The 72,089-nt window shown below is 44.2% G+C and overlaps 1 protein-coding gene across 1 annotated transcript; it reads right to left on the bottom strand.

The window, feature by feature from the left end:
- Positions 1-36,184: 36,184 nt before the first annotated feature.
- SLC25A3 (solute carrier family 25 member 3) lies at positions 36,185-55,152 on the bottom strand. The gene is made up of 8 exons (XM_082255911.1): positions 55,006-55,152; positions 46,787-46,942; positions 44,767-44,891; positions 42,744-42,923; positions 38,360-38,541; positions 37,539-37,711; positions 36,651-36,761; positions 36,185-36,548 (listed from the first exon to the last, which is right to left on the bottom strand). Exons 2-8 carry the CDS (start codon positions 46,932-46,934, stop codon positions 36,388-36,390), a joined length of 1,080 nt encoding a protein of 359 aa, XP_082112037.1. The 5' UTR covers positions 46,935-46,942; positions 55,006-55,152; the 3' UTR covers positions 36,185-36,387.
- Between the last annotated feature and the right edge of the window lie 16,937 nt (positions 55,153-72,089).

Raw genomic sequence — 72,089 nt, forward strand, 5'->3', positions numbered from 1 at the left:
TGTAGACATCCTCACTGCTTCATGGATTGGTTTCAACATGCCCACTCCGGATAATAAATGCTAAATAAATTTCTTGAACCCAGATGGCTGAGAAGCCCATCAAGCGTTTCCCCACTCTAAAAGTGGGGGCGCCCCCTCATTGCAAAGAAGGCTTGTTCACAGACTTGGTGGACTTAGCTGTCCAGGTCATGCAGTTGCACTGTGTGTTGGGCTTGGGCCCAGACGCCCAAGAGAAACAAAAGAGCTCTTCTTTGATACAGGAGCTGAAGACATTCCCCTAGGTGAGAGCTTTTGCCTTGCCCTCCAACCTTCCCCAAAAGCATTTGAGAGGCACAAAGATTTTCTCTGGATAAGGCATTTTTAGATATCTAAGACTAATGGCCATTGGATGTATCAGCACAGGCTGCTCTAGGGCAAGGCTGGAGTGTACTGTGTCATTAGGACATAGATTGTATACTTTAGCTTTGGTGAGATAAAAAGAAAATGAGTTGTTTTCAGAGCGGAGAGGGAAGTTATCAATACACCCAAGGACTGAGGATTGCTGAGAGTAGTAGGGTTTTATTGGGGCTGTCCTTATAGATTTTTCTGCCAGGTTCTGCTAATCACCCAAAAGCAACATAAAACCCAATTGTTTAAGACAATTCTGTGTCCTGTAATGTACAATTAGGAAATAAAATGTTTGTTCTTGGGAGCAAATATACTTTATTGTCTTGTTCACACCAGCAGACAACCTGAATTCACTGGCACTTGGAGGAGCAGAGCTGTTATTCCTGGCACATCTCATGGTTTACTTATTTGTATGTTTTTTTTGAAAACCTTATTAAAAATTTCACAAAGTGACGTTCTATTGGGCATAGTGAAGTGCCATGCGGTTGATGTGCTACGCCACACTGAAAAAAAGTACTGCTTGCTATGAACTGGCATGATATGGAACAAAGATTTTTGCCTTGTCTTGCATTGGCAAGACTGCCCAGCACAGTTCCAACTTCCAATGCACATGGTGTGAACAGGCCCTTAGGATTAGACAGTGGAACAAGGTAAGGAAAACCATAATGGAAACAGAAATGCTGCTAAATTCTGTACTGCACAATATGTGAATCCACAACTTGTAAAAAAAGAGTGACAGATAGGTATAGACTGCATGACCTTACTTATACAGCTTTATGGGTTTAAGTATCTTTTACCCTAAAAAAAAAACCAAAAACTTTTACTATCTTGTTAATATAGTTATGTCGTGAAATCTCCTTTTTCTGCACTGCTGCAGAAAGGTGGCATAGTCTTTTGGTACACTTTTTAGACTATCCGAAAATAACTTCTTAGAATATATCAGTACTGTATTAGGCTGGGTTCACACCTAATTCGGATGTGGCTGACAGCAGGGGTCTGATACATCCCAGTTCTCTGTTTCAGGGATGAATCCGACTCAAATTTTTGCCTGAATTCGGACCTGAAACGGAGCCAAAGACGCACAGGGCCCCTGTGCAATCCGCTCTGCAGCAGCAGCCACTGAGATGTGTGAACCGGCTCCATTCATAGGGTTATAATTGGACTGCTTAGTCCAGCCATTTTTTCTATTAGCAAGAATCCCATGGAACCCTAGGATTCTCCAGTGGCTGCTTGGCAATGCCATAGTGCATTGTTTACTCATCTGACTGTCCCCATATTATTACTATAGTACCAGAGCTGGCATCACTCAGGGGAGCCAGTGGTGTTGAACCAATTGAGTTGCTTCTCTTGTTTGTAAGATAAGTAATCACGTCTCCACCGACCTCCAATGTAAGGAGGCACTTCTACACTGACCACCAATAAAGGAGTGCACTTTTCCACTGTCCAATTATAATGACCACAGATATAAGAGACAACTTTTCTATTAACCACAAATGTAACTGACCACAGATATAAGAGACCACTTTTCTATTAAAAACCAATGTAACAGGAAACGTTTCCAGTGACCTCCAATGTAAGGGGACTTTTTTTAGCCTGTAAATATAATCATGTTTTAGCAAGGGATTCCTGAGACTTAGAAAAGGGATTCCTGAGACCTAAACAGAGAGACCCCCTAAACAAGGGATTTCTCTGTGGTTGAGAAAAGCTCATCTACTCAGAACTTTTTTTAAATTTAAATCAAACAAATTTTTCTCTGAAGGAGTTCATTTGTGAATGTGCTAATCTTCTAAACCTGTATCTACACTTCCAATGTGTGAGTGAAATGTCAGGACTGTTGCTTCCATCTTGTGGCCATAATAAAAAGTGCATTTGATCCTGATTTTATTCTAGCATTTTTTCTTACAAATACTACATGCTATAATATACATTAGCATTGACTGTGAAAAATATTGACACAGACAGGAATTGAATATTATTGTTTACGTGTGGCATTTTTGTGTTGATTAACTCCTGCAACGTTTTTGTAGACACTCCTATCTACAAGCATCCACTCCATTGATGATTGCATGGTATTTTTCTGGGTGAGCTTCCTGATGGCGATAACAGTGGGGCATTCCTAATTAATGTACTACCCCAATTCTAAAAGAGTTGGGATGCTGTGTAAAATCTACATTAGAACATTAAAACAGAATGCAATGATTTGCAAATTTCATAAACCCATATATTTTTTTTCCCAAGCAGAATAAAAGGAATATTTCAAGTGTTCTCTGAAAACATATTATGTACAATATTATATGTACATAACAAGAAATAGCTTAAAAAAAAGTGTTTCTGAAGCTACCTTATCTTCCACAGTACACAGAAATTTAGGGAAGAGTAAAGCAACTCAACACGTATGAACGTTCCATGTTCATAAACCCCTATTTAATTCACAATAGAAAACATATTAGATGTTTAAACTGAGAAAATGTACCATTTTAAGAAAAAATAAGGTAACTGTGCATTTGATGGCAGCAACACGTCCCAAAAAAAGTTGGGACAGGGCAACAAAAAGCTGGCAAAGCAAGTGGTACTAATGAGGAAGAGCTGAAAGAACATTTAGCAACTAATTAGACTAATTGGCAATAGGTCAGTAACATGATTGTGTATAAAAAGAGTATCTTGTAGTGTCAGTGTCTCAGAAGATAGGCAGAAGTTCACCAATCTGTTAAAATCTGCATCTAAAAATTGTTGAGCAATTTCAGAATAATGTTCCTCAATGTAAAATTGCAAAGACGTTAAATATATCATCATTGTCATGCCATCCAAAAATGCAAGGTAAAGCTCTAACAAGCAAAGAAGAAGCTATATCTGAACATAATCCAAAAATGCTGTCTTCTTCTCTTGGTCAAAGCCCATTTAAAATGGTCTATTGCAAAGTGGAAAACAGTTCTGTGGTTAGAGGAATTGAAATGTGACATTCTTTTTGGCAACCATGGGCGCCGGGTCCTCCAAACTAAAGAGGAGAGAGAACTTCCAGGTGTGATCAGCGCTCAGTTTTCTGATAGTATGGGGTTGTATTAGTGTGTATGGAATGAGCAGATTGCACATCTGGACAGGCACCATCAATGTTGAAAGATATATCCAGGTTTTAGAGCAGCATATGCTCCTATCCAGGACAATGGTAAACCGCATACTGCATCTATGACAACAGCATGGCTTTGTAGTAGATGAATCCAGGTGCTTAAATAGCCTGCCTGCGGGCCAGGCCTTTTCACCAATTGAAAATATTTGGCACATTGTGAAACAAAAAATACGTCAAAGAATACCCTGGGCTGTTGCGCAGTTAGAATCCTATATCAGGCAAATATGGGACAACATTCCTCTCCCACAACTCCAGCAACTGGTCGCCTCAGTTCCCAGATGTTTTCGGAGTGTTGGCAAAAGAGGATGCTACATCGTGGTAAACATGGCCCTGTCCCAACTTTTGTGAAATGCGTTGCTGCCTTAATTTTAACCACTTCCATACCGGGCCATAATTTTTATGCTAGAAATTAACTCAGAACTCCCAAAAATTATATATGGTTTTTTTTTAGCAGAGACCCTAGGGAATTAAATGGCGGTCATTGCAACTTTTGATGTCACACAGTATTTGCGTAGCAATTTTTCAAACACGTTTTTTTGGGAAAAATAACGGTTTAATGAATACACACAAAGATGTGTCACAGCCTTTTTTGGGTTGGCGTGAAATTTATGACCTTTGGTATCCTCCAAAGTTTCACTACCAATGTACATGTTGATAGCATAAACTGTCTACGCTCTACGAGTCGACCATCTGATTTTTTCTTTGTAGCACTCTGTTCTTTCATGGTTCCGCTGAATTCCAGTGCTTGTACAACTATCATTACTTGTGTAACTGCAATGTTGTCTATGTGTTGCTTTGTTTCTATGTATGCCACCACATTGTCTGACTGCAATCTGACAGAAAGGCCACCAAAGGCACATCTGTGTAGGAAAGCCAGCTGAAAGACCCAACACTCTAGGGCAAGGGTCTTCAAATGATGGCCTTCCAGCTGTTCATGAACTACAATTCCCAGCATGCCTAGTCCTGTCTGTGAATGTCAGAGTTTTACAATGCCTCATGGGATGTGTAGTTCCCCAACAGCTGGAGGGCAGTAGTTTAAGGATCACTGCTCTAGGGTGTTTACTAACAACCTCCTCTCCTCTGATGACCATGTTCCCTGAGCCAAAAGGTTCTTCAGAACACTTCCCAGCTCAAGAAGCTGGCATATGTTGTCAACACCTTCCAATTCATTGTGAGACTTTCTGGTAGCCAACACCTGCATGCAAATCCACCATTCCAGAGCCAACTTGTATAAAAAAAAAAAGTCTTCTCTCTCTGTCATTTATTTTGATTTTATATCATTATTTTTTGAATATCTTTCTATCTCCTCCCTTTGTCTTAATTTGTTATATCTTAACAGAAAAAGGGAGAAATCTTTATGGGCCTGTCTAAATTAAATTAATAAATTCAGGTGTTTGTATTAACTCAGGTATTTTATTCTGTCTTATAAGCTTTTTTTTCGTTTGCTTACATACTCCTTTTGTTTTCTTTATGTGGAGCTATGCACCTTTACTATATCCTATATGTGGAGCTATGCCCCTTTACTATATCCTAGTCTATTGCTTTCTTCAGAATTGATTATTTACTGTTTGTTCCTTGTTTTTGGAAAATTCAATAAAACTCTTTGTAACCCAGAGCCAACTTGATTTTGGGAGTCAAATGCACTGGCAGAATCAAAGAACTACTGAAGTTTGTCCCATAATGAATAACATTGTAGTCAGCAACCTAACACTCTCCAGAACACCCACATGCAGGCCCAATTTGGGACCTCCTCAATGACTCAATCCTCAATTGATGGGACAGGAATTTCTCCTACGAAACACTTTGCCTGTGATTCAGCACCCATCTGAACCTTTTCAAGACCAGCACTGTCTAGTGGACACATCTGTTGGAAGCAGGTCATAGCCCTTAACAAACCCATAACCAGAGCCAACACATGCTAAAATACTCTGGAAACTGTGGCGGTCCTTTACTGCGAATCGCAGAAACTGTTGGTGAGGCTGAAAAATCGGAATGTGCAGGTAGGCATCCTTAATATCCACTGATGTCAGAAATGCTCCTGATAAAGTTAAGCAATCACCAAACAGGTAGACACCATTTTGAAATTCCAAACCCTTGGGAATTTGTTTAGACCCTTGAGGTCCAGATGTTTTAGTTTGGCTTGGGAACCATAAACAGGCTGTTATAGAAACCAAGAGACTTCTCTCCTTCTGGTTTGGACATGATGATCTCCTGAGAGAGAAGCCTTTCCAGTCACAAAGAAACCCACTCCTTTTTGTGACTCTGAAGAGATCTTTGAGTGCATGAAGCGTGGAGGGGGAAAGCTGCAAAACTCACCCTTGTCATTTCCGGCCCCCTCACTGTAGTAACAATCTTCTGCGACTTCCTGAGTTTTGATGACCACAAAGCAAAGGCTGATGGACACCCCCCCGCCTATGTGAGTGGGGACATCCCTTCATGGTGGAGACTTGCCTCCAGACCCGAAGGACTTGAGGGCCCATTTCTTTCAGAACTAGGATGTAGTTTTCTGCTTAGAGCCAAAGGCTTGCTGCTCACAATAGGAACTCTTCTAGGATACAGAGGGGGGGTACTGTTTTTTTGATCTGTCGACATTCCCTTCTTCTTTAGTGGAAAGAGTGTGCCTTTTACTCAAGGTCATCCTCTGGACAAAGAAATCCAAGGACGGTCCAAACAAATGCTCAAAGGGTACCCTTTCAAGTTGGGAAACTCAAGGTTCTAATGAAATCTTCCAGTAACTGTCAAGTGGCAGATTTTCCTTGGTCTGGTTCTTTGAAATGAAGCACAGACTTTGCCCAAACTTTGAGGCCCTGGCAAACTTCCACTGCAGCCATTGCTGACTGCAACCCCCTAGGCGTTCCAACCCAGTAAGGACCCCTGAGAGCTGGTCACGCAAACCAGAAACTATGACTGAAAATTCCTCCCTAGACACAAGGGAATCAGACAATTGTGGCCCATGAAGCAGTGAAAATTCTACCTACAGGCGGGGATTCAGAGCTAAGCTGAGCCTTTAGGGGAGCCATTACAGGGCAAACTAAGCAGGGCATCCTAGCTGATAGAGGTGGAACTCACCCTACTGTCCTTTCCCCCACATTCTCTGCCTACCTGAACAGGTCATGGCTTGCTAAGGGTCAAAATGCCTCTAACCCTAGTAATGAGAGCGGCCACCCAGCTGAAAGGAGTATTTTCCAAAGCCAGACACCTATGTGGCAAGTCAACTAGCAACAAGTGTCCTAAATACTTGCAGAAGCACTGGCGCTGTTGTGCACTACTGAGATGCTGATCAAACATATGTCCACTGCTCAGGGGGACCCAAATGGCAAACATGAATGCATGCTACAACCCATTCTGCCTCTTTTGAATAAAGACACAGCGGTGTATTGCTCCAGCCCTTGCAAACAAAAATAGCCATAACCCCAAGCACAAGGGAACACATCCTGCCTGGGATGCAACCTGGATACTACATACTCCAGGGATTGTTGCCTGCTGCCTCCAGTGGTGAACGACAACCCCTACTCTTGTATGTGGAGTCCAGGTACCATCCTCCTGTGCCTCAGGGCTGTAGACAACTGATCCTAGTTAAGCGTTTCCCTTGCCCAACTGGGATGTGCAAAGGCCATGAAACCAGAGAGCTAACACCCACTGGAAAGAATCTGCAGAGGCACGTTCATCATCTAAGGACACTAGGAAAAAAAAATTGGTTTAGCTGAGCTGGGAGGAGTTATGCCTGGGCAGGGAATCTTGCCTTTTTTTGGCTAGTGTCCATTCACCTGAAGGCGGAAGCATAACCCAAGTAGTCACGAATATGAAAGACCCTGTGTCCCTTTATGCAAATCTTTTCTGTTGGTGAGCTTAACATATTTATCAGAGCGGGTGTGTTTTACCTGAGAAGATACACAAGACGACTGCTTTGAAAGTATTGCAGATGATAGAAGTCAACATTTTTAACTTTTTTTTTACCCTCATTTACATGCATGTATAGTATAGGACTTTCAGTAGGCTTTTGCTGTTTTAAACTTCTTTAAACACGCATATGTACAAGGAGGTAAACTTTGTTTTACAGTCAAATTCTTACCTTAATAAACTGGCTTCACAGCACAGATTGAAAAAATTCATGAAGGATAGTAAGAAGGAAACAAACATGAATTTGTACCCACGTGTCTTGGAAGAGTGGTTTAGCAGTTTCAAAGACTGGGTGGCCTGACTGGGAAGATTGTGACCTTAGGAGCGAATCATTCTTAGAGTCTCCCCCCTTGGAACATTCAGAAAGGGGCAAAACCAGATGTAACCTACAGTTTTTCAAATTATTGCACATAAGATCACTGGGTTTTGGGACTCCTAAAACAACAAAATATTTGCCAGCATACATGCAGGCACTTCTAGGTACCGGCTACCACTGGTTTACTTAAGTGTCACATCAAACATTTCCATGAAGGAGAAATTATGCAGCACAGAGATCGTGTTCTTTGTCAGAACGAAAAAGAAAGAACAAAAAAAAAAAACAGGCATACACAGACACAGGTATTTACTAAAACTGGTGCACTCAAAACCCGGTGCAGCTGTGCATGGTAGCCAATCAGCTTCTAACTTCAGCTTGTTGAATTAAGCTTTGGCAATAAAACCTAGAAGCTGATTGGTTTTAGTAAATAACCCCGGGGGTCTGTGCAAACGCACTGTTTAAAAAGTACACTTAACAGTATTTAACCCTCTTGTATTGAATAGTATTGTTGCTTTATTGTCTCCTGTTATATTGTAAAGTGCTGCGCAAACTGTTGGCGCTATATAAATCCTGTATAATAATAATATTTTATATTTTCAAATGCATAGTTGCATTCATTGGCTTTCTTTTTTTTTCTTTTTTTTTTTTGCTACAGCAAAGCTGCATAGGTACAAAATTACTACCATGTGTTTTGGCACTTGGCAATACCATTTCACTGTAAGGAGGGCGAATGTAATTTCCATAAATGTTCATTTAGGGCTCAGTCTCAAGTAGATATTTCCAGCACAGCCCCCAACACAACGACAAGGCAAAATGCTGTTTCTAATGCTGTCAGTTCACACCACAGCATTGCTATTAGGGCTGCGCATCTTCACTTACCTCACGATTCGATGCGATTCAGATTATTAGGGTCGCGATTCGATTCCACGATGCATCACGATTACTATGGGGACCCTTTTCTAAAGGGGGATCTATGGTGACCCTGCTCTAAAGGCGGATCTATGGGGACCCTTCTCTAAAGGGGGATCTATGGGGACCCTGCTCTAAAGGAGATCTATGGGGAGCCTGGGCCTGTCCTAAAGGGGATCCAGGGGAACTGAGCTCTAAAGGGGGATCTATGGGGACCCTGCTCTAAAGGGGGATCTATGGAATAGATCCCCTTTAGTGCAGGGTCGCCATAGATCCCCCTTTAGAGCAGGCCAGCATCCCCAGAGATCCCCCTTTAGTAGAGCAGGTCCCCCCATAGATCCCCCTTTAGTAGAGCAGGTCCCCTCATAGATCCCCCTTTAGAGCAGGCCACATCAGGTTAGAAGAGTTACCTGATGCTAGTTGTAGTACCGTAGGCCCTGGTAAGGAGGAATGCTGGGCTCTGTAGTCCCCCTAGTTGTAGTATAGCAGGCTCTGGTAAGGAGGAATGCTGGGCTCTGTAGTCCCCCTAGTTGTAGTATAGCAGGCTCTGGTAAGGAGGAATGCTGGGCTCTGTAGTCCCCCTAGTTGTAGTATAACAGGCTCTGGTAAGGAGGAATGCTGGGCTCTGTACAGAGCTACAGAGCCCAGCATTCCTCCTTACCAGGGCCTACTGTACTACAACTAGGGGGACTACAGAGCCCAGCATTCCTCCTTACCAGGGCCTACTGTACTACAACTAGGGGCACTACAGAGCCCAGCATTCCTCCTTACCAGGGCCTGTTATACAACAACTAGGGGGACTACAGAGTCTGTAGTAGTCCCCCTAGTTGTAGTATAACAGGCCCTGGTAAGGAGGAATGCTGGACTCTGTAGTGCCCCTAGTTGTATTATAGCAGGGCATGGTAAGGAGGAATGCTGGTCCCTGTAGTGCCCCGACTTACCAGGAAGCAGAGCTGCAGCCAGTTGTGGGTGAAGTAGCGGTAGGTGTATGGAGTAGGGCTCGGACAGGTCCTGGGTGATGAGCCTCATGTCAGGAATTTGGAGCTCGGACTAGTGCAGTGCACGGTACAGGCGGAAAGCAGGGCCTCCTCGCTCCCCTGCGGTCAACTCAGGCTGTCTGCCGAGAACTGCACCGCTACCAGAAGTGTACCGAGCTGGAAAGGCCGCGACTTCGGGCGGCCGGGCAGCAGCGTGCTATGTGGGCGTGCCGTGTGTATCCCGGGGCCAGAGAGAGCACTGATAGCTCCGCTCTCCTCCTCTCCTCTCCCGCACCGCGAGGAGGAGCTCCGTATCCCACTACCCCGGCCAGCGCCGCCATGTCACTTCTGTCCCCGCCCCCGGAAGTGACGTCATTAGGTAATCGATTATTCAACCACCCCGAATCGATGCAGAATTGTGAAGGGTCGCATCGCGATGCATCGATTCGGCGATTATATTCAGCAGCCCTAATTGCTATGGTATGTGCTGGGGAAAAGAAATTCTAAAAGCAGTGTGCTTTTTTAGCTCAGCATGTTGCATAATAAACCAACCTCATCACAGCACTGCTGAGGGGAATTGTATTGAAAACTTGTGACAAAAAAAAACAAAAGGTTCTGTGGGGGGGGGGGGGGGGCATAAAGCTGAAGTTTCAAACTATTTGGGGGCATACAGCATCTAATTATACATATCACATGTTATGCTGGCTTCTAGCTACTGTAATAATCCACATCTCTATGATGCCATAGTCTAACCTACAGTACAGCAGTGAATGCAAATGAATTGCGTCCACCCCTCCACTTCTGTGAATGGGCATGGGAGAGCTCGTCAGTCATCTGTACTTCCCCCGATCACAGAACATGTTATATTTTGGGAAGAGAAAACAAGGAGTTTTGTGAATGGCAGAGGGGACAGGAAGGCAGGGTGAGCAGCTCAAGTCCTTTAAAGCATAGTACACATTTCTATTAAAAAAAAAAAAAAAAAAATCAGACGAAAATATCCGCATTTAGAACAACTGTTCGATTTTCTGTTCGTTAGTACACTGCTTTCGAGAGCGAATGTGGACTGTTTAGATGTAAATTTACAAAGGAACATGTTGGAAACGTTTTCTCGTTTGTGACCTGAACTGGTGATTTTCGTTTTAAAGGCTAAGTATATATATATATACTGCCTTGAAAAAGTATTTTATCACATTTTGTCATGTTACAACCAAAAACATAAATGTATTTTATTGAGATTTTATGTAATAAACTAACACAAAGTGGCACATAATTGTGAAGTGGAAGAAAAATGATAAATGGTTTTCCAAATTTTTTACAAATAAATATCTGAAAAGTGTGGTGTGCATTTGTATTCACCCCTCTTTACTCTGATACCCCTAACTAAAATTTAGTGGAACCAATTGCCTTCAGAAGTCACCTAATTAGTAAACCTGTGTGTAATTTAATCTCAGTATAAATACAGCTGTTCTGAGAAGCCCTCAGAGGTTTGTTAGAGAACCTTAGTGAACAAACAGCATCATGAAGGCCAAGGAACACACCAGACAGGTCAGGGATAAAGTTGTGGAGAAGTTTAAAGCAGGGTTAGGTTATAAAAAAATATCCCAAGCTTTGAATATATCACAGAGCACTGTTCAATCCATCATTCTAAAATGGAAAGAGTATGGCACAACTGCAAACCTACTAAGACAAGGCCGTCCACCTAAACTGACAGGCCAGGCAAGGAGAGCATTAATTAGAGAAGCAGCCAAGAGGCCCATGGTAACACTGGAGAAGCAGCAGAGATCCACAGCTCAGGTGGGAGAATCTGTCCACAGGACAACTATTAGTCGTGCACTCCATAAATCTGGCCTTTATGGAAAAGTGGCAAGAAGAAAGCCATTGTTGAAAGAAAGACATAAGAAGTCCCATTTGCAGTTTGCAAGAAGCCATGTGGGGGACACAGCAAACATTAAGAAGGTGATCTGGTCAAATGAGACCAAAGTTGAATGCAAAACGCTATGTGTGGCAGAAAACTAACAGTGCACATCACCCTGAACACACCATCCCCACCATGAAATGTGGTGGTGGCAGCATCATGTTGTGGGATGCTTTTCTTCAGCAGGGACAGGGAAGCTGGTCAGTGTTAAAGAGGTTGTAAACTGAGAAAAACTTTTTTTTTTTCTTTACATCCTGAAAGAGAAAGACATAATGAGCTAGTATGCATCACATACTAGCTCATTATCAAATACTTACCTTAGAACGAGCCCTGCCGCGCCGCTCTTTTACCTGTATGACGGGCGACATGTACAGTCGCCCGTCTTCCGGGATCGCGGCATCCGGCCATCTGATTGGCCGGAGCCGCGGTGACGTCACTCCCGCGCACGCGCGCGGGAGCCGACGGTCACGGCACAGGGCTCTGAAGGAACGGCACGATCGGCCGTTCCTTCAGAGTGCATGCGCCAGTGACGTCACTGGCTGCATCAAATGTAAATATCTCCTAAACGGTACATGTTTAGGAGATATTTACAGTACCTATAGGTAAGCCTTAATATAGGCTTACCTATAGGTACAAGTGTCAGAGGAGGGTTTACTTCCTCTTTAATAGGGAAACTGAGTGAGCCAAATACAGGGCAATCTTAGAAGAAAACCTGTTAGAGTCTGCAAAAGACTTAAGACTGGGGTGGAGGTTCACCTTCCAGCAGGACAACGACCCTGAACATACAGCCTGAGCAACAATGGAATGGTTTAGATCAAAGCATATTCATGTGTTAGAATGACCCAGTCAAAGTCCAGGCCTAAATCCAATTGAGAACCTGTGGCAAGACTTGAAAATTGCTGTTCAATGACACTCTTCATCCAATCTGACAGAGCTTGAGCTATTTTTTAAAGAAGAATTGGTGAAAAATGTCACTCTCTAGATGTGCCAAGCTGGTAGAGACATATCCAAAAAGACTTGCAGCTGTAATTGCAGCGAAAGGTGGTTCAACAAAGACTCAGGGGGGCTGAATACAAATGCACGCCACACTTTTCCGATATTTATTTGTAAAGATCTTTGAAAACCATTTATCATTTTCCTTCTACTTCACAATTATGTGCCACTTTGTGTTGGGTCTATCACATAAAGTTCCAAAAAACTTTACATTTAGATTTTCGATTGTAATATGAAAAAATTTGGAAAATTTCAAGGGGGTATGAATACTTTTTCAAGGCACTATATATACATTGAACAAAATTATAAACGCAACACTTTTGTTTTTGCCCCAATTTTTCATGAGCAGAAGTCAAAGATCTAAGACTTTTTCTATGTACACAAAAGGTCTATTTCTCTTAACCACTTTCCCACCGGAGGATTTTGCAGCTTAAAGACCAGACCCCTTTTTTCAACTTGGCACTTTGTGACTTTAACTGATAATTGCTCGGTCATGCAATGCTGTACCTAAACGAAATTTACGTCCTTTTTTTCTCACAAACAGAGCTTTCTTTTGGTGGTATTTGATCGCCTCTGCGCTTTTTATTTTTTGCGATATTAATAAAAAAAGAGCGAAAATTTTGCAAAAAAATGACATTTTCAACTTTGTCTTTTAAAAAATATCCAATATACTCAATTTATGTCATTTTTTTTTTGCCAAAATATATTTAGCTACATGTCTTTGACAAAAAAAAATCAATGAGCGTATTTTTATTGGTTTGCGCAAAAGTTATAGCGTCTACAAACTATGGTGTAAATAGTGAAATTTACGCAGCTTTAATTTCTGACTGCCAATCTCATTTCATGAAGTGCTAAAATGGCGGGGCAGTACAAAACCCCCCCAAACTACCACTTTTTGGAAAGTAGACATCCTAAGGAATGTCCTGACAGGCATGTTGAGCTCATTGAATATTTCATTTTTTTGTCACAGGTGTTTGAAAAATGACTAAAAAAAATTTTTTTTTTTTTTTTTTACACAAAGTTGTCATTGAAATGATATATTGCTCACACATGCCATGGGTATATGTGTAATTACACCCCAAAATATATTCTTCTGCTTCTCCTGAGTACAGGGATACCACATATGTGGGACTTTTTGGGAGCCTAGCTGTGTAGGGGTCCCCAAAAACAAATCACCACCATCAGAATTTCAAAGGGCGTACATTTTTCATTGCATTTTCTCACTACCTCTAACGGTTTAGGAGGCCCTGAAATGTCAAGATACCACAAAACCCCCCCAAATGACCCCATTTTGGAAAGTAGACACCCCAAGCTGTTTGCTGAGAGGCATGGTGAGTCCATGGAATATTTTATATTTTGCCACAAGTTTTGTGAAAATTACAATTTTTTTTTTAATTTTTTTTTTTTTACACAACGTTGTCACTAAAAGATAAATTTCTCACACATGACATGGGTATATGTGGAATGACACCCCAAAATACATTCTGCTGCTTCTCCTGAGTATGGGGATACCCCATGTGTGAGACTTTTTGGGAGCCTAGCTGTGTACAGGACCGCAAAAGCCAATCAACACTCTCAGGTTTTCTAATGGCGTAAATTGTTCATGTCATCTCTGCACTACCTATCACAGTTTCGGAGGCCCTAAAATTCCAAGATAGCACAAAACCCCCCCAAATGACCCCATTTTGGAAAGTAGACACCCCAAGCTATTTGCTGAGAGGCATGGTGAGTCCATGGAATATTTTATATTTTGCCACAAGTTCCGGGAAATATATATATATATATATATATATATTTTTTTTTTTACACAAAGTTGTCAGTAAATTATATATTGCTCACACATGCCATGGGTATATGTGAACTAACACCCCAAAATACATTCTGCTGCTTCTCCTGAGTACAGGGATACCCCATGTGTGAGACTTTTTTGCAGTCTAGCCGAGTACAGGACCCCGAAAACCAACCTCCACTTTCAGGCTTTCCAAGGGCGTAAATTGTTGATTTCACTCCTGACTACCTATCACAGTTTCGGAGGCCCTAAAATTCCAAGATAGCACAAAACCCCCCCAAATGACCCCATTTTGGAAAGTAGACACCCCAAGCTATTTGCTGAGAGGCATGGTGAGTCCATGGAATATTTTATATTTTGCCACAAGTTCCGGGAAATATATTATTATTATTTTTTTTTTTGTTTTTTTTACACAAAGTTGTCAGTAAATGATATATTGCTCACACATGCCATGGGTATATGTGAAATGACACCCCAAAATACATTCTGCTGCTTCTCCTGAGTACAGGGATACCCCATGTGTGAGACTTTTTTGCCGTCTAGCCGAGTACAGGACCCCGAAAACCAACCTCCACTTTCAGGCTTTCCAAGGGCGTAAATTGTTGATTTCACTCCTGACTACCTATCACAGTTTTGGAGGCCATGAAATGCCAAGACAGCACAAACCCCCCCCCCCCCCCCCCCCCCCCCAAATGACCCCTTTTCGGAAAGTAGACAACCTGAGCTATTTGCAGAGAGGCATGTTGAGTATTTTGCAGATCTCACTTTTTGTCACAAAGCTTTGGAAATTGAAAAAAGAGGAAAAAAAATGCATTTTCCTGTTTTTTCTTCATTTTCCAAATAAAATTAGAGCTGCAAAATACTCACCATGCCTCTCAGCAAATAGATTGGAGTGTCTACTTTGCAAAATGGGGTAATTTGGGGGGGGTTTGTGCCATCTTGGCTTTTTATGGACTTCAAAAGTGTGATAGGTAGTAAGGAGTGAGATCAACAATTTACGCCCTTGGAAAGCCAAAAGGTGCGCATTGGTTTTCCGGGTCCTGTACGCGGCTAGACTGGCAAAAAGTCTCACACATGGGGTATCATTGTACTCAGGAGAAGCAGCAGAATGTATTTTGGGGTGTCATTTCACATAAACCCATGGCATGTGTGAGCAATATATCATTTACTGACAACTTTGTGTAAAAAAAAATAAAAAAATAAAAAAAAAATTTTTTCCCGAAACTTGTGGCAAAATATAAACTATTCCATGGACTCACCATGCTTCTCAGCCAGTAGCTTGGAGTGTCTACTTTGCAAAATGGGGTCATTTGGGGGGGTTTTGTGCTATCTTGAAATTTCAGGGCCTCTGAAACTCTGACAGGTAGTCAGGGGTAAAATCAGCAATTTACGCCATTAGAAAACCTGAAGATGTGGACTGGTTGTCGGGGTCGCGTACACAGCTAGGCTCCCAAAAAGTCTCACACATGGGGTATCCCTGTACTCAGGAGAAGCAAAAGAATGTATTTTGGGGTGTCATTTCACATATTCCCATGGCATGCATGAGCAATATATCATTTAGTGACAACTTTCTGTAAAAAAACAACAACAAAAAAAATAATAATAATTTTCCCGAAACTTGTGGCAAAATATAAAATACTCCATGGACTCACCATGCCTCTCAGAAAAAAGCTTTGGGTGTCTACTTTTCAAAAAGGGGTCATTTGGGGGGTGTTTGAACTGTCCCGGCATTTTATGCTCAATCTTAGCCACACATCACCCACTCTTCTAACCACTTGAAAACCAAGCCTTTTCTGTGCCTTTTTGTTTACATGAAAAAATATTTTTTTTTTACTAGAAAATTACTTTGAACCCCCAAACATTATATATTTTTTTAAAGCAGAGGCCCTATAGAATAAAATGGTGGATGTTGCAAATTTTTTTGTCACACGGTATTTGCGCACAGATTTTCCAAACGCAATTTTTGCGAAAAAAATACATTTTTTTTAATTTATTGCACAAATACACTATATAATTCCAATTTTTTTGGTAAAATTTAAAAGATGATCTTATGCCGAGTTCATAGACACCTAACATGACATGCTTTAAAAATTGCGCATGCCTGCGCAGCGGCAAAAACTTACGTACATTTTTAAAAAACCTTTAAAAGTCTCTACAGGTTACCACGTTAGACTTACAGAGGAGGTCTACTGCAAGAATTACTGCACTCGATCTGGCGATCGCGGCGATACCTCACATGCATGCTGCAATTGCGGTTTACATATGACACTAGACCACCGCTTGCGTGCGCCATTGCGCGCAAGCACCGGGGGAAAGGGGGGGGGCTCAATTTTTTTTTTTTTTTCTTTTTTCTTTTGCTTTTTTATGTTATTTTGACACCTTTCCTTTCATTTTTTTTTTAAATCATTTTTATTGTTATCACAGTGAATTTAAATATCCCCTATGATAGCAATCTGTGGTGACAGGTACTCTTTTTTAAAAAAATTGGGGTCTTTTAGACTCTAGATCTCTCCTCTGACCTTAACGCATCTGACCACACCAAAATTGGTGTGATAAAATACTTTCCCAATTTCCCAATGGCCCTGCTTATTTCTGGCGAAACAGAAGTCATGAAATGCTCGTAGCCTCCGGCATCTTAGGCCATAGAGATGATTGGAGCCATTCTCATCTCCAATTAGCTCTATGGTTAGACAATTGAACCACCGGCTGCACTCTCGGGTTAACCGGTGGGACAGGAGAGCCCGAGAAAAACCACGGAAGGCTGCGGAAGGCGGCGGTGGGGGGGGGGAGGCCCCTCCCACTGCATGTAAAAGCAGTCTAGCGGCCAATTACCTGCTAGGATTGCTTTTACATGTAAGCCGACCGCTGGCTGTAAAAAACAATACCAAGATGATGCCTAAATCTGCAGGCATCATCCTGGTATAACCACTCAAAGTCCAGCAACGTACCAGTACATTGCTGGTCCTTGTTTGGCATATAGGTTTTTTTTTTTTTCATGCAGCCTGTGGGCTGAACGGAAAAAAAGAGAACCTATCAGAAATCAGCACAGGAATAATGCATAGTATTACTCATCATTAACCGCCCAAACAACCACCCACTGAATTTAATGATGGGTATACACGACACTATCCACGTATACCAAAATAGGATTTTAACTGCAGTGCTGAAATCAGAAAATCACCACAGCTGCTATCAGCAAAGGTATCCATATATGCTGAGCGCAAACACTGTTTGTGTCAGAATATATAAAATCAATGCGTGGTAGCCGACGAGTACCTGCAAGAGAAACAGGTCACAAAAGAATGAAAAAACAAAGGACATTAAAAAAAAGTACAGTAGGAAGAGTAGGACATATAAAATGACTGACACAACAAAAGTTTTTGGATTCTCATCATTAACCGCCCAAACAACCACCCACTGAATTTAATGATGGGTATACACGGCACTATCCACGTATACCAAAATAGGATTTTAACTGCAGTGCTGAAATCAGAAAATCACCACAGCTGCTATCAGCAAAGGTATCCATATATGCTGAGCGCAAACACTGTTTGTGTCAGAATATATAAAATCAATGCGTGGTAGCCGACGAGTACCTGCAAGAGAAACAGGTCACAAAAGAATGAAAAAACAAACTAAGGACATTGAAAAAAGTACAGTAGGAAGGAGTAGAAGGACATATAAAATTACTGACACAACAACAGTTTTTGGATCCTTTTATTTTTCTAACTGTTTCTTGATTTGGGACTGCGATCTTCTGCGATCTTCTCTTCCAGCTTGGGTCTCTCAAAATGTCGATGGACATCCAACATCTTTCGAGACCCTGTGTTTGTGTGCCCTACACTGTGTCGTGCTGTACCCTACGCTAATACTCCACTAGTGTATGGTAGCGCTCGAAACATTCCCCGATGCAGAGACCAGGTTGGTCAGGACATTTGGGACAATAATAACGGGTGTCACGCCTAAATCCGCGCCTGCTACAGACACGACATCTTTTTTGGGGGTATCTTTGGGTAGGGGTACTCGGGAGGACATAAGGAAAATGCCTCTCATGCAGCCGGCTCACTGCATCTGGAAGGGGAAGTTGGGCAGGCATGCCTCCTGGGTACAGGTAGGCAAGGATGATCTCTTCCTGGAATTCCCGGAAAGATCCAGTTCGTCCTGACGCCCTGTATAGGACAAAGGCGTTCAGCATAGCCAATTGGTAAAGGTAAACAGACACTTTTTTGTACCAGCGTCTGGCTTTACGGGCAACTAAATACGGCGCCAAAAGCTGGTCGTTAAGGTCCACCCCTCCCATGTTAAGGTTATATTCGTGGACACAGAGGGGTTTCTCCACAACGCCAGTTGCCGTAGTGATTTGGATCGTCGTGTCTGCGTGAAGGGAGGACAGAACATAAACATCCCGTGTATCCTTCCACTTCACCGCAAGCAATTTGTCCGTTTTGTCCCCCCGACTAAGACGGGAATTTACAAGCCGTTGGGGGAAGCCCCGGCGATTAGGTCGCACGGTGCCACATGCGCCAATTTGTAAATCGAGAAGGTGACTAAATAGTGGCACGCTTGTATAAAAGTTGTCCACGTACAAATGGTACCCCTTTCCGGATAAGGGTGACACCAAGTCCCAAACGATCTTACCGCTGCTCCCTATGTAGTCTGGGCAGTTGGGGGGCTCCACACAGCTATCTTTTCCCTCATAGACCCGGAAACTAACTGTATAGCCTGTGGCCCTGTCACACAATTTATACAGTTTGACCCCGTACTTGGCACGCTTGCTGGGGAGGTACTGTTTCATAGCAAGGCGGCCAGTAAATTTAATCAGGGACTCGTCAACGCAGACAACTTGTTCGGGGGTAAACAAGGCTGCAAACCGCTGATTGAAGTGGTCTATGAGGGGCCGAATATTGTGGAGCCGATCGTATTCAGGGTCTCCCCGAGGACGACAGATTTCATTGTCGCTGAAATGCATGAATCGCAGAATTTGCTCGTATCTCCCCCTGGACATGGAGGCAGAGTACATGCGCATATGGTGAACTGGGCTAGTGGACCAATATAGCCGCAATTCACTCTGTTTAGTTATGCCCATGTGGAGGGAAAGGCCCAGAAAGATCTTAAATTCGGAAACCGTTATAGGTTTCCAGCCGAATTGTCTGGCAAGGTGTGAATTTGGGTTGGCGGCGATGAACTGTTGTGCATATAAATTTGATTGATCCACAATCGATCTGTAAAGATCTTCCGTGAAGAACAGCTCATAAAAGTTTAGGGGCGTAAAACCAGCTGTCTCCACGTGGATTCCAGGTTGGGCGGTGAATGGGGGAAGTACTGGCGCTGTAGTATCGGTGGGTTGCCAATTAGGATATGCCAGCGCATCAGGGAGGGCACTATGGGCTCTACGGGCCTGTCTACGAATACGCGGTGGCTGCGGGCCACTACTTGTGCTAGCCACCGCACCAGCTTCAACTGCACTTAGGGGACTCGCCACGTCACCAGGTCTTACTGCAGTGCTGGTTGTACTAGGTCCAGGTTGTACTAGGCCGCTGGCGCTTGCCAGGTCGCCAGAAAAATGAGCGGCACTAGTAACCACACTCTGCTCCATACGAGCACCCTGCGATTCCTGCATCTCAACAACTTCAGAATGGGGTCGGGTACGCCTGGGTCTAACAGGGACCCATCTGTCGTCGGAGCTATCTGTCAGGGAGCCGCTGCTGTCATCAGGTTCATATACTGACACTAATTCGGTCATTGTAGCTTCCCCTTCGCTATCAGATGACTCGGTCAGCATAAAACTGATAAGCTCTTCATCTCTGTACGAACGTTTGGTCATTTTGGTAACTAAATTTACCCGTACAGTGATGCGACTCACAGGTAATAAAAGCACCTGGTTGTCGAAGATTATTTCAAGCGCTACCAAAAAAACTGCTAATGCTAGCAAGGATCAGGCCTGACTCTGCTAACACAGCGGTTTTGTGTCTTGTGTTTTTTTGCAAGTGACAGTAATCTATTGATTACTACACTTGCCTGGGTGAAAGGGTTAAACGCAGGTGCTGGCCGGAATCAGTGCTGATCGTGCAAACACCGCGTTTTGGGAACCCTAAACTATGGGGGCGCTAGTATAGTTCTGATCAGATCAGATATTGATCTGTTCAAACACTATACTAGAAATGGAAGTGTATGTGCATGCGTGCGTGTGTGGTAATCAAGGGGTTACTTCTAAACTATGCGCTGGGGATCTGGGGGGGGGGTGGCGGGGACCCTAAACCTCCTTTGGGAAAGAAACTAGCTAGCTAGCGCAACCTCAAGTCACAATGACACTAATACAAAATACAGTAAAAACAGTATATTATGTGTGTATTAGTGCTAATGTGACAGAGGGTGTAGGGGTTAACGGGATGTGATCAGGGGGGGATCAGGGGTTTAAATCTTTATTGGAAGGGGCTGGCGGGTATCCTAAGGATAAAAGGAATGGTGGCAAGCGCTAAACCTGGTCACAAGTCACACTTATACGGGTATATAGAAAATGCTATATACTGTATACAGTGTGTTGTGGCAGGGGGTGTAGGCAGTGCTGTATCTTTGCCTAGGCCAACAAGGCCCAGGCCTAGGGCGGCACTTTGCAGGGGGGGCAGCAGAAAGCTGCACCCTGCATGAAAAAAAAAACAGCCTCCACGAAAGGGTCCCCGCCGGCTTGCGCTACACTTTATGTATAGTGCCAGTCTTATGTGGTGAATTGGGCCGGAGGGCAGGGTCCAGGAGGCAAATCATTCTGGTACCCCCATAAAGTGGTTACACTGCTACCTACCAGTATGATAATACTGGCCGGTCAGGACATTCGGACAGACCGAAGGCCATCTACCACACTTAATACAACTGGCCCGACGGCCGCCAATGCTAATAAGTGTGGCACTGCAGCCAAATGCTCTGCCTAGTCTCCTATGCCCCCAGGCACTGATGGACACTCATATGCTGCACTGATGGGCGCTAATAGTCTGTACTGATGGGCACTAATATGCTGGTCTGATGGCCACTGATGAGGCAGCAATGGTGGGTACTGATAATTGGCAATGATGGGCACTGATAAACGGCAATGATGGGCACTAATGAGGCTGCACTGATAAGACAGCACTGATATGCTGCACTGATGAGGCTGCACTGATTGGAACTGATGAGGCTGCACTGATAGACTGTGGTTGTGCTCTGTGGTTTACAGATGACAGGGCGAGTCATAAACAGGAAGTGGTGTGGCCTTTACAGGAAGGGGTGGGTCATATATAAATTAGGGGGTGCACAAGTTTAGTCAGGCCTAGGGCAGCACAAAACCTAAATACGCCACTGGGTGTAGGGGTGATCAGGGGGGGATCAGGGGATTAAATCTTTATTGGGCGGGTGGCGGGGACCCTAAACCTCCTTGGGACAGAAACTTAGTCGCCTGCGCTAATTCTGATCACAATGACACTAATACAAAAACACTGTATATTACGTTTGTATTAGTACTGATGTGACAGAGGGTGTAGGGGTTAACTAGCGGTGATCAGGAGGGGATCAGGGGGGATCAGGGGCTTAAATCTTTATTAGGGGGGGGGTGGCGGGTAATTCAAGTGGAAAAAGGGGGGTCGCAAGCGCTAGACCTGACCACAAATCACACTTATACGGGTATATAGCAAAATGCTATATACTGTATACGGTGTGTGTTATGGCAGGGGGTGTAGGGGTGATCAGGGGGGGGTCAGGGGCTTAAATCTTTATTGGGCGGGTGGCGGGGACCCTAAACCTTCTTGGGACAGAAACTTAGTCGCCTGCGCTAATTCTGATCACAATGACACTAATACAAATATACAATAACACCGTATATTGCGTTTGTATTAGTGCTGATGTGACAGAGGGTGTAGGGGTTAACTAGCGGTGATCAGGGGGGGGGTCAGGGGAGATCAGGGGCTCAAATCTTTATTAGGGGGGGTGGGGGGTAATTCAAGTGGAAAAGGGGGGGTCGCAAGTGCTACACCTGTTCACAAATCACACTTATACAGGTATATAGGTAACTGCTATATGCTGTATATAGTGTGTGTTGTGTCAGGTGCTGTAGGGGTTAATCGGGGGGGCGATTGGGGGGTAAATGTGCCTATCTAGCTGTGTGTGACTGTGTTTGGTGCAGTACTTACAGTTAGAAGTGCTCTCTTCTCCAGATGAATCCAAAAGGGATCATGGGAGAAGAGGGCACGTCTTTTCTGAGTCTGTGTTTACATTTCACAGACTCAGAACAAGATCTGATTGGGCAGGACCGATCTACAGGACCAGGCCAAAAATCATTGGCCTGGACCTGATGACTGATCGGTTCTGAACCCAATCGAGCCATCGGTGTCGGCGGGCACGCGCGGGAGCGCGCACAGGACCGGCAGGAAGTAGCGACGTAGACCTACGTCACTCTGCCTGGCCGGGGCCGACTGCCGCAGTAAATATACTGTGCGCAGTCGGCAAGTGGTTAAATATTGTTCACAAATCTGTCTAAATCTGTGTTAGTGAGCACTTCTCCTTTGCCGAGATAATCCATCCACCTCACAGATGTGGCATATCAAGATGCTGATTAGAGAGCATAATTATTGCACAGGTGTGCCTTAGGCTGGCCACAATAAAAGGCCACTCTAAAATGTCCATTTTTTTCACAGCACAATGCCACAGATGTCGCAAGTTTTGAGGGAGCATGCAAATGGCATGCTGACTGCAGGAATGTCCACCAAAACTGTTGCCCGTGAATTGAATGTTCATTTCTCTACCATAAGCCATCTCCAAAGGCGTTTCAGAGAATTTGGCAGTACATCCAACCAGCCTCACAACCGCAGACCACGTGTTACCACACCAGCCCAGGACCTCCACATCGAGCATCTTCACCTCCAAGATCGTCTGAGACCAACCACCCGGACAGCTGCTGCAACAATCAGTTTGCATAACCAAACAATTTCTGCACAAACTGTCAGAAACCGTCTCAGGGAAGCTCATCTGCATGCTCTTCATCCTCATCAGGGTCTCAACCTGACTGCAGTTTGTCATCGTAACCGACTTGAGTGGGCAAATGCTCACAGATGTTGTCTGGCACTTTGGAGAGGTGTTCTCAGGCCCAGATTGGCTAATTGGGAGCACCGGGAGAATTCCCGGTGGGCTTGTCCAGTGCAGGGCCGGTACAAGGAGTGGAACAATTTATTGTAGGAAAGGGGGGGCGCAGCAGAGGTGAAGTGCTTAGGGCTCGTGTTTAGTCTCAGCATCTTCTGTCTGCTTCTGTCCCCGACCGTAAGCCCGCCCACCACCTGCATTGCTTTAGAATTCTTAGTTCTGTGTCCAGGTTGAGTCCCGGCATTTTCTGCATCTTCTGTCCCCGCCCACCTCCTATCAGACCTGTAGTTAATGGTCTAGGGAAGTGCTGTACGTGGTGGGCGGGCCAGTGGGCGGGGATAGAGGCCAGCAGAAGATGAAGAAAATGTCGGGACTACATCCCTGGCACGCAGAGCTAAGAATACTAAAGCAATTCAGGTGGTGGGCGGGCTGACAGACGGGAACAGAAGCAGACAGAAGATGCCCAGATTAAACCTAAGAACACTGATGAATTACAGGTACAATGCAGTACTCTACTAATATTAAGAAGCTATGCTTCAATTAGGCAGCGCATATCTTGTCTTCCAAAATTGTGCTGAAATGTATGAATTATACTATAGTGACATGGACTTTTAAATAATACCAATCCTTATAAATAATTATTAAAGTGCATAAATGTCAAAAATGAATAAAATATACATAAAGTGCTCTGTGACATTCATGTAAACATCCGTATCCAAAAGAATATAACTGTGTGCATATATTACTGCAATCAATTAAAGTGCTTAGTGCTCATGAAATACCCAATTAAATACAATTATATATATATAACACTTCAAATAAATAAAAGTGATTTTGTGCTCAGTGCTACTATAATTTGATCACTCAAAGTTCAGTGCAAAAAAAATTGTCCAATATTCTCCCAGTGAAGTATTCGCGACCATGCAGGGGAACAGTGGTGGTGAGTATCTCCTATTCACCCGTGCAGTATTATCTGGGGTGTGCGCTTACCAGAGGGATATGATCCCTGTTACCTTATGGCAACCAGGATCCGCCTCACTGCAGAGTTTAGCTGGAACGCACGCTGGATGCCGGAAGGAGCAACGTGATTTGCACCTGAGGGCTTGCTATTCTCCGTGATCTGGTAATTAGTATATACAGCTATTCAGCATAATGCTACATAGGCATTAATTGATTTTATATTTTGTATGAGTTTTAATGAACCCGTAATAAAGGATACAATTATTGAACATACTACACCATGAGAAGTCCCTTGTCTCTCTCCTATTACTTACCCTGAGTCATATAGGTGATCCCAAACAGAGGAAAAGTGGACGAGAGGACCATTCAACAGCTAAATATTAGCTAAAAAGCGTTCAGGATCCTGGTTGCTATAAGGTAACAGGGATCATATCCCTCTGGTAAGCGCACACCCCAGATAATACTGCACGGGTGAATAGGAGATACCCACCACCACTGTTCCCCTGCATGGTCGCGAATACTTCACTGGGAGAATATTGGACAATTTTTTTTGCACTGAACTTTGAGTGATCAAATTATAGTAGCACTGAGCACAAAATCACTTTTATTTGTTTGAAGTGTTATATATATATAATTGTATTTAATTGGGTATTTCATGAGCACTAAGCACTTTAATTGATTGCAGTAATATATACACACAGTTATATTCTTTTGGATACGGATGTTTACATGAATGTCACAGAGCACTTTATGTATATTTTATTCATTTTTGACATTTCTGCACTTTAATAATTATTTATAAGGATTGGTATTATTTAAAAGTCCATGTCACTATAGTATAATTCATACATTTCAGCACAATTTTGGAAGACAAGATATGCGCTGCCTAATTGAAGCATAGCTTCTTAATATTAGTAGAGTACTCTTTCCCTATTGGTGATTGTAAGGTAGCTGCAGTCTTGTTCACAGCTATATATAATTTAATTTATTTAGTAATCATTTGGCACGAATATCTATAGCACTTGCACAATGCAGTGATGTTCTGCTATTTTCAGCTGAGCACTGTGGATATGATTGATAAATAGGGGAGTACTCAGCAGAAATTTTTTTTAAAGTGACTTTGCGCTATTAAGTAAAATATGTTGGAGGCACCTTGCTGTATGTATTTTCCTTTTAGGTGACTATTATATCAGGTTCACACTAATGCGTTTTCTGTGACTCACATTTGTGCAGGCACAGCAGCCGATTCATTTAAATGGGCTACTGTACCTGCAGGAAACACAAGAAAAAGGTCCCTGCACCTTTATGAAAACGCAGCCGCAGGGAAACCGCATGGTGCAAAAGTACCATGTAATTTCCCGCACCAAAAAATTTGCTGCATTTACATTTGCGTGGTAGTGCCAAAAGGAATAAATGGCAGCCTTGCGCATCTGTAAAAGAGCAGGAGCTCATTTACACTTGCGGTTGGCAGGCAATAAAACATGCTGCTGAGCCTCATTTTTAAGCTGCAGAGGCAGCAGCTAGAGGTTTACAGATGCCACTGCTGCAATGTGGGGGGGGGGGGGGGGGCAGTGTAGGTGTCAGTGAATGGGTCAGTGTAGGTGTCAATGTGGGGAGGGTCAGTGGAGGGGGTCAGTGTAGGGAGATCAGTGTAGGTGTCAGTGAAGGGGGTCAATGTAGGGGGGTCAGTGTAGGTGTCAGTGAAGGGGTCAGTGTAGGTGTCAATTCAATGTGGGGGGGTCAATGTAGGTGTTAGTGAAAGGGTCAATGTAGGGGGGTGATTGTAAGGGTTCAGTGAAGGGGGGTGTCAATGTAGGGGGGGGGGTCAGTGTAGGGGGGGGGTCAGTCCATCCCTCTTTCTTTCCACCCCACCGTCTCTTTCTCTCTCTCTCTCCTTCCCTCTTTCTGTCCACCTCTCTCTCTCTCTCTCTCGCTCCCAGCCTCTCCTTCCCTCTTTCTTTCACTCCTCCTTCTCTCTCTCTCACTGAATGAATTACAAAGCTGTAGAGAACAGTGCGCCATTGCAAACTTATATTCAGAGGTTTTAATTACATTATTTTAATATAGTGAGTCGTGAACTAAAGTGGGCCAGTCTAAGGCATGAAACTCCAGGGCTGAAAATGAGTCCCACTCCGGCCCTGGGTGTTCTCTTCATGGATGAATCCCGCTTTTCACTGTACAGGGCAGATGGCAGACAGTGTGTATGATGCTGTGTGGGTGAACGGTTTGCTGATGTCAACGTTGTGGAACGAGTGGCCCATGGTGGCCGTGGGGTTATGGTATGGGCAGGCATATGTTATGGACAACAAACACATTTTATTGATGGCATTTTGAATGCACAGAGATACCGTGACGAGATCCTGAGGTCCATTGTTGTGCCATTCATCCACAACCATCACCTCATGTTGCAGTATGAAAATGCACAGCCCCATGTTGCAAAGATCTGTAAACAATTCCTGGAAGCTGAAAACATCCCAGTTCTGGCACAGCCAGCATACGCACAGAACAGTCACCCATTGAGCATGTTTGGGATGCTCTGGATCGGCATATATGACAGCATGTTCCAGGTCCTGCCAATATCCAGCAACTTTGCACAGCCATTGAAGAGGAGTGGACCAACATTCCACAGGCCGCAATCAACAATCTGATCAACTCTATGCGAAGGAGATGTGTTGCAGTGCGTGAGGAAAATGGTGGTCATGCCAGACTGGTTTTCGGACAACCCCAATACAGTAAACTGCACATTTTAGAGTGGCCATTTATTGCGGGCAGCCTAAAGCACATTTGTACAACCAATAGTATCTCAGTAATTCTCCACATACTAAGTTGGGAGGGGTGGCCATAGCCATACATAAGCAGTGCCTTATGATAGACCAGCTAGGTGATACTAATGGCAGATCTGTTTCTCAAAGGCACCATTTTAGAATGTAAACTCACCTTTGCAGCCCTGTACCCCCCTGAATACTCAGTAGCTTACCTTTCTAGACTCTGTTTTAGACTCCCTCTCTACCTTCCGAGAGGGCCAGTTGATTTTGGGGGGTGATTTCAATGTGAGCCCCAACCCACAGCTTGACACATCCTCGGCTCATTCTGCGCACTCATTCGCCTTTCCTAAACATTTTAGAAAATGTTTTTCTAAAAAAGAAAGTCCCTACAATTCCTACCATTACCCCACGTTTCGCATAAGTTCTATACATTTTTGGGAATAAGTGTGGGAAGCTGGGGGTTGTGGCCTAACGCCTATGTGAGCAGGCATGTGTGATTCACCTGAAGCTCCTCCATCCTAACAGCTGACCGGTGTGCTCACAAGGTGTGTCCGGGAATCGAGCAGACAGTTGCCAGCAGCACAGTGCGGAGCGGTGGTTCTAGAGTTAGAGGCTGAGAGGTCATTGGCAGTGGGAATCTGGTCAGCCTGTACTGCCGGGTCCCAGTGTTGGACCGTGCCTGTCTGAGAAGCGGGGGAGTGGCCAGCCAGCCAAGACTGCTCGGCCGTGATCGGTGGCCTCCTTCAGCTCCTGTCGGCTCATAGCGGCTCCAGTCCGCCTTCCTCAGCTATAGTCAGAGGTCCTTGGCCGCCATCGGTTTGTCCTGGATCCTGAAAGCTTGCTGAACTTTTGTCCTAGTACGCAGCCATTGCAGCCTGGTGGTGAGGACTGCCTGATTCCCAGTGGTTCTGATGGAACTCCTGTGTCTTACTAGACCCCTCCTGGCTGTCCCTATATAACAGCTGACACAGATAAGTAAACCTTTCCTAAAAATTGCCAAAATCCGAGCCACCGAAAAGAGGGAACTCTCAGGGACTCACACCACGCAATGTACATCTTCCAAGTACGATGATAAATCTTCCTAGGGGTAGATTTTCTAGCCCTTATAAGGGTAGCATTCACTGATTCAGACAAACCTCTATATTTTAATACCTGGCTTTTAATAGTCAAGCCGTTAAAGCCAGCGACTGGAAGTCTCCAAGGAGCATCGGCGACCAGTCGTACCAGGTCGGCGTACCAAGACCGGTAAGGCCAGTCTGGAGCCACCAAAATTACCAGAATCCCTTCTGCCTCAATCCTGTGCAGGAGTCTTGGCAGAAGTTTGAGAGGGGGGGAAGGCGTAGATCAGCTGATACGGACCCCATGAAGCCACCGGAGCATCTGTGGCGTCGGCCATAGGATCCCGAGATTGTGCCACAAACCTCTGTACCTTCCTGTGAGGTGAGAGGCCAACAGGTCCACCTTGGGAGTCCCCCCACCAGAGGCACAACTGATGAAACACCTCCGAATGAAGAGACCATTCTCCCTGGTCCAACCCTTGACGACTTAGGTAGTCCGCCTGCCAATTCTCCACTCCCGGAATATGCACGGCAGACAAAGCAGGAACAAAGCGTTCTGCCCACCTTAGAAGGCCGGCTACTTCCTGAGCCGCCAGGACATGTTCTTGTGCCCCCTTGGTGATTGACATAAGCCACGGCAGTGGCAATGTACGAATCTGTACCGGATACCCCTGAAGGCGAAATTGTCCAATGAGCCAGACAATGTCTGATCACCCGGAGTTCCAGTATATTGATCGGTAGTCTGGACTCTTCCAGAGACCAGACCCCCTGAGCACAATCTGTGCCTTGAACGCCTCCCCACCTGGACAGGCAGGCATCCGTGGTGACCAACGTTCAGTACAAGGGAAGCGCCGGAGAACTAAGCCACTAGATCAGGAACCCTCTGGTACTCCGGCTCAACAGAATCAGATTGTCTAGTCTAGAGACTGTGGATTCTTGTCCCATTTGGCAAGAATCTCTCTTTGCAGAGGTCTCGTGTGGAACTGTGCAAACGGAACTGCCTCGAAGGTAGACACCATCAGGCTCAGCACCCGTATGCAAGTCCTGAGAGATAAACGACTGTTGAACAACAGCATCTAAAGCGCATCCTGCATCTTCTGCAGCTTGTCCAGTGGAAGAAACACCCTGGCTGAGGCTGAGTCAAGAGTCAGACCCAGATAGTCCAACTTTTTGGAAGGAACCAGAGTAGATTTTTGGAAATTCAAACTCCTGCAGAGTCCGCACAGTGATCTCCAGGCTGTCCATCAGAGCAGTTGGGGATGCTGCTCGTAGAAGAAGATAGTCCAGGTAACCCAGTACCGCAATCCCCCTCTGACACAACAATGCTAACACCGGGTCCAACACCTTTGTGAAGACCCAGGGAGTAGAGGCGAGACCAAAGGGTAACGCCACAAAACGGCAAAGCGGAGGAAGCGTTGATCACCGACATATATTGGAATATGAAGATAAGCGTCCTTGATATTAATAGAGGCCAGAAGATCCCCTTGATGAAGGGATGTCACTACCGTATGAATAGACTCCTTTCGGAACTTCTGCACCCGCACAAATCGGTTCAGAGCCTTGAGGTCCAGGATTGGACATACTTTGCCTTCCTTCCTTCCTGTAAACAGGTTAGAATAAAAACCGTGAAAATGTTCCCAAGACGGAACTGGTACAATCACCCCTTGTAGCAGCAAGTCTTGCACTGACCCAAAGAGAGCCCGCAAGCGGCCTGGGGACAAACGCAGGTTGGGGGGAAAAGAACCTCTCTAGACGGTAAGACCAAAACTCGATCCTATAGCCAGACCAACTCAACTCATGGACCCACTTGTCTTGAATCAGAGAGGTCCACGGGTCCAGAAAGAAGCGAAGACGCCCCACCCCAGATACGGGTAAAGGCGCCCCTTCAGGCAGGAGAAGGCTTGTCTGCAGGTATGGAAGACCCAGCTCTCGCCTCATCAGACCAGGTTCTCTTGGAGCCACCAGAAGAGGTCCTGAAAGACTTAGATCCCTTGTTTTGAGAACCCGAGGAACGAAAGGGCCACTTATGAGTCGAGAAAAAGGGCCCACATCTGTGACGAGAGTCCTTGCCCTTGGCAGCCTGTGGAGGAAGAGTACTCTTTCCCCCTGTAAGACCCTTAATGATGTCATCCAGGGAAGAGTCGAACAGGCGATCCCCCACAAAGGGAAGATCAAATAGGGCCTTCTTGGAAGTCTGGTCCGCAGACCAGCATTTCAGCTATATCATGCGCCGTAGGGTCACCGATGTCACAGACATCCTAGAGACTAAAGCCCCGTACACACGTACCGATCGTCGGCCGAACAATCGGCCGTCTTTTGTCCAGGGCTGTCGGTGTCTGTTGAAAAGTGCAAAAGACTGCACAAGAATTTTGTCCGCCGACTACAGCCGACTGCAGAAGTGATGTCATGTAATGGTTAACTTTCCCTGTGTTTTTTCTTTTCTGAGCATGCCCAGTCTTTCAAATCTGCGGTCTGTCGGCCGAATTCTGTACTGACTGGCGAACAATCGGCCGTTCTGGTGTCGGCATACAAAAATTTTAATGCTTGCAAGACAGATTCTTTTCGGCCGAATGTGCGCTGTCGGCAGCGTCATACTAACAAGCCGACAATCGGCCCATCGTTCGGCAGCCGAACATTTTCGGCCGACAATCGGTACGTGTGTACGGGCCTTAAGGGAGCCGCATCCAGAGAGGCATCACAGATAAACTGCAGCCCCTGGACAAACTGGTCTGCCAGCTCTGCAAAAGCAGGAGGAAGCTGTTCCCCCTCCAGGTCCTGGCGCAAAAGCTTTGCCCACTCCATCAGAGTCTAGGACACCAAGGTAATGGTAAATACCAGCCTAAGGATCGAACCGGCCATAGTAACCATGTGGCAGGTCAAAGCCTCAGCTCTTCTGTCAAAGGGATCTTTAAAACCCGGCGACTCTTCCACTGGAATTAAGAGTGGATTGTTTCAGCCTGGAGACTTGAGAATCCACCACAGGTGGTACTGTCCACTCTTTTAGTAAGCAATCCTCAAAAGGATACCGTCTAACTAAACGCTTAGGCACCGTCATATTGCGTTTTAGGTGACGCCACAGATCAGCGACAATTTTGTCAAAATAGGCAGAAAGGGGAAAATCTTTGCCACTTTGGAGGATCTGCGGGTACCAAAAGAGACCGGTGCGTCCGATGTAGTGGCAACTGCATCCTCCAATTTTAAACTTTCCCGCACAGCTACAATTAGTGCATCCATCAGCGCCTTTTAACGCGCGGCTGTAGTGGGAGAAGAACCATACTCACTATCAGAGCATCATTAGTGCTGTAGTCAGAGGCCAAGGAGGGCTCCAACTGCCGAATCACTGCCCACAGTGCTCCAAGACCAGGGCCACCACATTGCTGCATTCATCTTTCCCTCGATCCAAACTAATCTCCCAGTTCCTGCTGCTGAAAAACAGCTGGTCAGGTGATGAGCGGTGTCTGGTTTCCTCCAGACATAATGCTTACCATTTAGGCCAAAGAGTTCAATCTTTGTTTCATCAGATCAAAGAATTTTGTTTCTTAGAGGGGACTCAGTCCTTCAGGTGCCTTTTGGCAAACTCCAGACAGGCTGTCATGTGCCTTTTACTGAGGAATGGCTTCCGTCTAGCCACTCTACCATACAGGTGTGATTGGTGGAAGGCTGCAGAGATGGTTCTTCGAGAAGGTTCTCCTTTCTCCACAGAGAAACTCTGGAGCTCTGTCAGAGTGACCATCAGGTTCTTGGTCACCTTCCTGATTAAGGCCCTTCTCCCCCTATCACTGTTTTGGCCGGACGGCCCGCTTTAAGATGAGTCCGGGTGGTTCCAAACTTCTTCCATTTACGGATAAGGGAGGCAACTGTGATCATTTGGACCTTCAACGCTGAAACAAAATTTCTGTACGCATCCCCAGATTTGTGACAATCCTGTCGCAGAGGCCTACAGACAATTCCTTAGACCTCATGGCATGGTTTGTGCTCTGACATGCACTTTTAGCTGTGGCACCTTATATAGACAGGTGTGTGCCTTTCTAAATCATGTCCAATTAACTGAATTTACCAAAGGTGGACTCCAATCAAGATATAGAAACCTATCAAGGATGGTCAGTGTTAACAGGATGCACCAGAGCTCAATTTTGGAGTGTCATAGCAAAGGCTGTGAATACTTAAGTACATGTGATTTTTCCATTTTTTATTTTTAATAAATTTGAAAATACCCTATATACTTAAGTATAAGCCGACCCGAGTATAAGCCGAGGCCCCTACTTTTACCACAAAAAGATGGGAAAAATGATTGACTCGAGTATAAGCCTAGGGTGAGAATGCAGGCATGGTACAAGAGAATGCAGGCATACTAGTGCAGCTGTGTTTCACTTACCTGTTCAAGCAGCGCCTTCATTTTAAAAAATGGCGCCGCCCGGCGCCGACACATCATTGCGCACGCGCTGCAGCTGCTCGGGAAAGCTGGTATACGTTCGGCTATTCCTGGCATGTCCCGAGCGGGGGCGGCGCATGCACGGAGACATGTTTACGCCGGGCGGAGCCATTTTTAAATCTTAACCACGTCGGAGCAGCCGGGAACTTTTTTTTTTTTTGTTGACTCGAGTATAAGCCGAGGGGGACATTTTCAGCACAAAAAAATGTGCTGAAAAACTCGGCTTATACTCGAGTATATACGGTATTTCCCACAAACTTCTCATTGTCATTATGGGGTATTGTTTGTAGAATGAGGAAAATAAATGCATTTAATCCATTTTCGAATAAGGCTATATACCATAACAAAATGTGGAAAAAGTGAAGCGCTGTGAATGCTTCCCAGATTAAATGTATGTAGATAAGCACAAAATACCTAAGCTGACAACACACAAACAATTCTAATTCTCATGGTTTATTGAGCACACCCATTAAACATTCAGAGTGCTGGAGGAAAAGGCAAGTGAACCCCTGGAGTTAATGGCTGGTCAAACCTTCTTTGGCAGCAAGGACTTCAAGCAAATAGTTTTTGATCATTACACTTAGCAAAACTGCTTCAGTTCAGACACATTTGTAGGATGAACAAACGACTCCTGCGCTTGAGGGGTGGCCTTGCGGTATCCTGAAAATGCGATTCAGGTCAAATTGTAGTAAATTCAGGCTGTGCTGCCACTCTCAACGGGTCGTGGTAACCCAAAGCAGATACTGGAAAAGAGAAAATGGACAGAGCACACCAAACTAGCGCATTATCTTTAAAACAAATTTATTGTAATAGACATGTATACACATACTCACAAAACGATGAAAAACGAGCAATAAGCAATGAGGGACCACCAGGGGTCTCCACTGGGCATCCTCAGCTGCCGCAGGCTGTGGAAGGATGTAGACCTCCAAAAAAAATGCTTACGTGTTTCAGGGGGGTTCCCCCTTCATCAGGGCTCCGATGAAGGGGGAACACCCCGAAACACATAAGCAGTTTTTTTGGAGGTCTACATCCTTCTAAGGCAGCTGAGGATGCCCAGTGGAGACCCCTGGTGGTCCCTCATTGCTTAATGCTCGTGTTTCATAATCGTTTTGTGAGTATAATGTGTATACATGTCTATTACAATAAATTGTTTTAAAGATAATGCGCTAGGCTGGTGCGCCCTCTGTCCATTTCTCTTTTCCAAGATTTGTAGGATGGTGAGATCGGCTCTTGAGGTTATTCCACGAGCTCTGACTGGGCCACTCCAAAAGGCACATTTTCTTTTTCTGAAGCCAGCGCCCTGCATCACCCAACGTCTACTAAACTTTAGCTGGCAGGGTAGCAACCCCGACGTTATACTGTAGGTTATTTTGGTAAACTTGGGAATTTTCCCTTCAACAAAAGGCAAGTGGTCCAGGTAATAAAGCAAGCCCAAATCATGATGTTTGCTCCATCATACTTCACCACTGGGATGATGTTTTGATGTTGGTAAGTGGTGCCATATATAGTGCTGAGTATTCAGCCCAAACAATTCAACTTATTTCATCAGTCCACACAAAATATTCCCAGTAACGTTACGCTTTGCCAAACTTCAGACAAGCAACAAGGTTTTATTTTTTAGAGCGCAACAGCTTCCTCTGTGGTGTTCTGCCATGGACACCCTGCCTGCTCAAAAAGACCTAGGGCTCTTTCACACGGTCCGCCTCCATAGGCGGATCCGTGCTGCTCAGCGGGGATCGATCCGCGATCCCCGCTGAGCCGGCGGATGACAGCTCAGTCTCAGCTTGCAGTGCGGAGAGGGAGGCGTCACAGCCCCCACTGCTCTCTATGGGGAATCGGATGAGAGTGGACTGCCTGTCCGCTCTCATCCAATCCCCAGGACGGATGGAAAATAGGGTTTCCATCCATCCGGATTTCACGGACAGGATTGGATGCGGATGGCAGCGGGTGTCAGCTGACATGTCACTGCTGACATCCGCTGCTCCATAGGGCTGAATGGGGCATCCGATCAGATCCGCCTAAAAAACTGACGGGTGGATCTGATCGGACCGCCCGTGTGAAAGAGCCCCTACTCTATTCATGAACAGGGAGGTTTGACAGTTCCAATGATTTCTTCGTCTTTAGCCGTGTTCATGGGTTCTTTTCTTTACATCATTGAGAATTCTGCATATCTTGCAAGTTATTTCTTTTAGGAAGAGTATCCACAGTACTAAACAGTTTCCATTTATAGACGTTGGGGTTGATTTACTAAACCCAGAGTGCAAAATCTGGTGCAGCTTGTGCATTGTAGCCAAGCAGCTTTTAACTTCAGCTTGTTCAATTGAGCTTTGACAATAAAACCTGGAAGCCAATTGGTTTCTTTGAGCTGCACCAGATTTTACACTCTCCAATTTCCGTAAATCAATCTAAAATTTCTGTGGAGTGATGGATACCTAAACACTTTGAGATTGATTTGTTTCGCCTTTCAGCCATATGCAGATCAACTACACTTGATCAGGTGTCTTCAGAGAGCTCCTTTTTTGCAAAGCATGGTTCACATCAACTGACGATTATGAAGAGCAATCTTAAAAGGTTTGCGTGTATTATCAAAAGTAGCTCTAACCTATACCTGCAAATTAATTTAATTAATTGGACTTCAGATGTCCAAATTACAGACGCCAATTAGCCTTTGTTTAAATAATTAGTCTATGGGTTTAATTAGGCCAGCCATAGACTGCTCAAAATTCAGTCATTTCCTTACAGCTCTTTCCTTTGCACTGCTTTAATCTTTTTCTTGTATGGTCCTCACTGATTTTTGTACAACATTAAAAAGGAAAGTCTCTCACATTCATGTTCTCATGCAAGTTTGTACCCTGGTAGTTGTCTGAATAAAAAGTTATTTGACCTAAAATTCAGCCGTTTCAGTAGAACCCGGATGAATTTAATTCAGTCTAAGGGCAGCCTGGTTGCACTGAAGTCAATCCACTTCAGTGCAACAAGCCTGTTGTGTTTTTTTTTTTTTTTTATTGTGTGATTGCTGGGGGTGGGTGGTGTATAAAGCTGGCGGCAGCGATCATTGTATTCTGACAGCTGGAAAGGAAAACTTCCTGCCGTCAGAAAACAATAGCTCAGCAGGAGTCCTTGTCCCACTCCTCCTCCAAAGAAAAAAAAAAAAGTGTATTTTATCAACTTAAAGCGGTGTTGCACCCTTTTCTGTGTTTATTAAAAGGCAGTAGCTACAAAAAAAAAAAAAAAAAGTGTAGCTGACGGCTTTACAGATGTCCTATTGTTTCAATAAGAGTCTGACTTGGGACATGCACATAGGTAGTGAGTTATTCACCCAAATTAAACACTGAAGCCAGGATAAGAATGACAACCCCAATCTTGTGCTCTATAGAACAATCCACCAAGACAGTACTATATAGCTGCCCTCAAGTTTGCATCAATATTTCAGTTAGTCAAGACTTCGATGTCTAATCCTTCACTCCTTTTCTTCAAATATTTTTCTTTAATTCAAACACAAAAGCAAGGCAAAGGAAAGCTGACAAATCTGTCTAGAAAATGTAACAAAATCCTCAAAATTTCATCCGCCTGGGTCTTCTGTTTATTTAGACAGACAGGTACAGTGGTAAAGCCGAATTACAGTCGTGGGGTACCAAGCAGAGTGCATACAACCAATAATTACATCTGAGAAAATGGCAAGTCCTACACGATTGCATTTATAAAAACTTCTCAGTTTGAAGTGTCATTGGAACTTTCACTATTTAGGTCCATGTGTTTACTCAGTCAAGCCAAGCTTCTTCTTCAGAGACTCTGGCATTTCAGGGGGAGGAGGACGAGGAAGTCTGAAGTAGACCTTCACTGAGTCATAGATGAACCACTGCAGAGCAGTCAAGGTACCAATCATGATAATACGGGCTGTCAGCCCCTTCCAGACTCCTGTGTATAGACAAAAAAAATATATATTGGAGTCTAGTGTATAATAAAGTAAAATATTAAGAAAAAAAAAAAAAAAAAAAAAAAAAAAAAAAGAGAACATACCTTTTGGTCCAAGTCGTTTAAGGACTTCCAGAGCAGTGCTTCCCTTTTCTTTATTCAACACAGACACCACTGAATCAGCAGGATGAGAGACAATGGCACAGAATACACCAGCTATAAAAAGAAAAAAAAAAAAAATTCAGCCTTTTTTGTAAACACATTAATTGTCACAAAGCACAAGTAACAAACATTCATTGATACAACAAACTGCAGCTACTACTGCTCTTTTCTTTATTTAATAGGCTGAACAGCATAGGAATATACAGTCTTTATGGTCCAAGATGACCTGTCCTCATACTAGCCAAGTCCTATTGGTGAGAAGTGGTATAGCACAAACGCAGCAACCACTGCCAATAGAACATAATGACCAACATGAAGGTATATTATTCTTACATGCCAATGACTCAAGCACCTTTGACTGTACAACCAAACAAGTTGCTGGGTGACACTGAACTGGAACTGCTGGAATGATCCAGCTGAACTCAGAACAAGTAAAACACCCACAAAGGTGGATCTAAGGGAGCATGTTGTAATTAGGAAGAAACACGAAAATTCATTTTAGGAGCAAGTTTATACTAAAAAAAAAAATTGAAGAACTTTACCTACCCCCCCCCCCCCTTTGCCAAAGCTAAATAAATATGTTGCCAAACCAAAATGTTAACTAGAAATTTAAACAGAAAAATCTTAGACCACAATCTTGGACTGCACCTAGTTGTGCAGATGAAATTGGTCAGCGGCTTTGTTTAAATTTTTTAATTTTATGTAGTGGATGCACAGCTTCTTAAATTTATGAATTTCTGCACCATCTGGAGTCCTCTTTTAAGCATATAGGGAGTATATTTCATGCAGGGGTGGTGAAGTAGTAACACATGGCAAACCTGGTGGACTTACCAATATAGCCAGCAACAAATGTCACAACCAACTGTTCGGATTTTGAACATTCACTTCGCGGCTTGGGTACAACGTATTTGTACAGTGCTTCAACTGTACGTTCAAAGCAAGCAAACTTCATCATGGTGTAGGGAATTTGCCTCATCCAGAGAGGAGCAACTCCTTTGTAGAACCTACAAATACAGTACAGTCAACATATGCCTTAGTTACAGCTGAAGACAATGCATGGAAAAGAACGACCCTCCCCGCCACACTATCACTATACATCTGTGCAACAGAGTTAGCTGTTAAGAGATCTGAACAGGCAAATAAAAAAAAAAAAAACACGTATAATCAAACATTAAGCTACACAATTGCTGGTGGTGATGGGCTGCTCTTCTGCACTTTTGCTTTTGGAATAAGCTTGACGGTACTGGAATACTAAGCATTGTGTCCCTTTATGCTCCATTTATTTGTCCGCAGATTAGCCAAGTCCTATTGGTGATAAGCAGCACAGCATTAATGTTGCAACCGCTGTCAACAGAACATCAATAGCCAACATGCAGGTATATTATTCTTACATGCCAATGACTCAAGCACCTTTGACTGTACAACCAAACAAGTTGCTGGGTGACACTGAACTGGAACTGCTGGAATGATCCAGCTGAACTCAGAACAAGTAAAACACCCACAAAGGTGGATCTAAGGAAGCATGTTTTATTTAGAAAGCCAAAAAGCAAAAAACACATTTAGAACAGAGAGATTACTTCATCTTAAAAAAAAAAAAAAATGCAAGGCAGGGAAAAACAAAACCAGAAAAAATAAAACAAACAGTTACTTACGCCCAGAGTCCTTCTTCAGCATACATCTTGGGTGCTGCTTGTCGCAAAGTATTTGCATACCCAGGCTGTGTTTGAATACGTACTTTTGCAGCTTCCATTGGAGCCAGTGCAATATCTGCAAAGAACTCAGCACTAGCAGATGCAGCCAGGTACAGAGATGTGCGCCACAAATAAGTATTTTCCTAATATGTAGAAGAAAAAAAAAAAAAACTGGGGGTTTGTATACAAAGTATTTAAAGGAACAGATGCATTATGTATTGTTCCCTGAAAAGTCAAAGAAAAGTTTCCAACCTAAGAAACGAATCAGCGTGTTTTTTTTTCCTTCATTTATTGAATTTTTGAAAATGCAAAAATCATTAGTTTCTACTACAATGCAGACCCCCACAACAAAAAGGTAGGATGGTTTGCCCTTAACGAAACCATGAAGCCATCAAATGGCTAGTGTCATAACTGATCAAATGTATAGGATAAGAGGGTTTAGTTCTGCTTTAAGTCAAAACGTTATCAAGAAGATAAACAGGAAAAAAAAAAAAAAAAAAAAAGGATTTAACTTACCGTAAAATTCTTTCTTAGGTTCATTAATGGAGGCAGTCCTCTGATGCATCAGTAGGGTAATACCACCCCCTACAGGAGTAGGACACTAGGCAGAGAGAATTTCTGGCTATGCCTATGGGCAGTCCCTGGAGATATACCCTCATACCCTCTCTCCTCCGGCATAGGATGTCAGTTTTGTAACAAAGCAGTTTCAGAAACTACACCAACCCACTCAAAATTAGATGGGCAGGTACTGCGTTCCGTCAATGAACCTAAGAGAAAAGGATTTTACTGCAAGTCAAAAATCCAGTTCTCCGTCGTTCATTGATGCACAAAGTCCTTGGATGCCCTTCAGTAGGGACGTCCCAAAGCAGTACCCAAATGAGGGGTGGGAACAGCAGAAGAAAAAAAAAAAAAAAAAAAAAGTCCATGGCCAACCAGGCAACAGGACTCAACAGAACAACCAGATGAGGTCCACCTGAAAAACAGAAACACCCTCAAGGAAGCCAAGGGGCCCCCTAATCCGCAGCCTGCAAAACCTTTGCGGCCAAAGGAGGCATCCCCAGATGCCATCACATCCACCTTGCACACCTGAAGCACAGGCGCCTGATGGCAAAAAGCCCAGGAAGCACTACGCGCCCGAGTAGAGTGCGCCTTGACAGGGAAAGGTGGAACCTGAACCTTAATGGAATAACCCTGCACCATGTCTGATCCCATCTGGAAATAGTCGCAGCAGACACAGGCAGCCCTTTCTTCAGGCCATCCGTGAGCACAAAGATCGAGTCAGACTTGCGAAAAGACTCGGTAGACGCCAAATACACCCTAATCACCCAAACATCCAGGGTATGCAGCACAAATTCCTTAGGATGTTTAGGCTTAGAGCACAAAGGGAAGGTAACACAATGTCCTCATTCAACTGAAAACTACCTTCGGCAGGAAAGACGGATCCGGCTGAAGTACCACCTTGTCCCTGTGAACCACCAGGAGGACGACAGGACAGCGCCACCAGTTCGACACCCTGCACGCAGAAGTGATAGCCACCTTCTGATACAAGGTAAGCAGGGGAACCTCCCGAATATTCTCAATGAGAGGCCTCTGGAGCACCGACAGCACCAAATTCAGGTCCCATGGCGGTAACAGAGGTCGCACCGGAGGTACCAACTGTCGCACCCCCTGAATGAAGCTATGCACCAGGGAATGGGCGGCCAATGGCCTCCGGAAGAAAATAGCCACAGGGCCGAGACCCGACCACTGATAGTACCCAAGGAGGCCATTACCCTGTTGAAGGAAAGCCAAGATCCGAGCCACCGAATAGGAGCAAGAGTGTGTCCCAAGGGATCACACCATGCAATGTAAGACTTACACGTATGATAAAATCTTCCAGGAAGTTGCCTTCCTCGCTTTTGGCAGAGTGGGAATCACCGAAGCAGACAAACCCCTGTCCTTCAGCACCTGGCTTTCAACAGCCAAGCAGTCAAAGCCAGCGACTGTAAAGCAGGATGGAAGATAGGCCCCTGAGACAGTAGATTGTCCCCAAGAGGAAGTCTCCACAGGGCGTCTGCGACAAGCCTGACCAGGTTGGCCTACCAAGCCCGACAAGGCTAGTCTGGAGCCACAATGACTGGAATCCCTTCCACCTCCATCCTAGAAGTCATGGCAGCAACTTGAGAGGAGGAAAGGCATACATCAGCTGGTACTGGCCCCAGGGGGCCATCAGCCCATCTGCTAGAGGGTTCCGAGAGCAGGCCACAAACTCTGTACCTTCCTGTTGATTCGAGACGCCAACAGATCCACGTCCGGAGTGCCCCAGCAAAGGCACAACTGCTGAAACACCTCCGGATGCAGGGACCATTCCTCTGCATCCAAGGCCTGGCAGCAGAGGTAATCCGCCTGCCAATTTTCCACTCCCGAAACATGGACAGCAGAGAGCTGGAACATGGCGCTCAGCCCAATGTAGAAGGTCTGCCACTTTCAGGGCCGCAAGGACACTCTTGGTGCCCCCTTGCTGATTTACGTAAGCCACGGCCGTGACATTGACCGATTGAATGCGCACTAGACAACCCTCCAGACGGTCGGTCCAGTGCGTCAGCCAAAGCCGGATCGCTCTCAGCTCCAGGACATTGATCGGCAATCGAGATTCCTCCAGGGACCAGAGTCCCTGAGCCGAGTCCCAATTGAGGACTCCCCCCCCCCCCCCCCCCATATGAAAAAGGAACACCCCCACAGCGCTACAGGCCAGAGGTTAGGCCTGAACTAAGAGAAAGAATAAGCCCCCACCATACCGGGAACACAGGCGGGCGCCATCTCATGACAGGACCCCACGCCACCGAAGTAGGGGGGCTGTTGGCCAAATGGGAACACTGACATAAGCCTAGACCCCGTTGTGTGCGTCCTGGCGAGACGTTTAACTCCCTGGGCCAGTCCCCGTCCAGTGGGACTATGTCGCGGCCAACCCAGGGCGGAGCTAAGGCCTGCAAGCGCTCGCTGGCCAGACTGGCCAGACTGGGGTGACCACTGGATATAGGGATCCTGCCTGTCGCCCAGCATAATTACTAGAAAAAAAAAAAAAGGCTAAATTACTTCTATGACAGGACCAAAGATCCCAGGAAGACTAATGGGCCATACACACTATGATTTTCTGAAGACTTTTTCCTTTAGACTTACCAAAACCATATAATATGAGGTCAAACCTAAACACTTTCAATTTGTGTGCAATCTGGCAGGCCCTTGCACTACATAGAAAAGGTAAATCTTAAGGAAATCTAACCATAAAAGTTGGATAGTGTGTATCCAGCTTAAGTCCTTGCTCCTGACTAGGCAGATTAAAACAGTCATCCTATGCAGGTAGAGAGGGTATACCAACCAGGGACTGCCCATAAGCGCAGCCAGAAATTCTGCCTAGTGCCCTACTCCTGTAGGGGGCGGTATTACTCTACTGTTATGCATCAGAGGACTGCGTCCGCCAATGAACGAGAGAAAGGCTGTTTTCCTTTTTCCTTTTGTAAAACATAAAAGGTTGTGTTAAATAAATGGATACCAAACATGTCAAGGTTTAAAACTGTGCATGCCTATTAAATGGCAACAAACTATGGTACCTAAAAATTATCTATAGGTGACAAGCCTTCACAGGTTATGTCCACGTCATTCATTCTGTGTTCTGTAAACATGAAAAACGACAGCATTTGCAGCTGTTGGCTTGTAGTTCTCAATGAACCGTCAGTGTGCTGTTGAGCACTAGGTAGTTCACTGCACTTCCTGTCGTTCCGCAATTGCTTACCCGTATCAGAGGTACGGGTAGGCCGCTACACAGTCTGTAGGACCGTGGCTCTACACCAATGATCTGCTGATCATGGGTTCAATACTTTACAGGCACCTACAATAACAACGTTTTTAGATTTAACTTATCTGTTTGATCAGCCATTTCCCTGGCTGTACCAGGCAGGGAAAGACCACAAACTGAAGTAATGAAATCTTTATTGCTTCCAGCTGCATTCATCAGAGATGTGGGAATGGATGTTCCTCCATCTCATTTGTTGGCAGCGACCCCACCGCTTAGCGGTCCTGGGCTCCCTGGAACTGGAAAGCCTAGGAACAGTGGTGGGTGGCGGCCATTCCGAGCCCTGTAAAAGTGATCAGCCGACTGTAAAGCCACTCAGGATTTTTTTTTTTACATGAACACTGATCACTGGCAGTAGAAAGCAACTCCAGGAACATAGCTGCAGGAAGGACTTTGGTGCAACTTCTTCCTAATTCAACACGTGTATACATATGTACACTGGACGAGAAGAGAATAAAGGAATCTAGTAAATTCCATACACATTTTAAGATCAGAAACTTACAAAACGCTTACCTCTCCTAGAAGGTTAGAGTACAAGACCTTGAAGACTTCATAAAATCCAAATTTACACAATCCTTGCATGGAATACCCAATAAACGTTGGGGCCCATCCCTTGGCAAGTCCACGGACACCATCTTCTTTAAGAGTTACAGAAAACCCACTGAAAATACTCTTATACTTTTGTGGATCAACCTAGGAGAGCGAAGAGATGGGGGGGGGGGGGGAGAATCTTTAAAAATTGTACAAGGTCATGTAACTATAAAATGTTTGCATACGAACTAGTTTCTAATTGTAGGGAAACTGCATGTATCCCACATCCAGTGTTAAAAACAAACCAACACATCCTCAACATAGAATAAAGGAAGCATATTTACTTTCAACAGGTATTATTGCTTTTAGCCCCGGTTCACACTTGTGCGTGTGCGGGGTTCGCATGTAATGTCGGAGCGCACTGCTCCGACATTACATGCGATCGGCTGTGCGGTGCGAGTTTAGCCATACAAACTGTATGGCTAAATTCGCATCGCACCCGCAGCAAACACGCACAGGAGGCATTTTTGCAGCCGCATCAGGATCGGATCGCACAGCAGTTCACACTTGTGCGATCCGCTCCTGTGCGAACTGCACAATCGCACTGCGATATGCGATCAAACTGGGGGTGTCGTTAAGATTACATTGACACCCCCAGCAGATCGCATATGGCAGTGTGAACTGCCGGGGGTGCGTGTGCGATGCGGGAACAGGCTGCAAATTCGCAGCCTTACCGCATCGCATAAATGTGAACCGAGCCTTAGGCATCAGCATTATGCAGCTAAAGATTCTGCCAAACACATCGAAAGTTATCTATTCCAGGTCCCTCATTATTTTCTTAATTAAAAAAATAAAGCCAAGCAAATAAATGCTTCTGCAAATTTTGTTCTTTCTTCCTGGCAGAGTTATAATAGACTACAGACTTATTAAAAAGGCAGTGAGGCTTTTATTCAACATTTCATAGAGCAGTTTAACCATTCTTAGCAATTATGTTTAGTATAATCAACTACTTTGTTACAGCATGTGGTTATTTAAAGGCTTTTTTTTTCCCCCCTTTAATTCTGTCAGTGGACAAGATCTTGCTTGTAGTTCTACAGGAATTCTACAAAAAAAAATAAATTACAAAAAGGGTTCCCAAAAAAAAAAAAAAAAAAATTAACAGCCAAGACCGAAGTCCTAGGGGGCAGCATAACCCACTGGTCAAGAAGATATGAAGCTGCGTCTCAAACAATGGAGAAATCCAATTTCATCAGCTAAGGCCAGTTTGTATTCTGCTACATATCTTTGAAAAAAAAAAAAAAAAAAAAAAAAAAAAAAAAAAGCACAATCCCAAAAAGCATATATTGATTGGTTTGCGCAAAAGTTATGGCGTCTACAAACTACGGGATAGATTTATGGATTTCATTACCAATGGCTGTGATCAGCGATTTTTAGTGGAACAGCGACATTGCGGCAGACAAATCCGACACCAAGTGACACTTTTGGGGACCAGTGACATCAATACAGTGATCAGGGCTAAAAAAATGCACTGTCACTGTAGAAATTACACTGGCAGGGGTTATCATTGGCGATCAAAGGGTTAAGTGTGCTCCTAACTGTGTGGGGGATGGACTGACTGCAGGAAGAGATCTTGTGTTCCTGCTAATCAGGAACACAGAACACAAGATCTCTCTTCCTGACAGGCAGACCGCCGTTCTATCATTCCTCCGAACGATTGCGAGTGGTTGGCCGCTGGGACCAATGACAGGGGGAGCGCAGCTCCGGTGGCACGTGCACCCCCCCTCCCCCTAGAGCCAATGAAAACAATCACGTACAGGTATGGGATTTTGCGCTTAAGGTCCGCCCTGCTGCAATAAATGTACATATGGAGGTCCATAAGTGGTTAAAATCAGCATGCAAACTTGAAATACACATATACCGTAAAAACAAAGCTTATTATAATTAGCATGCCTAGTAAATTGTGCTTCTGACAGACATTAAATGAAAACCTTGTTAGCATACCTACCTGAATACGACATTTCACCAAATCCAAAGGTACAACTGCAGTGTGAGTTATACCACAACTGAGAATGCCACCAAAGCCACAAAAAGCATAAAATTTTGTTGAGCCATATTCACAACTGTATTCGCCTAAATGAACAAACCAAAAAAAATCATGCTTTAAAAAAAACACGCATGCATGAGTAATAATATTTAGTACCAAAACAAGTTAATTTAGTCAACACTAGTTAGTAGTTTACACTCAAACTTCACTCCAACGTGCATGTAGACACAAACCTGAATTCTGCATTTAACCAGATCTAAGGGGACCACTGCAGTATGTGTTGTACCACAGCTTATGATTCCACCAAAGGCACAAAAAGCAAAGAATTTTGCAGATCCATAAGCACAGCTATATTCCTCTGTTTAATTAAAAGGGACAATATGTTTTACTCAGACTATAAGTGAAACAGTCTGCATTTAACATGCTCTACAGTTTATATTTTATTAAAGTTCACTTATCCTCTTTGCCTCCTTCACCTGACTCAAGCCGCCCTCTCCCCCTTTACAGATGCACACTTAAGCAGGCCATACATGGATTAAAATTGGGCTTGGTCAGCAGAGACCAGATGAATTTATGGACTAGCTTGTACACACAAGTTGATCTATTGTGTACAACCAGCCTGTCAGGTCCCCCAATCCCCCCGAGTGATCAGTGCCATCAGCTATAGCCGGCAACACTGATCATAGTATTCAGACAGTGAGGAAGGCTCCTCACTGTCAGCATACAATACCTCAGCAGGAAGGATTCCCCCATCCACCTCGAAAATGTGGATTGGGGAATTGCTTTTTTTTTTTTTTTTTAATTCAACCTGATTGAACCAAAAAAAAAAAAAAAATTTCCATGCATGGTCAGGCTAACAGCTGCATCCAACACACACACACACACACACACACACACACACGTCTCACCCTCCTGCCCCTGGAGACTTCTATGGGGCTGTGTCCCAAGACCAGAAACAGCCCATGGAAGTCTAGGGGAGATTGCAATATACTGGTACTTAAATGTTAAAAGTGGATTCTGTGCCCCCACTGCACGGGTTAACTGCTTGTTTTTTGTAGGGATGAAAAGAGCGGAGATATACTTACCAAACCCACCGATCCTCCAAGCGCAAGACTGGTTCATGCCTCTGTTGCCCCCCTCATGCTAGCAGTCTTGTGAATAGACTGTTTGACATCCTCACACCAATAGTTCACCTAGATGTGAAAACGGCAGGAAACGTCCACCGCTGGACGTAAGGGGGGGGGGGGATGCTGTTTTCTGGAGGATCGAAAGATCGGGTAAGTGTAGCCTTTTGGCACGCCCCTGGACAAAATGAGCAGTTAACCCATGCGGGCAAAAAAAAAAAAAAAAACATTTTTCATGGAGTTCTGCATTACCATACTGGTAGGCATTTTAGTGACCACAACATGAATCAAGTAGTAAAAGATATTTATAGCAATTATATGAATATTCTAGATGCTAGAGAAGCCACACAACATGTATCATGTTTGCATTCCATGTCCCTTTGGGGAAATTTCCATTTAGTTCCACTTACTCTCATTTAGACACAAGAAATGCTCTCTTGCATCGAGAACCCATACAAATTGATCCTGCCATGTCTGGGCAAATGTACCACTGGTCTCTGCCAGGTCCTAGATAACTGGAAGACACCGGTGGCACAAATGCACATGCGCTGGAGTCCCTAAGATGGCGGTGCAGAAAAGGGGCAGGGGGAGGCCATTTATTCAGTGGTTTAGTTGAGCTTTAGGTTTTATATTTACTTCCCAAGAACACCAAAGTGAAGTGAAAGCACAAAATCCTACCCTAGTTATCTATACAACACATACAAAGAATAGGACAATAAAAAATATGATCCAGTTTTAGCAATTTTAGGTGTTCTTTCTACATGAAAAAGTGCTATGTGACCTTGCAAGACTGGTGTCCAAAAGTACACATTAACAAGGGCAGCTACGTATTGCACACTTTATCCAATCCAACTCACCTTCAGCAGTAGCTGCAGCAGCAAGGCGTCGGACAGGTTGGATCTCTGGAGAGTTTCTCTTGCTTAAAGTCACACATTCCTGTCCCAACTGGAAATGTGGTGCATTGAACGGGTTCGCCCGGGCTAGCTGTGCAACGGTGGAGTACATTTCGGCAGCTGTGGATTGACAGAAAACAAGTGAACACCCTACAAAAAGGTGAAGGACAAGCACAAACAAAGGTCTTGGAACTGCAGCAAAATGAAAGGTTAAAAAGGTCACGTAAAAACGGAATTTTTGTAAAATCTTACCTGTAAAATTCCTTTCTCTGAGTCCTCCGACAGTCGCCGCCTCTTCATATTCGTCACATATGGGGTATTAGACTTTGCTCCGAAGGAGTAGCTAGGCAACAGAATATGTTAACAATAAAGCTTTTAACATATCCCACCCTCAAGGGGTGGTCCCCTCAGTCAATACCCTCCTACTTCCTGCAACCATATCTCAGTTTTAGTGGAATAGCAGTAGAGTATACAACCAAACCCCAAAAGAGGGGCGGGGGCGGCGACTGTCGGAGGACTCAGAGAAAGGAATTTTACAGGTAAGATTTTACAAAAATTCCGTTTTCTCTTACGTCCTCCGACAGTCGCCGCCTCTTCATATTCGTCACATATGGGGACGTCCCAAAGCAGTGCAAACATGAGGGGTGGGAAACGCATCCGCGCCGAAAAGGCAACGCAGTCTCCGCATCAAAGAAAGGAACCTTACCAAAGGAAGGAAACCAGCTGGGCAACAGCAAAAGACAAGTGCTCAACAGGAGCAACAACCCAGGAGAAGACAAAAAACCAGGGGATACAAAAAACTATCCCAACAGCCAGGAGTCCCCAACAAGGGACCCTATGGAACAGCCGCACTAAGAACCTTGCGGCCAAAGGAAGCATCCGCCGATGCCTGAACATCTACTTTGTAGAATTTTGTGAAAGTGTGCACGGTCGACCAGGTCGCCGCCTTACACACCTGGGCTACAGAAGCCCCATGACGACAGGCCCAAGACGTACTCAAAGATCTAGTAGAGTGCGCCTTCACAGGGACAGGAGGAGCCTTACCCTGCAAAGCATAGGCCTGTTCAATGGTCTGCCTGATCCATTTGACGATGGTAGAGGCCGAAGCCGCCATGCCCTTCCGAGGACCCTCTGGAAGAACAAACAAGGAGTCAGTCTTACGAAAAGACTCAGTCGATTTAAGGTAAACCCTTATCGCCCGAACAACATCCAGAGAATGCAATCTCACCTCCTTCGGATGTTTAGGCTTCGCGCACAGCGAAGGCAAGACAATATCCTCATTAAGATGGAATTCCGAAACTCGTTTCGGAAGAAAAGAAGGATTAGGTCGCAAGACCACCTTATCCAAATGAATAACCAGGTACAGAGACTTGCAGGACAAAGCCGCCAGCTCCGACACTCTGCGAGCCGAAGTGATCGCCACCAAAAAGGCGACCTTTTTGGACAACATAGACAACGAGATCTCCCTGATCTGTTCAAAAGGAGCACGTTGTAACACAGATAGAACGAGATTCAAGTCCCAAGGGGGCAAAGGATCCCTCCTAGGAGGAACCAGATGCCGCACACCCTGAATAAAAGTGCCAACCAAGGAGTTGGAAGCCACGGGACGTTGAAACAGAACGGCCAGCGCAGACACCTGACCCTTTATCGTAGCCAGCGCCAAACGCTGATCAACACCCGTCTGAAGAAAAGACAGCACACGGGAAACCGAGTACGTGCGGGGTGAAAACCCCCTGGACTCACACCAGGCAAAATAGGCCTTCCAAGTACGGTAATAAACCTTCCCCGAGGAAGACTTCCTAGCGTTGATCAAAGTATGAACGACCTCTGGAGAGAGACCCTTCTCCTTCAGGACCTCTGTCTCAACAGCCAGGCCGTCAAAGCCAGCGACTGTAAAGCAGGATGGTAAATCGGTCCCTGAGACAGTAGATCGTCTCGAAGAGGTAGACGCCAAGGGGCGTCGACCGCCAGATTCACGAGGTCTGCGTACCAGGACCGGCGAGGCCAGTCCGGTGCCACAAGAATCACCGTGCTGCGTTCCGAGAGTAACCTGCGAAGGAACCTGGACAGCAACTGAATCGGTGGGAACGCGTACATCAGCCTGTACTGATGCCACGGGGCCACTAACGCGTCCGACGCGCCTGCCCGAGGGTCGCGCGTCCTTGCCACGAACCTTCTCACCTTGTAGTTGAGACGAGACGCGAACAGGTCCACATCTGGAAGACCCCACTTCGCGCACAACATCTGGAAGACAGCCGGGTGAAGAGACCATTCCCCCTGATCCAGGGTCTGGCGACTCAGATAGTCCGCCTGCCAGTTCTCCACCCCCGGAATGTGAACTGCCGTTATCGCCGGGACATGAGTCTCGGCCCAAGACAGAGTCGCATTCAAGACGCACAAAATGGGGGTTAAGAAACCGCACAGCGTCCAGTGAGGTAGCCACCTCACCAATCATCCCTGCACCGAACAGGGATGGGTCGTTCACTGTGCCAGGAGCGTTACCTGGCGGAGCGCTCGAAGGCAGACTGGGAAGCCACTGACCCACGACCTGCGATCAGCCCGAGACCCAGCCTGCATGATCCTCTTCATCCGAAGAACTAACTAATGCTGACAAAAATAACAGCTAAGTAAAAGGTAGAGAGAAAACTCAAACAAAATTTTAAAAAGAAGAAAGAGTCTGGGGCAGAAAGCCCCAGCACAGAAAAAGCCAGCCACTCCTGACAAGCTAGACATTAAAACTGAGATATGGTTGCAGGAAGTAGGAGGGTATTGACTGACTTGAGGGTGGGATATGTTAAAAGCTTTATTGTTAACATATTCTGTTGCCTAGCTACTCCTTCGGAGCAAAGTCTAATACCCCATATGTGACGAATATGAAGAGGCGGCGACTGTCGGAGGACGTAAGAGAAATACATTTTTTCCTTCAAAGTTTTTGGTCTTATTTTTGTATCATTTTTTATCTAACATGTCAACTATTTTGTTCTCAAAACAAATATTCACCTACTGTGTTTTCCTGAAAATAAGACCAGGTCTTTTGGCTACAAAAAATGCATTAGGGATGCCTTATTTGTCCTGTCTTCTCTCCCCCTCTTCCCTCCCTGTCAGCATCTCTGTAATCCCCAAAATAAACTCTAGTTAAAGTCCTTGTAAAATCATTTAATCCGCTCTGTAAATTAATTATATACATGTCCAGTGTGTGTCTTTATGCAACACTGTAGAAAATACCTTATTTATAGCGCCGCTGGGCACTTACATGACCCGCTGGAGCTCTTTCACGATCCAAGCACTGCCGAAGGAAATGCCGAGATCCCCGCTGACGTCAGCCCTGCTCCGAGTTCTGCAGAGGACAGGCCGCTGACTTCAGCTGAGAGGAGAGCTCCAGCGGGCACTGTAAATAATGAGGGGTGGGAACAGCAGAAAAAAAAAATCCGAAGTCACATCTAGGGGTGATTGTCCCGGTTCTAACAGGTCTTGTACCGCCCAAAACAAACCATGTAAGCGGTCTGGGGAGAGGCACAAGTTGGAAGGAAAGAACCTTGCCGGGGAACAAGAGCGAAACTTGTGGCTGGACCGAATGACTTTGTGGACCCCCTTGTCTTGCACCAGAGAAGTACGGGTGAGGGCGCACCTTCATGTGGAAGGAGCCTTGTCTGCAGGTCTTGAGAAGCCCACTCTCGGCTTGCCAGACCAGGTTCGTTTGGAGGCCCTAAAAGGCTCCGAGCCCTTGTCAGTTGACCCTAAGGGACGAAAGAAAAAAAAAAAAACCCCCACGTATGAGCTGAAAAGGAAGGCCCACGCCTACGACAAGGTTCCTTTATGTCATCATCCAGGGTCGCTCCAAACAGCCGACCTCCTTGAAACGAAAAGATCAGCCAAGGCCTTTTTAGAAGTGTGGTCCGCAGAACAGGATTTGAGCCAAAAGACATGCCCGAAGGACCACTGCCAAAACAGAGCCTAGCCACCAGGGGAGCCACATCTAAAGAGGCATCACAGATAAACTGCAGCCCTTGGACCAGCTGGTCCACCAGCTCAGCAAAGGCAGGGGGGATCTGTTCTCCCTCCAGGTCACGGCGTAAAAGCCTAGCCAACTTGGTCAGAGTGTGCGACACCAGGGCAATGGTGAATACTGGCCTCAGTGCCGAATCAGCCAGAGTGTACATATTGGGGGCCACAGCCTCTGCCTTCCTGTCTGCCAGATCCTCAAAGGCCGGGGACTCTTCAACCGGAATCATGGTTGCCTTGTTCAATCTGGAAACCAGAGGGTGCACCATCGGTGGAACAGTCCACTTCTTAAGAAGGGACTCCTCATAAGGGTAATGCCAAGTAAAGCACTTCGGGACCTCCACGGGGACGCTTTGGTCTTCCCCACTCTTTAGTGACAATTCTGTCAAAATGGGTGGGGAAAGGAAACACCCTTGCCACTCTGGATTGGTTGCGAGTTCCAAAGGGAACCTGCGCCTCCCGTCGCAGCTGCATCCTCCCATCTTCAAGGTTTCACACACAGATACAATCAGTGCTTCCACCAGCACCTTTTCACGCGCAGTTGCAGACCTAGCAGGGTGACCCACGTCCGTGGCGGCCGAATCAGATTCAGGATCTGATGAGATGAAGCAGGGGAAGGCGCTTTTTTGCCATCCTGTTGCCTGAAGACCCCCTTCACCCGGGACACAGGACTCAAAGACCGCCATCAGTGCATCGATGTATGGTTGGGACCCAGAGGGCCCTGCAGCCTCAGAGAGGGAATCCGGTGGGGAGATGTGCGCAAAAGACTCCTTGGTTTACCAGGGAGACCCCACAAAAGTATAACACTGGAAGGGACAACCCCCACCACGCTGGCAGCACCACCTGGTCGCCAGGCACAAGCACCAATTGATCCTAAGCAGAGAGGGAGAGAACCCCACCAGACTCACCACGCAGCAAAAACAGGCACCTGCAGGCACCAGGATAATCTGCACTCCCATGCACGACGATCAGGAAGTGAAAGGATCCAGGAGTCAGCACCAGGGGATGAGGAGGGGCTCCCACCACCAAAATCGCCACCCACAGGGCTCCATTGTCATGGCCGCCACTCTTTTCAATGGCAAACCACCGCAAAATGGCCGCCGGACAACACAAACATGGCTGCTATGTATAGAAACACAGGCTGCAACAAAATGGTGGCTCCACACAGCACCACAAGGCTTGCAAGGATCTAGGAGGGAACCCAGGCAGAAGCCCCCACTAGGTACAACCCCCCCACACAGTCGATCGTCCAGTCACGCATCACCCCTGGCCCCATCACCAGCATAGTGCCCTGCCCCCCCCAGGAGGTAGATCAGACCACCCAAACAGCCCCAATATATGTGGAGGGGGTAGGATGGGGAACAGATAACAAGGGGGGTGCCTGACGGGAAGGAGTGGAACCCGGGGGTACAACCATCCCAAGAAGGGGCCCACGTCCACCCCAAAACTCTCCAGGGGGCTACTCCCCATACCAGGAACCAGGCGGGCACCGCTCTAGACAGAACCCCTCTCCATCAAAATGAGGGGGCTGTCAGCCAGGACCCGGCCGTATGCGACCTCGCGAGGCATTTAACTTGCAGGCCAGCCCCTGTCCAATGGGGCTATGTCACAGCCGACCTAGCTTGCCAGACTGGGGTGACCACTGGATCTAGATTATACAGCCCGCCACCCAGCCAGGCAGTTTATTGTAGATCTCACAGGAAAAATCCAGGAGAAAAAAAATGAATATCTAAAAAAGAAAAAATTGCCAGGACCAGAGATCCCAGCAAGGAACTAGGTCCTGACTAAAAAAACTGAGTACCTATGCAGAGGAAGTATACCCCCTAGGACTGCCCATGGGCATAGCCAGACTTTCTTCCTAGTATACTACTCCTGTAGGGGTCCGTATAACCCAATGGTTATGAAGATCTGAAGCTGTGTCCATCAATGAACGAAGAGAAAAAAAATAAATGCACTTTTTTTTGCAGGTAAAAAAAAAAAAATGTGCATTTATTTTTTGTTTTGGAGCCTGGAACGCATTGCACCCACGATCAGCAGGTGCCTGCAGATGTGTCAGTGTATCTGCTTGCTCGTACCTTGTACGAAGAAGCATCAATGAACTACCACAGCACCGTGGTAGTTCATTGAAAACTACAAGCCAAAAGGTGCAGAGGCTGCCAAACCTTGCAGTTCTCCATTCACAGAGTGTTGCAGCTGAGTGTTCATAGCCGTGCACGATCACTTTTTTTTAACTTGTGGCAGCAGATACAGGGAGAAGATCCTCTGTCTGCTGTCACATTGGAAATGGGGAAGGGGGAGGGTGCATTCATGTTACCTAAATATGAAAAGGTGAACTTATCCATTGAGGGCTGGTTTACCGCAATACAGTGAGTTTTAATTCTGCATCAAAAAAGTATGGACAGTGCTGGATTCCAATTAGCCCAGTTCACACCAATGTATTCAACAAGGGTAAAACAATGTATTTTTCTGTAGGGAACACAGAAACCTCAAAATGCAAATGTCCTCAACTAAGATGAGGACAAAAAAAAAAAAAAAAAAAAAAATACAGCACTGGGATGCTTTAACCCTCCTCGTGTGTTAGGGTCAGAACCGACCCGTTATCAGGTTTTGAATGTCTATAAGTATCACACAAATTTGTTTATTGCAACAAGATTTTTTTACTTTGTCAGGAACCTCTATTTAAACAATGTAATAGAAAAATAATCCTTTTCACTAAATTATAAAATACTGTGGTGAAAATTAAGACGTCATGGTGTTAGGGTCAATTCTGACCCAGTTATAATATATATAATATAGGATTATAGGACACTAATAAGTTCCAAAACTGAAATCATAAACACTCTCTCTGCTTAGTAACAGTGACAGCCAATCCCCTCTCAACCCTGTGAGCTGTAGTTAGGGAGGGGCCTATCTCTTTTCCTGCTTCTCTAAATAAAGTGAAGAAACATAGGACAAATTCATTTCAGAGTTGCTGACTTTATTTTACCATTTTTTAAATTTGAAAATGAGAGGTATGCTATCAAAAGAAAGGTCTAGGGGGTCACACCAAAAATATTAAAACCAATCTTTTCAAGGATAAAAGAACCCTAACAAGGTAACCAAGAGGTAAGAAACAAATTGGATGATAAATAATTGTTCAGAGGGTATTTTATGGCTGATTTAAGACACGGGTCAAAACCGACCCGTTAACATCATGGATAGTAACAGAAAGCCAACATAAGAGGAGTTAAAAATGCACCCAGAACACGAATTGTGGTGTGAACCAGTCTCTTTTTGGATCTGGATTCCATTTGGAAGTGGGGGGATAAATGGGGGGGGGGGGGGGTGTCCCTTCACTTCCTTCCCCATAGCCACAACAGGAAGTGAGAGGAGATCCCTGCCTGTCACCAGAACAAGTGTCCCCACTGGAAGATTTCCCCCTTATTCCTGTTGTGGTGACAACCCACATTTTGCAATGATCTTTCAGCAAGGGTGATGGCTCCTCCTGTACGGAAATTGAAGTGTTTGCCCTAATGATGTAGTGTGCTGTGCAATCTGTTGGCCCAATATAAATCATGTATAATAATAATAAAGGTATACAGGATAAATAGAGAATGAATCAAGGGCACAGACAGCAATAAAATCTGACATGTGATCTAATCTCTGTACTCTGCCCAAATAAAAAGTTTGCCCTTGGTTATACTTGAACCTCCTAATTATGAAGGTGGATAGGTGTGGTTATCTGATCCTGTGATAATCCTCGTACAGATCAGACTTCAATAGATTAGAGAGCCGATAAGATCGCTCCAGGTTGGAGTCTCGATCACTGCCTATGATGGCTGTCTCTGCAGGGGGCTGAGCACAGCAGTTCGCCCTATGTCCTGGTGCAGTGCAGGCAATGATAGCACTCAGCGCTCCCTTCTATGGCTATTCTCCTGTGTCACCCCGAGCACACACCAGCCCCGCTCCTCCTCCCGGCTCTCAAGGACACCGCGCTCTAATGATAAACCCGCCTGGCACACAGGAGGCCCCGTCTGCTGCTGACACGCATTGTCCCGTTACCGCTAACCACGTGAAGGACGTCCCAGCAAAGAGCGCCTCCTTACATCACCTATTACCATACACCATAATCACAAGCGTGCAAAGCCCCCCGTCCCCAGCTCCCGCCATAAACCCCCCACAGCACTCCGCGGCCTACTCACACTCCCCTAGAAGATGGCGCTCACTCGGCCCTCACCGGCTAACAGAGAGCGAACGTCCTCCAGACCTAATGAATTTGTCCTTCTGTGACGTAACGGCAACACCCCCACCACCTCTTCATAGATATTATTGGCTTTCGTATGTAGAGCAGCTAACTGTTGGGTGCTCTCATTGGCTGCTATAGAGGAAGGGCGGATTTGACTATGTGACGTACAGAACGACTTTTACGTACGCTACGTGGGTCAGCTGATCGCCCTGACTTTAGTGTATACATGGTAGTGTTGTCTCCAATGTCACTGTGAGAGGTCATCCCCGGTAGGTGACCTTTATCTATAGCGAGTGCCTTGTTCCAGTTATTTCAAGTGCTAACTGAGGAATGCTTTCTATAGAGCTTATTATTATACAGGGCTTATAAAACAGTATGCTTTTTTTTTAAACTCTTTTTATTGAAGGGGATAAAGCTTATAGTACAAAAACAGTATGTTTTATTTCTCTAAACTAAGGGCTTATTCACCAACTCAGTTCTAGTGCATAGACAAGGCGCTTTGCCGTAGACGCAGTTCACATTTGTGCGTCAAAGTGTCTTTATCTTAGGTGCATATAATCAAAGCAATATGGAACAGCGTAACACCAGTGTGAAAAGCAATAAAAATACATATATATGACAGTGTAGCAAGGTATGATAAATATAAAGTGCACTAGTGCTTCAACAAATATACGTGTATGTGCAAATAATCATAATATAACTATTAGAACCGGTTCACACTACCGCGACCAGAAAGTCGCCCCATGAAGGAGCGACTTTTTAGCGCGACTTTGAAGAGACTTAAATGATAGGCGACTTTGTCTGTGGGGAATGCCTGGCTAATCTTTTTCTTCTTCCTGGAAAGTCTGATCACAGTTGCTTGAAAATAGATAAGGATCCGACTTAGAGGCGACTCCCATTGAAGTCTGCGTACACAAGTCAGATAGAGGTCGCCTTGAAGTAGTGCAGGAAGACCCGGTTCATACTACTCCGACTTGGGACGCGACTTGTGCTACCTCAAGTCGCCCCAAGTAGCTTGTCATTACAATGTAAATTAATGAGAGCCCTCTTAATATGCACCACTGAAGTCTCTCCGACTTCAGAAAAGGTTCCTGTACTACTTCAAGGCGACCTCTATCCGACTTGTGCGCATAGACTTCAATGGGAGTCGCCTCTAAGTCGGATCCTTATCTATTTTCAAGCGATTGTGATCAGACTTTCCAGGAAGATTAAAAAGATTACCCAGGCAATTCCCACAGACAAAGTCATCTATCATTTAAGTCTCTTCAAAGTGTCTTCAAAGTCATGCTAAAGTCGCGCTAAAAAGTCACTCCTTCATGGGGCGACTTTCTGGTCGCGGTAGTGTGAACCAGCTCAAACCTTTTCTGAAGTCGCAGCGACTTCAGTAGTGCATATTAAGACGGCTCTCATTTATTTACATTGAATTTGTAATGAGGTCGCACAAGTCGCATCCCAAGTCGGAGTAGTGTGAACCAGGTCTTAGACAATAGTAAAGTGAATGTGCAAAACAGTCCATAAGAAATAATGCACACCATCCAACAAGTGAAATATTGAATTACAGTCCCAAAAAAATTTTGGTACTGAAACCAAACTGAAAACAAATGTCCAAAATGTAATGTGCAAAAGTGATGAAATAAGTCCGTTACTCCGTGAATGCAGTTATCCAAACATTATAGTGACAGAGGTGCAGTCTCCCAACATCCGGTATCCAACATTAAGTTCAGTGGCTTCTCATCTTATTGCAAAATATCATTGCATGTTCCTAAAAACCAATGGATGGTAGAGGGGATTCACTCGATTTTAGGCAATTCTTCATATGACATAAAAATAAAGTCTCCATAGTGTAGTATGTATAAAAATGACTTTCATAGAGAAAATAGTAACTTACAGTAATGTAAACCAGCCTTTTTCAACCAGGGTGCCTTGAGGTTTCTTCAGAGGTTCCTTCTCAAAATGCCTTGAAATTGCCCAACAATTGTTTACAAGCCAGCAGGTGAATAAAGTCTGCCTTTTAGTTTCACAAAGCCACTGTTTTTTTATTGTGCACCATTACAAACTTCAAGCTGCCAGCGTTATAACAACCAATGACCCTCCTCTGCCCCTCTTTGCCAACGCTGAGGTCACATCAGCTGAGTGAGGGAGAAGAGAAACATTGGAATACTAGTCAGTACCAGTGTGCAAAAGTGTACTGGATTTGGAATAATAAATCACCTCTATTGTTGGGTGTCCTAAGTGTGTGGGTGTTTATTTATTATGTAAAATTATTAAAATAGTTTTTTACATTTTAGAATGGGGTTCCCCAAGATTGTCTATAATTTTAAAGGGTGCCTTGATTGAAAAAAAGTTTGAGAAACACTGATGTAGACAATGGCAGGTATAACAGACAACCGTCCCAAGGGGTCCCAGAATCGTAACAACGAGGAAATTCCGAACTTCTGGTCTCAGCCGTAGACCGTAAGTGACGTCACCCAGTGTTCCGTGAAAAAACCATATCCGTGAAAATTCCCTACCCTCGTCACTTCCAGTGCACCTACGTCTTGGAACAGCTGAGGAGCTTACAAGTGCGCATGCTCGGAGGGTAGGGAATTTTCACGGTAGTGTGTTGTAACGTTACACCCCATCAGCTGTTGCGGCGGTTACATTAAAATATCTCGGCTGCAACATGAATCATCTCCGCTCCTACCCCTGTCACTTCCCTGATCTTGGCTATGAAAATATAAATCACGGAGCCGAGATCTCCGTGATTTAGATTTCATACACCCGCCGCTTTTACATTTAGTAGTCGAGATCAGGGAAGTGACAGGGGTAGGAGCGGAGATGATTCATGTTGCAGCCCAGATGTTTTAATGTAACCGCGGCAACAGCTGAGTCGGTGTAACGTTACAACACACTACCGTGAAAATTTCCTACCCTCCGAGCATGCGCAATGCTAAGCTTCTCAGCTGTTCAATGACGTATCCGGAGCTGTGAGCATGCGCACTGCTAAGCTGCTCAGGTGTTCCATTACGTTTATGACAGGAAGTGACGTGGGTATGGAATTTTCACGGGGTATGGTTTTTTAACGTTACACCGGCTCCTCCCGATGTGTTGCGTCACAATCACGTGACTGTCTCAAGGGCTGCTATATTTCAGATATAGTATTTATTATTTACTTTTTATTTTCACTGTATCCCTTGCCTCTATTTTTTTGGTAGCGCATTGGTTTATTAGCTTTATATATTTATCGTTGGTGCGCTGCCATTTTTTCCTAAAGACGTTGTAAACCTTAAGAAAAAAAGCCCCAAAAAAAAAAAAAAACCTGTAAGACAAAGGCATAATGTGCTTAGAACAAAGCCCTCCAGCGTCACACGCTCACCGCTGAGACAGCTGACATCTTCTCCAGGTGTTCCTTCTGGGGTTGCGGGCTCCGGTGTCGTGAGTGGCTGGTGTTGCAAAGACCTCACTCCCGCGAGTGGGAGCCGCTGTTTATGGCATGGGCTCTGAAGGTCCAGCAGGGTAAGCCTAACCTTCAGAGCACATCACCGATGATGTCACCGGCTGGCTGCATGCACTCTGAATATCTCCTAAACAGTGCAAGTTTAGGAGATATTCACAGTACCTACAGGTAAGCCTTATTATAGGCTTGCCTGTAGGTACAGTTACAAAAAAGGACTTTGCTGCCTCTTTAAGGGCCCATTACCACTGCAACATATGCATTGAGCACAAATAAACACACAAGCATTGGCATGCTGCGTTGCAATTTACCCACTTGCAACCAGCAGTTTAATATTTTCTGCTGGTTTTCCACTTGTCACTTGTGCTGTGGTTGGACACAGCTCACATATGTAATTCCCCTTAACTGACGGCCTTGAGCCTGCTTATTAGCTTTGTAGCCCCTCTCTGGACTTTCTCCAGTTCAAGGACATCCTTCCCTAGGACTGTGCCCAGAACTGGACGAGATATTCAAGGTGTGGCCGAACCAGAGTTTTGCAAAGTAGTAGAATTATAGTCTTGTAAAAAGGGGTAATTATTTGGGCACTAGGTAAGCTAGGGGGGAGGAGTAGGGGTATGGATCATACATTATTAAAAAAGGTCCCAGAAGAAAGGCCCATGAAATGAGTCCATAATAGCCAATGGTATTCACTGAAGATCACTATAGTATGGCTGCAGCTCCCCTTTAGAGGATTGGATTCACTCTGGGATCTGTATTAAAAGAAAGAAATAGGAAGTGCCACCATCTGATTCTGCCTACAGTGAGTACAGATCTGTGTCGTGGGGCCTGTTTTGAGAGGGCAACCCCTTCTGCTAGAAGAGTCAGTGAACAGGTGTCAGTCAAGGGGATGCTAGAGAGTGTCTGGAAGATAATGTAGTTGCATCAAGTCTGTTGCTAGAGAAAGCAAGAGGACTTAATTCTTCCATACAAGTGGCAGTATGGTTGAAGCAGTGTCTGCTTCCACAAATAACCTAGTGAGGCTAAGTTAGAATTGTCCTTATCTACTGTCAATAGTTTAAGTTGGGGTATCCCGCCATTCCCTTCTCCCATCCAAGTTCCACAATAAATATCAAAAACCAAAACACCTGGACTGTTTATTGAATAACGAGCAACTGGGAGTAAGGATGGATGAGTGAACTGTCCCCTAGTGACCGTCTACAGGTAATCAGAGGAGGCCCAAGAAGTCATCACATAGCAAGCCCTACGGGGACAGTGCTACATAAAGTTGCTGTATCGTGTTGTGAAGTTGTTGCCCTGCTTAGCTTTGCATCATTGTTAAACACTAAGACTGAACTATTTATTTCAACCTCTGGATTTTTTAAGAACAAACTAAGCAGAGCCTAGGGCATACCGCTTACAACTCCAGACAATTCAGAAAATTTGGCATTAGACACAACCCTATGGACACGCTGCTGAAACCAGTTTTCTATCCAGGCACTTACAATATTATTAGTGCCAAAACACCTTCATTTGTAAATTAAGAGTTTAGGGGCTACTGTTTTAAATGCCTTAGCTAAATCTAGATATACTACATCTACAGGTCTTTCTGTATTCAAATTACAGCTAACCTCATAGAATGTTAAAAGGTTGGTTTGGCAAGAATGGTCTTTCATTAATCCATGTTGGTTACTAATGATACTATTTCATCAGCAAATTCTTGGATATGGTCCCTTATAATTTCTTCCAATAGTTTACATACTATTGATGCTAGGCTGATTTGTCTGTAGTTTCTAGGTATGTATCTCAGCCCTTTTTTGAATATTAATACCATGTTTGCTTTTTGTTTTTGCAAATAAGCTGGTACCCATCCAGTCAGTAATCTGCCCTTTCAATAGAATTTTACTGTCCTTTTCATTTGTGAAAACTGAGTAGAAGAATGTATTTAACGCAGTTGCCTTCTCCCTTGGATTTGTGACCATCTTCGCCTTATCATCTTTTATGGAGCAAATATGTTCTGACCTAGATTTTTTATTACTAATATATTTGAAAAAATATATTTTTTTACACTCCTGAGCAACATCTCACACATAATCTATAATCTATTTTATCTGCCCTGGTCTCGCTCTTGCACTAAAATTTCTGGCAAATTATATATGTTTCAAATTGGAGTAAAAAATATGGAAAATGTTACATTTCAGTAAGATAAAGAGATTTATATGCTATGTATTTAGTTTTGATTGATTGTGTTGAGTTTTATATGTATTTTTATTGATTTTTTTTGGCATGGGAACACATAATACCAGCTGCAGCAATCATTTATCTTATTTACTGAATCTGGTTCACAATTTGCGTGGTAGCGCAGGAGACTTTGGTATAGTAAATTTTTTTTTTTTTTATATAGCGCAAAAAACTAGAACCAGAGAGGTGATCAAATACCACCAAATGAAAGCTCTATTTGTGTAAAAAAAAAAAGTACATACATTTTATTTGGGTAGTGTCGCAAGGCCGTGCAATTGTCAGTTAAAGTAGCGCAGTGCCGTATCGCATAAAATGGCTTAGTCATGAAGGGGGGTAAATCTTCTGGAGGTCAAGTGGTTAATTTGTTTGTAGCAGCCAAAAACAGAGAGAGGAAGTTTCACCTCTCACCTTACTTTACACTTTTTAATTGTTCATTGCTTTTGGAATATCTGACTAAATAAAGAACGATATGCTGCCCAGCACTTTGTGTTCTAGGATTTGGCTACTTGAACCAGAAAGACCTGCTGCTGTGATTTCTCAGAGGCCAGAAGTGTGGGATCTCCAATCTCCTCAATATGTGCTAGTTTGAGTTCCCTCCAGAGTTCTTAATGGCAAGTGTCACACATCAACTCTCCTGCAGATGTGGTAGAGTGTGCCTTAACAGGGAAGAGGGGAACCCTATCTTTTAGGCCTTAGGCTTGATTGATGACTCATCTAATCCACCTAGCAATGGGGGAGTGAGAAGCAGGGAGCCCCCTGTAGGATTCCTCAGGAAGCACAGGGAGAGATTTTATTTGTCTCAAAGGCTGTAGTTGCGAGGTAGACTTTAACAGTGCATAGAAATTTCCTTGGCATGTTTTATAGCAGGAAACAAAGAGGAAAGAACAATGTTCTGGTTGAGATGGAAAGAAGAAACCACCTTTGGGAGGAAAGAGGCTATAGGTCTTTGGGACAGTCCTGTCTCTGTGTAATGCTAAAAACGGTTCTTTACAGGATATGGCTGGTAATTCTGGGACCTTTTACACAGAGGTGGTTGCAACTAGGAAAGCCAACTTGCAAGTGAAATTAGATTAGAAAGTATCCCTAGGTAAAAGGATGGCCTCTGAAGGGCCAAGATAACCAGATTAAAGAGTATGTAAACCTAACACTCCATATTCCTCATATGTGCCTGCTGTACTATGTACTTGTATAAAATGTATGCTGTTCTCTTTGTATTACTTCCTTTGTGTGAAATCCCTGGTGTTCCTGCCAGTCCCTTTGCTTTCCTAATAACAACTGACCGCACTAGGCAGGAGAACACACCACAAGTCTGCTCTCCTCCAGTGATCAGACTTGTCCCGATACACCCCCACTGCACAGCCATTCACTGGAAAGCTCAGGGTACTGCTATTTCTCCTCCCCCAGCTCATATGCAGAATAAGATAACTTAAAAAAACAAAGGAAAAGAAAGGTGTTTATAATTGTATATATCTTTGCACAAATGTTTTGCCTTTCATTTCTATTTTAATCTGAATGAGTTGTTTCATAAGGTGATCGTTTACAATCAGGTTAAGGTCCCACAGGGGGATAGATGCATGCAAAAGTCTGCACCGAAGCCTTACATAAGGAATCAGAGTGCAACAGTCTCTGGAACAAAATGGCCATTACCAACATTTGTCCCTTGATGGTTCTTAAGGTCAAATGCTAAACTAGACAAGATTGGAGGTAGGACAGAATTTGTCCCATGGAGAAAATCCTAGGATTGAAATTCCTGATCTTGCATTATGAAAAATAGAGTGTGATGGTAGACTTGCAAGAGGTTGACTCCCTAGCCTTCAAGAAGGTAGGGATTACTGAATCCAACAGGCCCCTGTCCCAAAGAATCTGGCCAGTAAAGCCAGCAACCAGAAAGTAAGCAGGTGTACTGGCCACCAGGACAGAAGGTATAGATTTAATTGAAGGGCCTAAGCCCAAATTCCTGGGTCAAGTGGGAAAAGAGTCACTGACATGTTCCTACTTTAATCCTGTGGAGCAGGAAGGAGAAGCAGAAAGCAGTGGATCAAGTGAAATTGATCTGAGTCACCAGGGTGTGCACTGCGAGGGCCCCTGGACCTGTCAATAAACCTGTCCAGTTTTTTGTTGAAAGTGGATGTCAGATAATCCATGTTTGGTGTTCCCCTCATCTGTGGCAAAGGGCTTCGAACACCTCCAGATAGGGAGACCATTCCCTCTGCATCCAGATACTTTTGATTGAAAAAGTCCTCCTGACAATTTTCCATGCCTAGGATATGGATGGTGGAAAGGGCTGGATCACGCAGTTTTACCCAGAAGAGGATCAAGTCCCCTTTCCTTTGAGGAGATGTTACTTCTGGTGTCTATTTTATGGTTGATGTAAACAACAGCTATGGCATTGTTCCACTGAATCCTTATTGGAAGACCTTCCAGTTGAGAGTCCAGCGTTGGAAACAAACCATTTCACTCAAAGCTACAAAATATATGGGAAAGAACCCACTCTGCCTTTGCTCTTTAGGATAGGCATACTCCAGCAGGGGACTTCAGGTACAGCACTATGCAGGCTGCAGACTATGGACCTGTAAGGCACCCTGCTTTCCATTCCACACTAACAATACATGCCAAGGGGAGCGCCAAAAGCAGGTCTCAGTGCACTCAGAAACATTACAGGCCAGCTCCACTTCTTCCATCTGCTGGGGTCCAGGCTAGGTACAGTCCCTCGAGGCACAGCCGAGCAGTCAAACAATCTGGAAGCTGCAGAAGGAGCCACAGTGGCTATAGACAAGCTTGGAGACCTGAGGGAGAGAATACCTTCAAAATCAAAAGGCAAGTTTCTTCCATTATGGAGAAGGGGTTCATCACTTAAAGTATATGTGAACCGTTACCTTGAAAAACAATCTATTCAATTAAAATAGAGATGCAAGACAAAATATTTGTGTATAACAAAAAAAATTCCAAGGCATTCGATATACTATGGAACATAGTGAAGACAATCATCATCAAGTGGCGAAAATATGGTACAGCAGTGACATTACCAAGAACTGGACATCTCCCCAAAATTGATGAAAAGACAAGAAGAAAACTGGTCAGGTAGGCTGCCAAGAGGCCTACAGCAACATTAAAGGAACTGCAGGAATATCTGGCAAGTACTGGCTGTGTGGTACATGGGGATTTTTGTCAGGGAAGTATATCCCTATCATCAGCCAATGCTGTGGAATTTATCTACCCCAGACAATTGATATCAATCTACACCGGCCGGTTGTTGTAATTTTTGTACACGTGTGTAATGTCTTGTCTTCAGTGTTTTATGTCACTTTCTTATTCTTTCATTAATGCTCAAGTACCAGCATGTTCACTGTATTTGTACATGTTTCAATATAATTATTAAAGTGACAGAAATAACCTAATTGGTCTCTCTGCCTATTTGGTGAAACCAACCCTATAACCTCTTTTTTTCCACGCTTTTTGTGGAACGTTTGAGTATATGGGTCAGGTTAGGCTGGTTCCCACACATTAAGTGGAGGCATAGTAGAGAAATACATTTTTCTGTACTTATTTCCCCCTTTCATCCTATTTTTTTTATATGTGTGGTACATGTGACAACAATCTCCCAATATTCTTCATCTGTCTGGGCTATGGGGTAGAGTGGCAAGACGGAAGCCTTTTCTTACAAAGAAAAACATCCAAGCCCGGCTATATTTTGCAATAACACATCTCCCAAAAGCATGTGGGAAAATGTGTTATGGTCTGATGAAACCAAGGTTGAACTTTTTGGCCATAATTCCAAAAGATACGTTTGGTGCAAAAACAACACTGCACATCACCAAAAGAACACCATACCCACAGTGAAGCATGGTGGCAGCATCATGCTTTGGGGCTGTTTTTCTTCAGCTGGAACAGGGGCTTTAGACAAGGTAGAGGGAATTATGAACAGTTCCAAATACCGGTCAATATTGGCACAAAACCTTTAGGCTTCTGATAGAAAGCTGAACATGAACAGGAACTTCGTCTTTTAGCATGAAAACAACCCAAAGCATACATCCAAATCAACAAAGAAATGGATTCACCAGAAGAAGATTCTGCACAAAGCATGGTCTATAAAGACATGGATGAGCAAGTTTGGGGTGGAGGAACTTGACTGGCCTGCATAGAGTCCTGACCTTAACTCGATAGAACACTTTTGGGATTAATTAGAGCGGAAACTGCGAGCCAGGCCTTCTCGTCCACATCAATGTCTGACCTCACAAAAAGAGAAAAGCTAGAGTCCTGTCAGAGTGACCAAGGGGGTTCTTGGTTACCCTCCATGACTAATGCCCTTCTCCCCCGGTCGCTTGGTTTGGCTGGACGGCCCGCTCTAGGATGAGTCCTGGTGGTTCCAAACGTCTTCCATTTACAAGTGATGGAGGCCAATGTGCTCATTGGGACTTCAATGCTGCAGAATATTTTCTGTACCCTTCGCCAGATCTGTGCCTCGATACAATCCTGTCTCAGACAATTCCTTGGACTTCATGGCTTGATTTGTGCTCTGACATGCACTGTTAACTGTGGGACCTTATATAGACAGGTGTGTGCCTTTCCAAATCATGTCCAATCAACAGAATTTACCACAGGTGAACTCCAATCAAGTTGTAGAAACATCTCAAGGATGATCAGTGGAAACAGGATGCACCTGAGCTCAATTTTGAGTATCATGGCAAAGGCTGTAAATGCTGATTTTTTCATTTATTTTTAATAAATTTGCGAAGATTTCAAACAAACTACTTTCACATTGCCGTTATGAGGTATTGTTTGTAGAATTCTTAGGAAAATAATGATTTTTTTTTAAAGAAACTTTGAGTTTTACATCCTTTACATCACACTAGAGAACTGAAAACTGACATTAAAATATCAACAGGTACAGATGACATTCACAATAAAAACATGAATTAGTCCAAGACGATAAGAGGGCTGTGGGGGGGTGGGGGGGGTCTATTTTTTAAGGATGGCCCTCTTGCTTGTCATATAGCAAGTAGCTAGCCAGGCTTTACTGTGTTGAGTCCTGGATAATTACGCCTTTGGGTGGCACAGCTGAGGACCGTCCAGATATCCAAATAATAAGGCGAAGGGGTCCTTGTGTGGGCTAAGTCCAGTTACTGAACTAACGAGGAGTTTAAGTTGGTCCCAAAATGTAGACACATATTGGCATGTCCAGAATCTGTGTTTCAGGGAGGGCCCGTTTTGACTGCACCATGAGGATTGTTGGTGTCCCAAAGGATGAGTAGGCGGTAGGTATGGGATGTAGGCTCGGTGCATGATTTTAAATTGTTGCTCTCGCCAGAATTCATTGGTGATAAATGAATGAGTAGTTTTGTATCCTGACAGAATGAAATCCAAGGCGTTTGGTGCATCGAAGTCTTTAAACCAAAAGGCAGTGGAGCCGACATGGAATGACTTTGTGAGATGAGTGTTCAAGGGTTTGTAGATATCGAATATCCTGAAATGGTGTTCTTGTCAAAGATTATCTAGGAACGAGGTTTTGAACCTCAGGTTTCTGGGAGGGCATAGGCTAGTAATGAAGTTGATTGCTTGTTGAGCATACAAATGGTGGTGGGAAGAAAGGCTGTATTGACTCATGAGTTTCGTGAATGGCAATGCTATACCAGAGGTGGAATCCTTGGGAGACCCAAAATTTGTAAGCCCCATACGGCTGCGCTTGCGGAAATATGGGGTGTCTGTGAAGGGAGGCAACTAGAAATGAAAGAAGAAAGGCCCATTCTTTTTCTGGTTTCACTCCAAGCCACTAGGGAATCTCGCAAGAGCATATTGTTTTTCAAGTCAGTGCTTAGATTATGTAATTTGCTATGTAATATTACTGGAAGGCTGTATGGGGTTGTCAGCTGGGAATTCAGATCACAGTTCGAATATCGAGATAGTTTTATTATCCAGTCCAAGCTCACTCTCAAAAGGCATGCTAAATTATAATCGCCCTGAGGAAGGCACGTAGTCTCTTGTGTCGTCATGCGTAGGGGAGGGGCTAGGCGAGTGTCGGTGATTGGAGGCTTACCACAGCGGCTCAAACGCTGCATCGGATCGTACAGAAACAGGTGCATGCTCGGCCATCCGTCATCCCATGCCATTTGAACATACTCTGCATGAATAGAGTGGTGCACTCTAGCACCCATAGCATGTGAGTTGAATTCATTATTTTAATAAAGTCGTTTTCATCAGATGTTATTTGCACTATGGATGTCTGTTTTTTCTCGTACACGAGAGAACAGCTGATGTTATACACCTAATATTGGGAGTCTGGTTCGAACAAGGAACAAAGGAGATTGTACATCAGACAACCCTGTGAGGATATAACTGCATATATGGACCAAGCTTAATTGCAAGGTCACATTCAGTGAGGTGAGCACTCACCCTTTGGGGTCACGAGAGTGGAGGTGACGCACCTCACAAACCGCTATTATATTTTTGTATCACAATCCATCACTGGTGATTGGGATTTTCTGATAATTCATTTTTGGAAAGGACTTTTCACATTTGATTCCATATATGCTTCAGTGATTTAGCACCTAATCGCATGAAGTTGCATTGTTTGATTTACTATTGTCCCATCTATGTTTTATTAGTTATGTTTATTTATTCATTTATTTATCTATATATTTCACTTAGTTCGCAATTTTTGGAAGAAACCCTTCACAATTGTTTTCATATATGCTTTAGCGATTAAGCACTTATTAGGACCCAGTGTTGGTTCTATTATGGGGCTAATGGGCAAATGCGCAGGAGGGCCAGTACAATTCGTTGTAGACCGCTGAGCCTCCCGCAGGTCGCTGACTAGTGGTAGAATTGCATAGCCTTCTCTGACATGCTGATTGGGATGCAATCCAGGTGATGGTCTCAGGCAGATCTAATATTAAATTTGATAGTGGTTTTATTGATCAGAGCTTCCCCCTTACTGGCATGGATCCCACCTGGCTGCTGAACATATTGTTGATATATATGTGATTGCACTCTTGATTCTTATAAATTCTGTGTTTATTAGATCTTACTGGGTGATGGTCTCAGGCAGATCTAATATTAAATTTGATAGTGGTTTTATTGATCAGAGCTTCCCCCTTACTGGCATGGATCCCACCTGGCTGCTGAACATATTGTTGATATATATGTGATTGCACTCTTGATTCTTATAAATTCTGTGTTTATTAGATCTTACTGGGTGATGGTCTCAGGCAGATCTAATATTAAATTTGATAGTGGTTTTATTGATCAGAGCTTCCCCCTTACTGGCATGGATCCCACCTGGCTGCTGAACATATTGTTGATATATATGTGATTGCACTCTTGATTCTTATAAATTCTGTGTTTATTAGATCTTACTGGGAGCATCACCTGGATCACACTATGATCAGCATGCAGCGAAGGCTGCAGAAAGCTATGCAGCATTACCGCTGCTAGGTGACTGGCAGTGGGCTCAGCTGTCTAAAACCCGTAGTGCCAGTCCTAGCCCACATGCACCCATCAGACCTATACTGTAACCAGCACTGGGTGCTAATAGACTGCCACCGCTGCCATGGGGACAGAAATGCCAGACCAGTACTGTAAATAGGATGGGCATGACATCAAGAGGAGACTAGGGACTCTCACAGTTGCAGAACACCAGGGCCCAGTTACAAGTGTGACCTTTGAAATCCTGGTAGTTCTTACACTGCATTGGATCCTTATATGGTGTGTTGGTCCCTGGCGTGCTGGTGACATATCTAATACTTTGGGGTGGACCCAAGATGGTAGGAAGGAGGACCACTGCAGAACACATGAAAGGGTCCTGCTGCAGGACCATAATAAAGGGCCTGCAACAGCAGTAAGGGGCCCCAGAATCATTAGGGAGGGCCATGGGAGCAGAGAAAAGGGCCCCGGGACCAACAAAGTAAAAGGAGGGGTTAGGGGGGCCCTCCAAGGTTTCTTGCACCAGGGCCCTGAAGGTTCTAGTTACGCCTCTGGATTTAGCTACACTGAAAAATTGAAGCTGGACTCCAGCTAACACTTTATAAGCAGTTTTCCCTTTTGGGATAAAGTTTTTACATAAATAAATAAAAGGGGATAATTGTAAGCACCCCTGTCAGTGGTAGATGGTTTGTCTCATCCCTGTAACTGCTACATCTGCAGAACAGCTTTTTTCTTTTAAAAGCAGACTTACTGGCCAGATCACCAGGTGAAAATAAAGTCTAAAAAATGAAACTAATGAAGCCATCACATCTAAAGAATTGGTAAGCTGCGATATAATAAAGGTTTGCTTTAGGGTTTAATTGCTTTAAAGGGTAACTCCACTTTCGTGGGGAAAAAAAAATTAGATCAATTACAATTGTGACACAAGTCATATTGTAATTTCATTTTATTAAAAAACCCTTTCCTTTTCAATCTACGGTGCTGTCATTTTCTGTAAAATGGCTGCCTGGAGGTGTTCTGTACACCATCTGCACACCAGCCTCCCAGAAATGTCTGCACCAAGCTACAAATCAGATTTTCAGCATCCCCTGCAAATGTATTTTCTGGTGATATACTCTCAAAGGGAAATCACATCTAAAGGGATGCAGACCATGATGCTTTCCTCAGAGCCCTGCAAGTGCAGCAGCTGATTTAAATTGATAAAACCACTCACATACAGATTCACTATGCACATGGACACAGCTATTCCTTCAGAATAACAAAAGTTAGAAATATGAAACAAAGTTTGTTAAAATCTCTGCAATGTACACAGATCACCCAGAGGGGAATTTTATTTTTCTCAACAGTAGTGGAATTATTCTTTAAGGAAAAAGCACACCAAAAATACATGTCCATGCATTTGTCATGCACTCCCATTGAAGTCTATGGGGCCAAAAACACACATGCACCTTTTCAAAAATCGCACTGCACCGCGTGGCGTTGTTGTGAATGGGTACTGAAGAGAATAATGTGGTTTCCATTGTTGTGCATTTTAGCATGCTGGCAGATGCAAGACAAATCACACTAGTGCGAGGGGCTAGGAGTAAAAAAAAAAAGTCTGGTGACAAACACTGCAACCCACACTATGTAACTTTATTGATACAGCAATTACTTTGATACATTGATATATATGGTACACAAAAGATGAAGTCACACAATTATGTTAAGACTGTAAATTAGGAAATACAAATTACAAAAATATTTCTGGAACAAAAATATACAGTATATATTAATATGATGCATGTTCTCTAGGCTTACAATATCCTGACCTTTACAAAGACTAAATACAGAAAAAGCAATAGTATGTTAGAAACCTTTATGTATAGCCCCATCAAATGTCACATTCTATACATTCCAAATACATTTTTTTCATTACTTCCGAATTGTAAGAAGCTCGTCTGACAAATACACCTCTTTATAAATGTATATTTGTGGTTTAGTAAAAAGCATGTATAACATTTGTCTTTTAGTCACTTTTTTCAGGTGTCAGAATGTTTAGTAATTTGTTGCATATTACTTCCACTACTACATGAAAGTTTAATTTTATACATTTTCGTGTATGAAGTATGATTCGCATCATATGAATCCTGTTTTATGCAGCAAAAAAACAATCATAAATACAAAATATAACTCAAATTATAGGTAATAACTGCACAAATACTATGTAATAAAACACTGCACATTTCAATCATATTGAATGGTTTGTGTCTTGTTGCTCAAATTGATTCTGTGTGCACATCATTAACAAAACTATTGACCTTCATTAAAATGATTGTAAAGTTCAGTGTTTTAAAAATAACAAACATGTTATACTTACCAGCTCTGTGGTATAGAATTGCAGTGTGGCCTCGATCCTCCTCTTCTGGAGTCCCCCCTGGCTCCTCCTCTTCTTAGTGTACCACCATAGGAAGCAGATTCCTTTTGCGGCAGACCTGCAACCTGGATCCTGAGCTGTGCTGCCTGCATCTACAGACACAGTGTGGCTCAGCCCCGCCTCCTTGTCATATTGTTTTGACTGACAGCAGCTCAGTAAAGCCTGTGAGAGTGGGGAGAGCCACTACAGACAGGCACAGTGCTGGATCAAGTCAGGACTGAGGTAAGTAAAAAGGGGGGTGAGGGAGCGATATTATTACCTAAACATTTTTTACCCTAATGCAGGGAATGCATTAAAGTGGTAGCAAACCCACTGTTTTATCTTACCTGTAGGTACTGTGAATATTTCCTAAACTTGCACTGTTTAGAGGATATTCAGAGTGCATGCAGCCGATGACATCAACTGCTTACTGCATACTTAAGTACAAAAAATTTTGAATACTTTAGTACTTCTACTCAAGTCAATTTTTGATTGAGCACTTCCACTTCTACTCAAGTCATTTTTTGATCGAGCACTTGTACTTTTACTCAAGTATGGGTTTCGAGTACTTTATACAACTCTGCTCTTAACCTAAAAATTGTGGGAAAGGTATAGGCAGTGACAGAAATACTTGTGACAGTTTAAGGCTGAACTCAAGGAATTTCTTTTTTTTTTTTTTAAACTTGCATTTGTTTGGTTTGGTTACATCAGCTACTATATAGCTCACATCTACTGGGAATTCAGAAATGTACTGGGGAGAGCCACTACAGACAGGCACAGTGCTGGATCAAGTCAGGACTGAGGTAAGTAAAAAGGGGGGTGAGGGAGCGATATTATTACCTAAACATTTTTTACCCTAATGCAGGGAATTCAGAAATGTACTGTGATTGTCTGTGCTACATAGTCAACGCTGACCTTTTATGGGTGCTACTCAAGTGACTTGCCTTCTGTATATTGAAAACAGTGGGTCCATCACTTCGCAACTCCTCTATTGAGTGCATAAGTGTTCTTGCGAGCACTGGCATATACACCCAAGTACAACCATTCAGGTCGGTGCACAGCACTTGGGCTTTCTGTAAATACACAGGAATTTACATTGCAAGGGCTAAGGCGCCCATGTGCAAGATGTCTAGCATTGTCAATTTACAAGTCAAAATTGCTACTGAAACTGGGAAAATAGCCTCCCATTTGTAGTTGATCTATCATACCCTATGCACTAATGGGCACAAGTACTTAAGAGTTATCTTTATCCAAAACCTATATTTTAGTTCTTATCTGTGTGAATACTTCAACAGTTCAAAAGTGTTAAGAAACTAGAGGAGGATTCAACTTGCCAGCACCTGCACAAAACCTGAAAATTAATTACTTTAATACAGTATTCATAATGCATTAAAAAAAGTGTATGCAGCAAAGTATTTTCATACAATATAAAAAGGTATACAAAGTTAAAATGTGCACTACGCATTAGCTTATGAACTCTTCACATTTTTGACAAATATATTGTAAGGTGACATGATGAAAAAATTGGATTTTCGACATACCGTAAAATCCAATTCTCTCATGTTCATTGACGGACACA

Source organism: Pelophylax lessonae (genome assembly GCF_965119305.1).
Source record: "Pelophylax lessonae genome assembly, chromosome: 4".
NCBI lineage: Eukaryota > Metazoa > Chordata > Amphibia > Anura > Ranidae > Pelophylax > Pelophylax lessonae.

Coding starts and splice junctions, on each gene's coding strand:
- SLC25A3 (XM_082255911.1), bottom strand. CDS start 46,934: ATGTACTCCACCGTTGCACAGCTAGCCCGGGCGAACCCGTTCAATGCA. Junction 37,712..38,359: donor GCTGAAGAAGGACTCTGGGC/GTAAGTAACTGT, acceptor CTGTATTTGTAG/GTTCTACAAAGGAGTTGCTC. Junction 36,549..36,650: donor TAAACGACTTGGACCAAAAG/GTATGTTCTCTT, acceptor GTCTATACACAG/GAGTCTGGAAGGGGCTGACA.